Source organism: Peromyscus leucopus, chromosome 2 (assembly GCF_004664715.2).
Source record: "Peromyscus leucopus breed LL Stock chromosome 2, UCI_PerLeu_2.1, whole genome shotgun sequence".
Taxonomy (NCBI): Eukaryota; Metazoa; Chordata; class Mammalia; order Rodentia; family Cricetidae; genus Peromyscus; species Peromyscus leucopus.
In genome coordinates, this window is record NC_051064.1 from 39,296,309 (window position 1) to 39,368,397 (window position 72,089).

The following is a 72,089-nucleotide window of genomic DNA, read 5'->3' on the forward strand; positions in this document are numbered from 1 at the left end:
ATATTTAAATTAAGTTTATACTGAACTCATCCATAACACTTTATGGGCTATTTGCCAGTGCTCTTATAGGCTACTTTCCAGAACTTGGAAAACTGTTACTGAAGATATCATAAAACTTGAATCACAGAACATAGAGAAATCAAGCCTATACTAACTGAGAAGCAGGGGCTGGAGAGATGGCTCAGAGGTTAAGAGCACTGACTGCTCTTCCAGAGGTCCTGAGTTCGATTCCCAGCAACCACATGGTGACACACAACCATCTGTAATGAGATCTGGTGCCCTCTTCTGGTCATACATGCTGTATACTAACTGAGAAGCTTATAAAAACTATCCATACAGGCTAGTTTTCATAGTGCTGGAAAGGGTTGTGCATGATACCAGAGGAGAAAAATGAATCATCAAACTAATCTAGATGTGAATCCTGTGAAAGACAGTAACAACTGGCCTGAGAAAGGTGCCCTCTGTTCAATTGTGATACAAATATCATATTAATTCCCAGTAACTTTCTGCTTGTGTTTAAACCCCACTCTACAAGTTGAAAACCATGCCTAGAACATTTATAGGAGCTAAGATGAATGAAGACTTGTTTCTAGACAACTCATAAACCCTAGGAGAGAAACTACTGTCAGTTTACTAAATTCACAATACATTAAAATCATGCCTAAAACCTTAACCTTATATCCTTAGATTAGTGTGTCTCTTGACCCTCATCAAAGAAGCTTCTTTTTCCTTTAAATGGCAATTAATAGAGACTCACAGCTGGTAAAGGTATAGCTAATGAAAGACTATGAAATGCTCATCCCCAAATGTGACATCTGTGTTACACCCCTTTCTCCCAAGAATCTGAGATCATTGTAGAAGAAGGTACAAAGTGCCCTAAAAACGAAAGGTAATGGATGACTACAAGGAAAGAGTATTTTCTGGGCACAACAGGGTGGTTTGCCCATATGGATTCACAGTGGTTTTGACAGCAGGCACAAGACCCGCACAAACTGAAGCCAAACAAAATCTCAGCATGTAGAGGGGAAGTAGGCACAAAACACTATTTCTAGCCAAAGAGCTGCATGTCATTTATAGCTGCTGGGATGGGGAGAGTCCATTTTCTTTAAAGGTATGGGTCCTGGCAGATTTACTAGCTCCTGTCAGATTTACAACTAAAATTATATGGGCAATGTAAATTGTACTTGATGAGTTTAAATTAAAAAAAAAAAAAAAAAAGAGGATGCAGGGTTGGGTGGGTACCGAATGACAGTGGGTCCAGGAAGTATTGGGTATGTAAGATGAAAATACATTGTATGAAAGTCTTAAAGAACTAGTAAAATTGAGGGTTGAAAAGTTTACAAAATAAGTGAAGGAAACAGCAAATGTCACCATAATAGAACAAGTGATGCAGAGAAGCTACGAGTAAAAGATCAATGGGAAACATTTAAAAATAACAAGAAAAAGAAATTGCTCAACATACATTGTGCAATAAGGAAAATTCTTGGGCTGCCACAGTTTCATTGGTATTTTCTTCAAAGTTAAAGTTTTCTTTGAGAATTTTTAGGATAGTAAAGGGTTGTCTTAAGATGTCGGAATTGCTCATTACTAAGACAAAAAAGTGTTTTCCTAGTCTCGGAATTTCAGATGACCCAATAATCTATTGCGAAGAGCCAGATACAAACTTAGAAAATAAGTTATTTTTTAGACTCACTATAAAACTTTTCTTAAAATTTGAAAAACATTTCAAACCAAGAAAAAGAGAAAATCTTTTAATGTTCTGGAAAGCAAAGCAGGTAAAATTTCAGCTCAATAAAAAACATTGAGTTTGCCCTAACTAAAAAAAAAAAAACCAAAAACTGGTAATTAAATACTAAAATATAAATGCTTGAGACTGAACACTAATCATAAATTAATATTGTTAGGCCTGGTATTAAATCATTCTCTAAAGACCCCATTTCTATCTATGTTTATGTTTTTGTATATAATTCATACCACTGAAATGTGGAGATAAATGCTTATCTTAGAAAAATAAATCTAATTTCTTGGAAATGTAGATAGAACAACAGGGCTGCTATAGTTAAAAAGAAGAAGAGAAATTTAAATTAGAATTGAGTTGAGATCAGAGGTCAAGGGAAGTACACCCATAAATAGTATTCCTCCATGGTTTCTGACTCTAGTTCCTGCCTTGAGCTTCTCTCCTGGCTTCCCTTGATGATAGCCAGTAAATGGTAAGCTTAAATAAAACTTTTATCCCATCCCCAAAAATCATTTGGGAAATGAATGTTTCCTTGTTGCAATTCCTAACAAAAAATGAAAACTCATAGATATTTAAAATATAAAGATTTTCAAGGGAAAAAAATGTAGGTATGGGAAGAGGACAAAAGTAAGAAAAACACAAGGAAAAGCACAAGATGCTCATAGAGCATCAAGCCTTGGAGATTTCATCAGCAAAAGAGAAGACAGTGCTTCTGGATTCCATAGAGAGTGGAGACAACATTGTGCTGTGTTTAATGTCTACAATAAAAGCACTGAAGATTGATAAGGAAAAAAATATTCTTCTGGTGCATTTAAACTAAGCTTGATTTCTATTTCTTGCTTTTGAGATTATAATTGAATTACAACATTTGCCCTTCCCCTTTCTCCTTCAAAAACCTCCCATATATTCCTCCCAACTCTTCTTTAGAGTCATGGACTCTTTTTTCACTAATTGCATATGTGTGTATGTATATGCATCTGAATTCCTAAATTCTAATTCAGTTCATATAATGATCCCTGTTTATATGTTTTCAGGACTGATTATTTAGCAATTGGTATGCTCTTCCCTGAGGAATGCCAACTCTCTCTTTCTTAGCTTCCTTCAGGGGCTTATAATTCCTTGTGTAGGGCTGAGGCCTCCTGGAATTTTCTCCAACAAGTTTGACATGGTCATTGGTGCCATCTTTCTTAAGCTCGTGTTTGGGCAGTCATAATGTTGAGATTTAACTGGCATAGGTTCTGGTGTTTCTAGGAGACACAATCTCAGAAAACTCCCTGACCTCCTGTCTCTATAATATTTCTGCCCATTCTTCTGCAGTGTTCCCTGACCCTTAATGGTAGCAGTGTTTTGAAGATGTATCCATTGGGACTGGGCTCCACAACTCCCTTTGTTTGGTTATGGTTTTCTGGAGTGGTCTCTGAATGATGCAAAGAGAATTTTCCTTGATGAGATATTAAGACTACACTTATCTGTGAGTATAGGGACAATTGTTTATGGATATTACTAGGACTTAATTTCAATTAAAGAGTTGTTGATTACTACCAATGTATGTGTGACATTACTGCACCTTGAGAGTTATAATGCCATGCTTGTCCTTGTACCATGTGGTTGATAGGCATCATAGATGGGTAGAACTTTGTGTGCCTCCATCCTGTAGAAGCTTGTATGGTGTCTTTGGTATCATGAAAGCCAGTCTTCAGGGACTGGATATTCAGGTCAATTCCAGTACAGGATATTTGTACTCTGTGTCTGAAGTGGATTATATCTTCAGAAATAGGGATTGTGATCTTACACCAAGGTCAACATCAATAGGCTGTATGTTTTAATAGTCTCTGAGGCAGCTCTGGGCAACAACTCTAAAGAGGACTTATCTGGTATTGGGTTTTCTTTAGGGGGTCTTTGGCTCCTGATGGAACATCATATCATCAGCCCCAATGAGCAAAGTCCATTAAAGATATATATTATATATATATATATATATATATATATATATATATATGATTATATTTATCATTTTTTTTAGTAAATAGTTTATAGTATAATTTTCTGTGGCTTTTTCAGACATTCATGTTGTTATTTTACCCATCTCCCTCCTCCCATACTTACCTCCCTCTCCTCCCTTAATTAAAGAGCCCCTCCCCCTTTCCCTTTATCCCGTTAGGATCACCTTTATCTTGCTATCATCCCTTCTATTGCCTTCCAATCTAATTTGATTTCATCTAATCTAATCTATTGAGTCTTAAACCCCATTAAAGACTGAGAAGAAAAAGAGTATTACCTGAGTAAACGGAAAGTGAAAACAGTTATCTTCTGAGAGATGCAAGAAATGATAGAGAGTGCACTGACTGCCTGGACAGTCACCCAGTGTTTCTGTGCAATTTTGGGGTATCCACTGATGGCTTAAGGCCTAGAATATCTGACAGACCTATTTCAGAAGCAGAAAATTTGAAAGACTGTCTTACCCTGTCTTAACAAGGTTCAGCAGTCGCTTTTCCTTGTGACCTGCTCATCCAGAATAGATGGATTGCTTACTGTCAGCAGCTGAGGCAAGAGTGATGTGGGTTGGTCTTTGTGTACACTGTGAATATATGTTGCTAACACTGGTTAATAAAGAAACTGCTGTGGCCTATGGCAATGCAGAATAGAGCCAGGTGGGAAATCCAAGCAGATACAAGCAGAAGGAAGGTGGAGTCAGAGGGGATGCTGAGCACTGCCTGGGGGGCAAGATGTAATGGAGCACACACACAGGTAACACCACAAAGCCATGTGGCAAAACATAGATTAATAAAAATGGGATGAATGAAGTTGTAAGAGCTAGCTAATGATAAGCCTGAGCCATAGGCCAAACAAGTTGTAATTAATACAAGTCTCTGAAGTCTCTGTGTGCTTACTTGGGACTAGGCAGCTGTTGGACACAGGAAAACTTGAAGCTAGAGAGAGAGAGAGAGAGAGAGAGAGAGAGAGAGAGAGAGAGAGAGAGAGAGAGAGAGAGAGAGAGAGAGAGAGAGAGAAAGAAAGAATTTTAAAGTCCATATATGAATTGATGTGCTTCTAGACCTGATTTCATATCAAGTGATGACAAGAGAAATTATTTATGTCATCCTAGATACAACTTGAGGAAAGGAAGAAAACAAATCTAACTTATTCAAATAGGATAATAAAAATAAACCCAACCCAGAGCAATTCTAAATCAGTATAGCATAATCATAAAATCAATGAATTTAACCTATCTAAATTTATGAGAGATTCTATAGTCAGTATTGTAGATGTAATCAACAGTCTTATTAAATAAGAAACACAGAAACAATGTAAAAGAGAAAGCCAAGAGTTCAGAGCTCAGAGCTAAAATCTCACCCTTCCGCCTGCGGTGTCCCAGCTTCCTGAAAGAGAGCTATATCCTGTCTGTTCGTGTTTTTTTTTTTTTTTTTTTTTTTTTTTTTTTTTTTTTTTTTTTTTTTTTTTTTTTATAGTATGTTGTTCTGCCTTCTCATTGGTTGTAAACCCAAACACATGACTGCCTCGTCACTGTCTGAATGTACAGCCCCCTAGGTCTTAAAGGCATATGTCTCCAATGCTGGCTGTATCCCTGAACACACAGAGATCTATGGGATTAAAGGCGTGTGCCACCACCGCCACACTCTGTCTATGGCTCTAATAGCTCTGACCCCTGGGCAACTTTATTTATTAACATACAATCAAAATCACATTTCAGTATAATTAGAATACCACCACACAGTATTGCTAATATTTTACTTTAGTTTTCCTGTTTACCTGTAAAAATAAGTGATATTGATGAAAATCACATCCCCTATAATAATATTCTCACATTCTAGGTTGAGGTTATTTGTTTGTATTGAAACAGAGTCTAATTACATAGTCCTGCCAGACCTGGAACTTGCTTTATACAGCAGGCCATCCTCAATTTGATAGAGATCTGCCTGCTTCTGCTTCCAGCATCCTGGGAATAAAATAAGATCTACTATAACCTGCAAATTTATTTTTATCATCAGAGTATTTATCTGAATTTATAAACAATAACAACTAGGTTTTGGAGGTATACCAAGTATATTTATTCATTCTAGTGTAAATACATAATAGTTTTTAATTTTATATCATAGGATGTTATACATACCATGTATTTTATTTTCATATTTATATTACAAACGGTAAATTATCATAATACTTTTTGTCTTGATGGGGAAAGTGGAATTGAAGTCTTTTTTTTATATTTAAGAACTTTGAAGTAGAGGAAAAACATTGTATACATGAGCTTAAAATATTCTGGATTATTCTTCACCCTGAATTTATATTTGTCAGTAAACATCTCTTTACAGATATGAAAATAGTTTTTGGTAAATTGGGAAGATAAAAGCTACAGCACAACTTTCATCTTCTACTGAAGGGTGCATGAGAGTATTCTAAACTGCATAAAGGCAGCAAAAATAATTTTGTAGAGCTGTTTTTAGGATAGTTGCTCATAATATTTAAATTTATGTTATTAATCAGGGCAATAAAAGATGATTTTTGGTTTATCTCTTCCTCAACTCATTTTTTCCCATAAAGTTTAATTAGCACACACATCATTCTTAGTCCTCTTTTATATCAAGCATGGTATATTTCATGATGGAATATCAGAGATATATGAGAGAAATTGCAAAAGAGATATTAAGATATACAAGGCCTGAAATTTTGTGTATCTGGGGCAGAACTTAAAGAAAACAATGCTTTCTTTTCCTGGCATGAAGTGGTATTTTCCTTTAATATTAAGGGAACAATATAGCCTACATACCCTGTAGTTCCAACATAGAAACAATGTTAAATTCTAAGATCCTTCTAGGCTTCAATTCTCTCTTTAGCAGGTATAATTTAATGTTGTGGGATATTTGTACACTGTGAGTATATATTGCTATGGTTGTTTAACAAAGAGCTAAATGGTCAATAACTATGCAAAAGGGATAGGTGGGACTTCTGGACAGAGAGGAAGTAGGGGAAGAATTTCAGCTCTTAAGAGATGCCAAGAGACATGGAAGAATCAGGATGGGTGGTACAGGACAGAACATAGATTAATATAAATGGGTTAATTTAAATTATATCAGCTAGCAAGCCTAAGCTAAGGCCGAGCTTCCATAATTAATAATAAGTCGCTGTGTTTTTATTTGGGAGCTGTCTGGTGGAACAGAAAAAGATTTGTTAGACTTTAGTGCACAAAACACTTTGGATAAATAAAACGATTATTAAGAAATAACATTAAATAACTAAATCGTATTGCCTGCAAGATAAGAACTCAACAAATAAGTGTTAGTAGGACTTTTCAGTTAATTAGTTGTCTAAAATCTGCTTCTATCTAAATACCCTTTATGTCCACATTTGTGAAGAATAATTCACATTTAATCTTCTAATTATAATGAAACTTCTATATTTCTATGATTCTTCAGCGTTAATAATTTAAATATCTGGATAAACTTGCGTGTCCCAAATGATTGCAAAGTGTAATCTCAGTATTAATGTTAACTTAAGAATCACCTGGGAGATGGGCCTCTGGGCATGCCTCTGGGAATTATCATTATTTTAAGTAGAAAATCCCTCACCTCAGGATTGGGACCATTCCCTGGGCAGAAATCATATAAACAATTAGAGTGATCTGAGCACTAACATCCACTGCTCTCTGCTAAACTGGATGTCATGTGACCAGAAGCCTCAAGCTTCTGCCTCCTTTAATTCCTTGCTGTCACAGACTGCAATCTCAGCTGTTAGACAAAATGATCCCTTCTCCTGAAAGTTAATTTCCCCCCCACAGTATTTTATGACATCAACAGAAAATATGGCCAAGGCACAAAGGTCAGATAAAGCTGAGCCTACAAGTGAGACTATTTCATATGAATACTGAGACAGACTAATAGTTCAGTTGTAGTTTCTTAGAAGAAAATGTGAAATGGTGGAAGTGACTAAATGATATGATCCTACATTCATATATAATAAATATAAGTGTGTAAACACATTTTGAAAAATAAAATAACTGTTGAAGGAAGTCTCTGGAATGTTTGGATCTGAAAATACAAGATTGCTAAAGGAAAACACCTGACAAAATATGTGTAGGCAAGATAATGTGACAGAGAATGAGTCATAAGTAGGTAGCAGATTCATGAAGATAGACCATAAAACATAGTGGCCAAAGTGTTGCTCTCTAGGTCACTGTGTGGGACAGATGAGAGAAAGTGCAAATCTGTGGATTCACTCCATCTACCAGGCTACCATACTACCATAGTAGTGATTTCCCCAGCTATTGCTTTTCATTCACAAAACATCAGAAAGTGAAACATTCCTCCTAGCCAAAAAAAAAAAAAAAAAAAAAAAAGTCTTCTCATATTGTTTATACAAATAACAGTTAGACAGGGTTCCTGCTCTGAGACGGGTAAGGGGAACATGCTTCCATCTCTATCCAAGAAGCCATATCCAATTGACATCCACTTGCAAAGCAAATGGGTTTTCTGTAATGGAGTCTAACCCCATGTCCAGCAGTAGATGATCAGCACAAAATGAACTTGATGGTATTTTGGTAGACATTTTGTCTCATATTGCTTTATTTGAGCAGGGTTTTTGTTTGTTTGTTTGTTTTTTGTCTTACTTGCCTTTTGCTTCTATCATGCAAGTTCTGAGATTGTGTTTTTATGGATTGTGTGCATATTTCTTATATTTTTGTTCTTTTTGTAATTCTAGTTTGGGTTTATTTCTATTGGCTTGCTTGTTTGTTTTCTAAACAGAGAAAGAAAAAGGCTGTGGCGTTGGCTAAATAGGGAGGTAGAGAGTATCCAAGAGGAATTGTAAGAGAAAAAATGATGAAATTTCTTTTTTCAATTCAAAGAAATGTAGAGGAGAAAAGAAAAGAAGTAGAGAAGAAGAGACAGAAAGAAATATAGAATATCATACTGTATTTCTCAATTTGGATTATATTTTCTATGCCCTGAAGGTCTACCTCATAATCATACATTTATCTATTTGTTATTAGAAACATACAGAAATATAGATTCATTAATTCCACCCTTTAACTTACAGGACTTTACTGTAAATTAAAGATTCTTTCTTTTTTATTTATTCATCTCTCATACATTATATACCAACAGTTTTTCCCCCTCCCTTCTCTCCTGCCAGCCTCCTCTCACATCTCTTCTCTCCCTGATTCACTATTCCTCCTTTCCTTTCAGAAAAGGGCAGCCCTACAGGGATATCAACCAAACATTGCATATAAAGTTATATTCCCTCATATTAAGGCTGGAAGAGGCAACTCAGTAGGAGGAAAAGGACCCCAAAGCAGGCAAAAGAGTCAGAGACAGTATCTGCTTCCACCTTTAGGAATCCCATAAAAACACCAAGCTACATAATCATATCTGTAGAGGACCTAGGTCAGGCCCATTCAGGCTCCCTGATTGTCACATAAGTCTATGTGAACCCCCATGAGCCCTAGTTAGTTGATTCCGTGGGCTGCGTTCTTGTGGTTTCCTTTATGCCTCTGGCTCTTGCAATCCTTCCTCACCCTCTTCTGAAGCATTCTCCATGTTCTACCTCATGTTTGGCTATGGATCTTTTAATCTACTCCTATTAGTTGCTACATGAAGTTTCTGGTGATGACGGTTTTGATAGGCTAAGGCCTATGAATATAGCAGAATGTCACTAGTAATCATTTCATTGTTTTTGTTTTTTTTTTGTTTGTTTTGACTTTTTGTTTTGTTTTGGTTTGTTTGTTTGTTTGTTTGTTTACCTTTAATGTTTGGTTCTATCCTAGGCCTCTGGGCTATCCAGTCTCTGGTTCCTGCCCCTTCAGGCAGTGCCAAGGGTGGGTTCCTACTAGAAGCATGAATCTCAAGCCAGACCAGTCATTGGTTGGCCATCCCCACAATTTCTGTTCCACCTTCATACCAGCACATCTTGTAGGCAGGATAAATTGTAAGTTAAAAGTTTTGTGGCTGGGTTGTTTCTATTATGAAGGGTGTCATTTCCCTAATTTATTTCTCAGTCAGTTTTTCATTTGTATATAGGAGGGCTACTGACTTCTTTTTACTTAATCTTGTACTTAGTCACTTCACTAAAGTTGTCTATCAGCTGTAGGAGTTCCCTAGTAGAACTTTTTGGGTTGTTTTATATACTATCATACCATCTGCAAATAGTGATACTTTGACTTATTCCTTTTCAATTTGTATATCCTTTAGTTGTCTTATTGCCCTACCTAGAACTTTAAGTTCTTTACTGAATAGATATGGAAAGAACAGACAACCTTGTATTGTTCCTGATTTTAGTGGAATCACTTTGACCTTCTCTCCATTTAATATTCTTTTCTAAACAAATTACAGTGTGAACCTTCCTGTTCCTTTACAACCATCAGACACAGACCTGGTACACTAGGGTGTGGTTGAACATTAGAATATCAAGATCAGAGTTAGATCAAGTCAAGAAGGTTGGGAAAGAGTAAAACATGATGAAGCCTGGAAGCTGACAGCTGGAATGCAGCTCCAGCTCACTATGGTATTTTCTATTTTCCCAAACTAGAAGCAAGAAACCAAATGAGTTTCGACCTTGCTATGTGAGAAAGAGAGAGTGAAAGGGAAGGAAGAGAGAGGGAGGGAGAGAGGGAAAGAGAGAGAAAGTCTTTCTTTACTCCTCCCAGTTCCTCCCTAGTTCCACTACCATCCAGATCCTCTCCCATTCCCTTCTACATTGCAAAATAGTGTGGGGGGGCAATTATAAGGGATAACATTAAAATAAAAGATGACAAAACAAAAACTAACACACACATTGTAAATGGAACACACACACACATACACACACACACACACACACACACACAAAAAAAAGCAGAAGTAAGAGAATCCAAAAGAAGGCATAAGCAAGAAACAGAAACCCACTCTTTCCCACACTTGGGAATCCCATAAAAACACTAATAAACTGGAAGCCATAATATTTATACAAAGGACTCAAAGAATAAAAAATATATAAAGAAATGAAAAGAACAGATAAAATTTAAAACAAACAAATAAGAAAGCCCTGACACATTATGAGACATGTAACATCCAAAGACAGTTGAGTTCATTTTCTGTTGGCCATCTACTGCTTGACAGGGGCCTACCCTAAGAGCTGTTAATTTCCCCAGCTGGACTCATTTGGAGAAACTAAATTTCCATGGGCAAGTGGTTATCAGTTGGAGATAGCTGTTGGATTAAGGAGGGGGCATTTGTCTACTACCTTCAGCTCTAGCTCCCCATCTAGTTCCCCAGACTTATGGAGATTCTGTGCATGCTGCCTTGTGCCATCATATGTTCATCAATCATGGATTTAAAGACTCCTATTTTCCTTCTGTCCTCCATCTCTTCTAACTATTATACATTTTGGACCTCCATTTTTGTAAGGTTCCCTAAACCCTGAGGGGTGGGTTTTGATGGAGATGTTCTGTTTAGATTGGAGTGTTCCAGAAATTCTCACTCTCTACATAATGTCTTGTGGTTCTCCATATTTGTTCCCATATGCTGCTGGAGGAAATTTTTCTGATGATGACTGAGCAAGGCAATGATTTATGAGTATAGTAAAGTGTGATTAGGAGTCATTTTACTGCTAAGGGCTTTGTTTGTTTGTTTTGTTTTATGAGCTTGTTTTTTAGTTATTTTTGTTTGTTTGCTTGTTTGTTTAAAACAGTAGTATTTGTTTCTCCCCTAGGTCTCTGGGCTATCTAGTCTCAGGTTCTTGGTCACACAAGCAGTGTTAGGTATTAGGCACATCTCAATGAATGGTCCTGAAATCAAGTCAGATATTGCATGGTTCCTCCCACAAAATTAGTGTCAATACTACCCTAGCATATCTTGAGGCATGATACCATTGTAGATCAAAGGGTTAGTTGCTGGGTTGGTGTTTAAGTTTGTCCTTCAGTAGTATGCAGATTACCTTCCAGTATCAAAGAAGCTAACACACAAGGGTAAAGGCTGTATGTACACACCAGCTTGACTTCTCTATGTTCAATATGTTATATGGGTATTGTCTGCAGCAATGGGGCCTTGCAAGCAGTTTGTGGGTAGCAACCTATAGTCTTTGCAATAGACTGTGTTTGTTTGGATGTTCCCATGAAACCCCCTTTGGCCAATATCTCAAACTGGATATAACTAAATCTCAGTCCTAGAAGCTTTATTTGGTAAATAGTATGTATCAAAATTATTGATTTCTTTTAGATTTTCAAATTAGATAGAGTACAAGGCTTTAATGTATGTCCTCATGGTTTGTTGGATTTCCTGAGTGTCTATTGTTATGTGCCCTCTTGCTATTTCTAATTGTGTTACATGGATTATTCTTTTTCTAGTGTTCAGTTAATTTGGAAAAGGGTTTGTCAATTTTAGTGATTTTTCTCAAAGAACCAAATTTTTGTTTCATTGATTCTTTGTATTGATTTATTATTATGTATTATTATTATTATAATTATTACATTTATATTTATTTCAGTCCTGAGTTTGCTATCATCTCCTTTTGGATGTAATGTCTTCTGTTTGTTCTAGAGCAGTGTTTCTTAACCTGTGGGTTGCAACCCCTTAGGGAATACAATGACCCTTCCACAGAGTTATCTTAAGATCATCAGAAAACACAGGTGTTGATGATTCATAACAGTAGTAAAATTACAGTTACAAAGTAGCAATGAAAGTAATTTTATTGTTCAGGGTCACTACAATATGAGCAAATGCATTAAAGTGTCACAGCATTAGGAATGTTCAAAACCATGGTTTGTGCAGATATGCAAGCTTCTTAATAATACTTAAAAATACAGGTACAAATTATTTCCTTTTTTTAATATAACTTTTCCTGTCAACTTAATTACAAATATACTCTTATTTCTTTGGGCCAAGCAAACATATTTCTTGATATTTTTGTTTTTGGGCTTTTGGGGTGGTTCTTTGTTTTGTTGTTTTTGCTTTCGATTTCTCTTGAATGGTGAAATGAAGGCCAACAAACACAATAAAATTTAGCACAAAGAAGTCCTTTTTAATTAGTTCCCCAATATGAAGTAATACTTTAGTGTGAAACTGTATTTTCTGTCCTAATGTGATCATCTCCTCAGACTGTAGCAGTTGTAAGATTTTCCAGCTTACTTTGTGATTGTGTAATACCAGCACCATGATAACTCTTCTAGAAATCACTTTGGTGAATTTATTATTTGTTGCCTTTGTTTCACCAAATTCAAGAAAATATTTTAAAAAAGAAAAGAAATAAAATACAAATAAAAGAAGTTTATGAGTTAACATAGGGTTAAAGGTTATATTTGTAGCTTGGAGTAAAGTTTAGTAGGAATAACCAGTGTATTGAAGGTCGAGTGTAATACCTAGTTTCACCAAAACTAAATTGACAAAAACAGATGAACACGGAGCATGCACAGCCAAATAGTTGGGTTATCCTTTCAATACATAAGGCCATGTGGTGATTTGAATGAGCTGCCCCCATAGTCTTGGACATTTGAATACTTGGTCCTAGTTGTGGACTCTTTGGGGAGGATTAGGAGGTGTGCCCTTCCTAGAGGAAGTATGTTACCAGTGTGGGAAAACTCTGTGGTTTAAAATCACATGTGACATTTTTATGGTTGTTCTCTTTATCCTGTTTGTGGTTTGAGATGTGAGAGAGCTCTCAACTGCTTCCATGCCATGCCTACCTGGCTGATACTATGTTGTATTCCCATCTTAATGGTGATGGATTCTTATCCATTTGGAACCATCATTTCAAAATAAACCATTCCTTCTGTAAGTTACCTTGGTCTTGGTCTTTTAATACAGCAATAAACAAATGACTAATAAGGCTGAGTTGGATATTTAAAACAAATGTAATTTCTGAAATATATGAAATATGTTTCCTTTCTATTTTTATGTGCATATATATGTAATATATATGTGTCTTAAGAAGGCACTAATAATATTCTTAGTCTTGTTTCTTATTTATTATTTAAGGAATTTATAGGGGTCCCATCATTATAAAATTTCACCATAGTTCATATGGAGAATGAATCAAAACATGTCTATAATTTGAATTACCACTAAGGGAAGAATCTATCATTTTTATTCAGTTGAAAAACTGGGACTGATTGGCACATGTCAGAATGCAAAGAAATCCAACTGAGAATAAGCTGTCAGCAGCATAGCAGGCAATTTTAGTGATAGCTGATATTTGTGTACGTGTGTAGACAGGGAGAGAAGGGAGCTGACTAGATGATGACATTATACCACATATTCTGCTCTTGAGGAAAAATAAAATTTAAATAGTAAATCCTTGCCCTACTTATATTTGTCTATAAATTTCTATTTCTCTCTCGAAAAAAATGAGAATAATGTTCAGCTCCTATTCATTCTGAACAGCTTTGATCAAAAAATAAAAAAAAAATACATTTTAGATATTTTTTTTTTCCAAATAGCACAAGTCCCTATGAAATACCTGCAATATTACCACATCTCTTTACCTTGTTCTAGATTTTGTGTCCTTTATATTCTTCTAGGTCCCACTGCTATTTACCTTTTTATCATTAAATTAATTAATACTATGTTCCTACTACATTAAATTCTCTAATAATAGTTTAAAAAAAGACTTGTAATATTACATGAAACAGAATTTTCAAGGCAGGTGCCTCTCCTAGAGGTCCACTTACTTTACCATGACAATAAAGCTGCTTTCAGTGTGCAGTGGGTAACCATTCCAGCTTTGATCTGGAAGTTCCAACCCCCATTGAGGCTTCGGCAACTGTCACGCCTACAAGGAGGGGCCAAGGGAGGTGCTGAGAGACCCGAGATCTGGATGGGCCAGGGCTCTCTCTGTTTCTGGACACTAGACAGTGGAGGTTGACCGAGCAGAGCTCCAGAGAATACTGCTGGACTGTGATACACCTTCCCCAGACCCCGCAACCTACCTATCCCTTTATTTGTAAGTTACTCACTAAATAAATCTTCCTTTTAATTATGTGGAGTGGCCTTAATAAGTTCACCAATATCAGTGTTTGGGTACTCGTCCATGCTCCCTATACTACAGCAAAGTAGGTTGTTGCCAATTAAGTATTACTCAAAAATTTACACAGCTATAGTATGTTACCATTTTACCATCTCAAAAAAGTATGCTTTGAAAGAATATTTTATTAAGGAGCAACATGAAAAAATGCTTATCTAAACACCTTAAGCAAACCTAACTATGTAGCTACTTTGACATTTAAGAAAAAAATTCCCAAAGATAAAATTTGAAACATTTGTAATTTTTTGGTGAATAGTTAAAGAATTGAACCAAAACGTTATGTTGTGTTTTCTTCTGTTGCTACAGAATGAGATTTAAAATAAAAGCAAGAGAATAATCTAAGAGATGACTCCAGATAAAATGGTGAGCAGTCTCAACCCACTTATCAGTTTTCATATCAAGATAATGAACTAGATGCTGCTTAGTAGTTGAACATTTGCATACTTGGAGTCATAGAGTACACAGGTTACTATGGCTAGTCTAGGTAAACAATTGACCTGTATATTACTTCTGGCAAATTGATTTCTGTAGGTAAATAAAATTAATTCATTTCCATGAAGTATGACATTGATATATTTCTAGTAGCTTTTCACTCATTTGTTAATCAGTTCAATCTTTATTATAGTATTTTATTTGTATTTATTAGTTTGGTTTTTAAATGAATGTTCTATTGTTTTATTATTACAAGTAATATAGTTGGTGTACCTGACCAATGTGCCCTGGTTTCCAAATTGATGTTGTCTTGAGGTAGGAACTAAATTTTCCATCTGCCTTCTTGTTTTATTTCTTATTTAAAATCTAGGAATTGTTAATGTTGAAACTTTTCCAAACTGCACAATAGTTAATCATTTTGGCTTCATACTTAAGATTCTCAGCCATTTTATTCATAAGCTTAGTTATTATATACTTTAATCTAAAGTCCTTTTTTAATGATAATTAAATATTCAAGTCAATTTCTAAGCAAGGAAATGTTATCTGAAGAAATGTAATAACATCTGCAATGCTGCTTCTTCACATCACTGCATGACCTGCTTGCAGTTACTTTTCCTTCATATAGACAGGTATATTTTGTGAATACATTTTATAGCACTAAATCATTCTTCTGTACAAATGCCTTTTCATGATTTATGCTACTGTAGATTACATGATTTATGCTTCCATGTAGACTTGCTAACCCACAGATAAGTCATTAAGAGAAGAATTGGTTATTTTTAAGAGTGAAAAACTCTGACATGTAAATTAAAAGCTTGGACCTGCCTCAACTGAATGTACCAGGCTCTGTTGACTCCCCATGGGAGACCTTGCCTTGGGAATAGGGTGAGTTGGGGGAGAAGGCTGGAGGGGTGGGAGGAGGGAGGAGAGGGAACTCTGTGGTTGATATGTAAAATGAATAGAAAAATCTCTTAATAATAACAACAACAATAATAATAATAATAATAATAATAATAATAATAATAATAAAGAATGCAGCAGGTCAAATGCAGGTGTGGAACAAATATAGGTGATGGAACAGCCCTGATGAAGCGCTCCAGTTCAGTCTTCCTTTAAGGTATTATTGTGATTAGTAGAATGATGTTCCATTAAATTTAAGCTATCTCACATTTGCTTTTGTGTTACACACTATTATGGTTATGCATTATTCCCATTATGTGGTTTGTTGAAATAGGTACTGAAATTATTAACACATTTAAACAGTTTGTATACACCACTGTCTTTTTTTTTTAAGTATTCACCTTTTTGGCAACATATGGTTTTATTTCCTTTCCCCTTACCACTCATTTGCACTACTTCCCAATTTTTCTTTCTTGCTTTTACTTACCCTGGTATCAGACAATTAACTTTCCACTCTCAACACCTGTAAGTTTAATGTAATGACTTTACTCAGTAGAATATGAGCTTTTGTGGCCCTTTAAGGAAGATCAAAGCTGACAAGATGATTCAGTGGATTAAGATTATTGCTGCATAACCTACTGACTTAAGTACAATTCCTGAAACACACATGATAGAAAAAACTAACTCTGGAAAGTCATCCTATCCTCTGACTTTCACATGCACACCATGGCTTGTATACACACACACACACACACACACACACACACACACACACACACACACACACAAAATAAATAGATGCAATAATATATAGTAAGAAATCTCAGGAAACATGTATTTATTAATCAGGCATATATGCTGGGCATTGATACTTATTGATCCATATTTTAGTTAAAATTACCTTCATTATAAATTTCATCCATGATATGCAGCAAAATCATCACAAATTAAATAGTGCTTGAACATTAAGATCTTGTGTTGGCATGACTCATTTCCAAGCATGTTTAGTACAGAAAACTGTTTCAGTTAGTTCATACTACCTTACTTGTGAAGCTCTGTCAAATTGCATAGGCTTTAGGGTGCCAAAAAACCTGAGAGCTATTCTTGCCAAGAATGGGCATTTGATAATTAGTTTTCCATGTTGTCTTTAAAACATGTTTCTCTATTTCCAAATTCTGACATATTCCCTTTTCATAGTGTGCATCTGTTCTCCTGAACACAAGCTGAACATTCCTAGCATTTGGCCTAGAGATGTTTCAGGGGCCCAGGATAAATACAGAGACTTCAATTCACATTCATCATTTTTAGATCTTTGATCTGAGTTTTGTCTTGAGTCTCATAATACAGGGCCAGAGGATGGTGTATTCAGAAACTGTTGGTAACATCAAACAAGCAAGAATGCCAGAGTGTGACAGTAACACAGCCAGCAAAGATAAAGACCGTGACAATGGACAAAATGAATGAGGGCAAAAATACTACATAAAACACAAAACAACTTCATCAATTACGGGTGAGTGTGAAGAAAGGGGAAGGTGAAAACTGAAAGAAGGACTGTAAATCAAACCCTACCGATTCTTTTAGCCTTCCCTTATTAGTATCTGCAATGTGAAAAATTTTAGGTGTGCATTTCAATTAGTAAGGCAACAACTCTGTTTGTAGTATTAATTGAGGTCAGTGCCCTCTATAATCATTCATCTGGGAAAATCAAAGCTTTTCTTAATTTTCTCATGTCAAATATGTAAAACAGCACTGACTGGAGATAAAGAGCCCATAGGGCAGCATAAGGAAAAGGCTGAGGTGCTGTCTCAGAGAAACAAGAGGAGGCAAGTCAGAATGGGGTTGGCTGTCTAAAGCCCTGGGTCTCATTAAGCTTCAACAGTGGGGGAGTCTGCATTCTCCAGGTTTGCTCTCTCTGGGGAGTCTAAAAGATCAGGGTCTGAAAATCACATCAACCTACACACTGAGATCAGAGGTCCCTGACTCTGCTGCTCTCCTGCCAGGCACATAGTAGGCATTCTTGGCTTCTGCTTAATGAGAGGACCAGTTGTATAAACAGGCAAAAAGCAAGCTAAATGAATACATTGATAAGCTATTTTAGAACCATTTCTATTATGTTTCTTGTAAAGCTAGTAACTTTTTTGTCTCTTCAGGGCTTAGATGAGTCTCACCTTTCATATCTTCAATGGTAACATCGTTAGTGTCATTCTGAGGAATATGTCTTCCAATACTCTAAAGCTGATGATCTGCTCTATAGGAATGTGTTCTGTTCTACAGACACACTCCAAGATTAACACATGCATTTCCTAATCTAAATGATTTTCAATGTTCTGAGACTTCCTAAGCATTTTTAGTGTTCCTACCTGTGGAAGATGTCAGTCTTTATGAGAGATTGTCAGAGAAGATGATGAGGGGGTTTCTAATTATATACTTTATAATTAAAAATAAGTACCAGAAAAATAAAATATGTAAAGTCTTATAAATATAATGCTATTACTATTTCCATATATAGATGAAAACGAGGTACATGAAAGTTAAGGCATGAATATGTCATTTTTTATAAATCTCTTTTGTTACTCTTTCCCTACAGGTTCTTTAAGGCTTGGCAAAGCAGTAATAAATGAAGAATCAACATGAATGTGCAACAATTTCATTCTGGCATTTTTCTCATTCAGAATCATTTTTTACTTGATCTCATTTACTACATAAACTGAGAATTTCTATTTCTTGTAATATAGCAGGGAAGATGTTTTGCAGGTCTGTCTACAGTAAGCAATTATGTGTCCAATAAATAGTTTACAAATGTATTCAAGATATCTGCAGATATGAAAATGGAAGAAAAATCAGAAAGCCTGGCACATGAGTGCACAGAGTTGGCTGTCCTAGGCTGAGCCTCTTGAACCCTATACCAAGTATGGGAACTATAAATGAGAACTAGACCAATCTTACTTCCAACAACAACTAATGAATTTTAAAGGAACCTTCATAATCCTGTGAGTCCAAGAACAACTACCCTCAATATAATTCTATTCATAACAAACTTTTGGAAATGGTTGGTTAATACAATGAAATGCGAACTGTCACAACTACATGTTATATTTGTAATCAGCTATGAAGTTGATCTTTGCATGATCTTATCATTCGGTCACTTGTTCATTAGAAGAGTATATATTATATTTTTGTTATAAAAATACATCAGCATAAAAAAAAGAAATAGCAATATTTACAGCCAATATTTTGTAGTTAAGATCATTGCAGCTAAGCCTCAAATTATGAACATTAATTCAAAAGATGGATTAATTAATAAATATATGTACATAGATCTTTTGTGTTCAGCAAAAAAAGTAGTGAGGTGTTTTTTTTTTTTATCTAAGTGAAACGTCATCATTAAATATCAAAAGCATGGCATTGAGTTAACCACACCATACAAACACACCCATTACAGTTTTATTCATACAAATATCAGGCTGCATAAAAGTGTAGCAAATCACAACTTATGATGTAGAAAATTGCTAAGAAGAACTGATATAGATATTTTGATTACTGAGCAGTGAGTTTTGAGATATCTTCAAACTTTCTCTTATTCCTCTGGAAAGTAGAACTGATTATTTTACTATTATTCTTTAAATGCTAGATATCTATTTTTAGCAGGAACATTAAATATACGTAATGGTGAATAGAAAAGTCAATTGGGGATAAGTAAACGCATAAGTATAGAAAAGAAAGTGAAGCAATAAAAATCTTGAAGTAGTATGACACACTATTTTGTATCAACATTTTGCAATGTCTACCTACCCTCCCTCACTGTATTTCTCACCTAGTTCTGGTAACCAGCAGTTTCAAAATCAAGACTTCTGATTTCACCTGTGAGTGACATGCACACTACTTATTTTTCTGTGCTTGCTTAGTTCACATAACACAAATTCACTTTGTTTCCATTCTTGATCTGCATTTGTCACAATTTCACTCTTAATTACATTCCATTGTATGTGAATATCACATGTCTTTACCTGCTTTTAAATAAATGGGTACAGATTGTTTTCAATTTTTGACTACAACCAAGGGCCTCAGTCAGCAGTAGAGTATGCATCTCTTCTACAAATTCATTTCATTCCTCCTGAATGTATGAAGCCTTGGGATTATGAGATTATATGGTAGCTCTATTTTAAACTGATTCATAAAGTTTTTATTTTATTTCATACATATAATATACATTAATTTTATTATACTATATATAATTATAGTTATTTTATGTATAATATTACTTTTATTATACATATAAATGATGTTTTATATGTGATGTTACTATATATATAATTCACATTTTTCAAAGCTAGGATCAAACCGCAAGGCCTTTATTAAGCTAGTACAACAGTAGCAATTAATTACATTCCTGGTCACTATTTTTAATTGTTTGAGGAAATTCTATACTTTTTTTTATAATTATTTGAAAAGTACCATTGAAGGATTTATAGAAATTCATTGAATCCATATATTCTTTTGTTAGTATAGGCATTTCAAATACATCAATGTTTGTTTCTAGAAAGTGAATAGGGAAGAGCATTAGACTGTTTTACAATTATTTATTGACAGTTTCACGGATATGTGGTGTGTGTGTGTGTGTGTGTGTGTGTGTGTGTTTGTGTGTGTGTGTGTATGTATGTGTGTTTGTAAGTGTGTTGTGTAGGTGTATATTTTTGTGTTTTTTTGTGTGTGTGTTTGTGTGTGTATGTATGTGTGTTTGTAAGTGTGTTGTGTAGGTGTATATTTTTGTGGGGTTTTTGTGTGTGTGTATGTGTGTGTGTGTACCTACATTGTGGAAGTCAAAGTACAGCTTTTATGAGTTGGTTCTCTCTTTCTACCATATGAATTCAGAAATGTAAGATGTGGAAGGTAGCACCTTTGCATGCTGAGCTATCCTAACAGCCCTTGAACTTTTAAATATCTCAAATGAGAAATGAAGAGAGTTTAGAATGCTTAAAAGCTTGAGTTAAAAATAATTTTAAATATAAATTTTTTTGGCAAATAATAGAAAGTGGAATAAATGTTCTCCCTGATAAATTATCTTCAAATTGTCTTCTACAGTTTTATTCCCAAAGACAGAAAGTACATTGCCCCAGGGAAAGGAGACAACAAATCAGGAAAACATGCCACACAAAAAGAAAGAGAAAAACTTGGCCGGGCGTTGGTGGCACACGCCTTTAATCCCAGCACTTGGGAGGCAGAGCCAGGCAGATCTCTGTGAGTTCGAGGCCAGCCTGGGCTACCAAGTGAGCTCCAGGAAAGGCGCAAAGCTACACAGAGAAACCCTGTCTCGAAAAAACAAAAAACAAAAAACAAACAAACAAAAAAAAAAAAAAAAAAAAAGAAAGAGAAAAACTTTCAGGATTATGACAAAGGGAGGATTTATGATCTTAGGCTGTTGGGAGCATGTTAAGCTCTCATGACCATTACCATTGTGGATGGCTCCTGTAGAATGACCAGAGAAAAGATACATGAAAACCACTTTAAAAGAATTGCTAATTTCAACATGATAAACACTTTCTTCCTGTGACTGTGACTGTGTCATGGATATTTCACTATATTGTTCTTCTCTTTTCCTAAGCCAGTCTTAGTATCTTTTTTTAAAAATATGTATTTTGTAGGAGACAACAAAAGAAGGCAGAGTTCCCTTCCTCCTCAGTTTCTTTCTGTGCTCTCATAGCAACAGGCCCACTTAAGGGCATGGGACACACCTCAACATTGCTTCAGTCATGGTTTGCCTTTCCCAATAAGATCTGATGCTTAGAACCTGAGCAGAGATCTAGAAGGCATTGTTTGGTGTGCACAGTTATGATCTGTGATAAGATGTACAGAATCCTCTTTTATTCTTGGGTTGAAACCTGGGAATTCTTTCTCTGTTTCTTTACTTGGCTAATATGGTCCTCTAGACTTAGACCACATCTATTGTCTCCTTCTATTGCCATGATAATCTAATTTATTTATCTATTTATATTTAAAGAAGAGTGGGAGACAGTCCTCATTTAATGTGTGAGATGTGGAGAACAATAGGAATTGAGGTCACCACAAGCAAAAAGTAACCATGATGCTTTATTAAGATCTTGTCTGATGACCTAATCAAAATGGAACTGTCTTGTGACTTGCCTGCCCTCTTAATTGATGATGTCATTATGATTATAACAGCTATGTGACTTGGCCTCCATCTTGGTATTGATACCATGGTGGCAATGATTATTTGACTTCGCCACTGTGCTGTATAGTTTTCTATCAACTTGACACAATCTAGAGTCATCTGTATTGCCAGAGAAGCAACCCAAGTCCTTTGGAGATGCTCAAAAATCACGAGTGAGTCCTAGATATTTGGACAGTGAGTGATTTACAGTGTTGGGTTTGGTTTCAAATTCATCTGATTGTGACTGTGCCTTGGTATTTCCCAATTGAAGCAAGGAAGTATTTAACTTATTTTTGATTTTACAAGAGCCAATGGTTTACTGATTGAATTTTTAAAGAGATTCTATTTGGAAAGACACTTTGAAATTTTTAAAGAAAATGAATTTTAGAGTATTTGTAAAGACTGAGACTTTTTAAGGTTCCCAAATGTTTTATATTGTGATATTGATAGTGATGTGTGATCTTAGGGGTGAACAAAAAAGGAAAGGATGTGGCTTAACAGTGATGTGTTTCTATGTCTAGTAGGCAAGTGGTCAACTGTGCTGGATAGTTTTACAACAACATGACACAAGCTAGAGTTATCTGAAATTAGGAAACCTCAACTGAGGACATTCCTCCATAAGATCTGGCTAAAGGGGAGCTACTTAGTTAATGATTGATGAGTGAGGACCCAGCCCACTGTGGGTGGTCCATCCTTAGGCAAGTGGTCTGATTATAAGAAAGTAAGCTGAGTAAGCCAAGGAGAGAAAGCCAGTAAGCAGCATTTTCCATGGCCTCTGCTTCAGTTCCTACCTCCAGGTTCCTGCCCTGATTTAATTCCTGCCCACACTACCTTTGATGATAAACTATTGAACTGTGAATGAATATACCATTTTCTCTCCCTAAGTTGTTTTTGGTCATGGTGTTTCATCACAGTAACAGTGACCCTAATTAAGATACCCAACATTTTAGTTTATGCAAGCACAAGGCATGAATCAAAATAGATGGCAGCACCCATAAAATTTCATGATAACACTGAGCTCTCAGGGCATCAACAAAACAATAGAATTTCTAGTAGTACTATTAGCATTCAGTTAAATGTCTCAGTTCTTTTCTCCCATTTTTTCCCTTTTTATTTTCCCCTTTTTTGGTGTCTAATAGGGTAATATAAATGGAAGACCAAAAGGAGATTTCAAAATAGGATAAAATAACAAGGAAGAAAGTCATTGTATTTTTATATCAAACTGTAGCTGGAGTTTTCTCTAGCCCTGCCCAGCTCCATGGACCCCACAACCGCTTATAAAATAATCAGTCAGAAGATCATATTAATTAAACTGCGCAGCCATTAGCTCAGGCCTACCACTGTCTAGCTCTTACACTTAATCTTAGCCTACTTCTATTAATCTATACCTTGCCACTCATGGCTTAATGGTAACTTACATCTTGCTACTCATCACGGTGACTGACAGCATCTCCTGACACAGCCTTCTTCCACCCAGCCTTCTCCTCCCTCCTTGTCTCACCTACACTATCCTTCCTGCCTGGCTACTGGCCAATGATGATTTTTATTTATCAATCAATCATAGCAACATATATTTACAGCATACAGGACATCCCGCAGCATCAAACTAAGGTGGTAATATCAGACCTCCATGGTATATTTTTGCTTGCTTTATTTTAGTTTTTTTTTTTTTTAATTTTTACACATTGTTTTTCCTAATATATTTACTAGTACTTAAGTGTTTTCCTAACCCTGTGTCTTCCATACTAGCCAGCTTTTAAAGGGAGCTAGCTGAAAGCAAAATGACTAGTCTTGGAAAGCTCATGTGAATTTGCAATAGCCCAGGAAAAACTTGGGAAAGTACAGATCCAAAGTTGGATCCAATGGAGAGATTGCCAGATGCTAGACAAGCTGCTGTTAGCAGCAGCTACAACAGCTGGAGGCAACGACAAATCAGCCTGCTTCGACAGGAAGCTGGAGACGCAGGCTGTGCTGGTTCGGATTGCCTGCTCTTTCGGATTGCCCGGCATCTCCAAGCCTGCTTTTCTCTACCTGAGATGGAATATTCTTTAATTTCCCCCAGCTTTATCTAAACATTATACACTTGTTAAAATGACGAAACTGGTATAATTGACCCGAGTGTTGGGAAACTGTGCTTTGAGCCCTATACTAATGTCATCAGAAGGATTAAAGGGGGAGAATATGCCCCCTTATCCTCGAAGAATAACAAAGTCCTGAGAAACTGTGGAACATCGTTCTATATATCCTATACCTGTGGGAAGTTATCTATTTGATTGCTCAGGGAATCCAGAGACTCCCCCCCCACCACATCCAGGGAACTGTAACCAGTATCCAGTCTATAAAGAAAAGGGTCAACACTGAGAACAATTTTCTCTGTTATTTTAAGAAAAGCTTTGGTCAAGCCAGGCCTTTGACTTATCCTCACACATGTGGATCAACTGGTTAAAGAAAGACATGACAAATGAAAGATTGCTCTGGAACTCAAGTGATCTCTGAGAACTAGATCCTCAACAACTGGCCTTAACAATATATATATATACACACACATATATATATGCTAACTGCATGGTCTTCAATAATAAAAATGACTGGTATATTTCTTCAATATTCCATGGAAGAATCACACTCCATAGACTCTACTATATATATATATATATATATATATATATATATATATATATATATATATTGCTATTTAGGTAACTATTTTTCACTAATTATTTTCTTGTTGGTAAGAAAATTGCCACTCCAATTTATACCTGGTTAACTGCAGCATCACTCTACAGTCAATAGAGACAGGACAGATTTGGTTCAAACCTAAAATTTCATAATATTTAATTACTTTTTAATCATCCTATCTAGAAGCCATTTCACAGCTATCAACAGTCCTTTGAGCAGACCCTGGGTTTGTCACTCTGGATACCAGTCCACGGCAAAGGAAAAACCAAGAGGAACCAACTGATGCATGTGCACATGAATCAAGAGACTGTAATGAATGTTATTTGGACATATTTAAAATGTTCTCTGTTCTGCCTTCTCCTAGTTCCCTGCTTAGGAGTTGTAATGCAAATACCTTTTCCTGTAATTCTCCCCTATAACTCTTTTCAGACAAAAGTCAAGGTCTTCCTTTCCTCTCTACCCCTGGTGATTACATAAATGAAATGACGAATGCACTTTTGGGTTCTTTTAGCTAGACCAACTGGAGACTGGAGGAATAACATGACTGCCAGAGCTGATGACACCATCCAGCTATCAGAAGCTCTATTCGCCTTTGCCTCAATTTCATCATGGCAGTAAGTGCTTTCACTTCAAGGGAGAGAGGTGATAACATCAAAGCAAAAAATAAATATAAAAAGTGGTTACACTAGAATAAAGGGATTCCAAAGAAAAGTAACCAGTATCTCTCTGGGCTAAAAGCCCCAAATATTTTGGGGACCCTTGGCAGCCTCATCTTTATCTAAGACCAGAGATGCCAAAAGTGTTTTGTGGTAATGGGTTCATCTCTCATCTACATCCTAAAGGATGCCAATGTTATCTTTGAAGAAAGGAGAATAATAAAATGACAGTAAAAGTCTGTGAGAAAAACATTCTTCCTGGAAAACGTAGTAGAATCCCTGACAGCAAGAAAGCCTCACATTCCAGTTGAGCCAGATCAATCCCTTGGTCAAGCAACAACTCATGAAAGGTATGTTTATGGTAAGACATGCACAAGCAATCACGGATCCCAATAATACTTTGATATTATGTGGTGATATTGTGTTCCCCCAAATATTGTGCACCCTAATAAACTTACCTGGGGTTAGAGAACAGAACAGCCACTAGATATAGAGGCCAGAAAGTGGTGGCACACACACCTTTAATCCTAGCATTCCAGAGGCAGAGATCCTTCTAGATCTCTCTGAGTTCAGAGCCACACTGAAAACAGACAGGCATGGTAACAAGAGCCTTTAATTCCAGGAAGTGATGGCAAAAAGCAGAAAGATATTTAAGGTGTGAGGACCAGGAACTAGAGCTGGTTAAGATTTTAGGCTTTTGAACAACAGTTCAGCTGAGATTCATTCTGGATGAGGACTCAGAGACTTCTAGTCTGAGGAAACAGGATCAGCTGAGGTATTGGCAAGGTGAGGTGACTGTGGTTTGTTCTGCTTCTCTGATCTTCCAGCATTCACTCCAAGAACTGGCTTTGGGTTTGTTTTTATTAATAGACTCTTTAAGGTTCATGCTATGTCATTATTAGTCTTCAAAAGTAAACATATGCTAACTAAGTTTGAAAAAGCATATATAATAAAGAGGTGGGGCATTTTGAGTAATTTATTTTCTATCAAAGATACTTGGCCCCACAAGGGCCTATATTACATACATCTCTCCCTTCCTCTTCCCACTAATTACCCAATTGTGTGAGACTATGAAGTTCAACTCCTTTCTGCGCAATGAGTCACAGGCACCACCAGCTTCATGCATATAATGTAGAAGCTATCTTGGCTAAAAATGGTTACAATCCTGATTTGGGATCTGGCACATCCTTTTTGGGGAACAAACATCCTTGCTAAATTACTATCCATTTGTTCATACAGTTCTTTATGAAGCACCGAGATTATTCTTCGCACAGCCAGCAATCAAAATACTTTGGTATTTTGATCAGCAGTGTATGAAATCTGTAGATCGTTTCTGGCAGTACATCCATCACACCAATATTAACTCTCCCTTATCTATAAGCACAAGGTTTTCTCCCAGTTATTTTCTTTTCCTCCTCTCCTCTTAAAATCTACTTTCTTCTCTGGTGAACTGACAAATCTCTTACAGTGTTATATAGAGGAAACTTATAACTCTCTAACTTACTCTGGAACCACTAGTAGTCTTATTGAGAGTGTTATTTTGTTTCATTCATTGATATCTGAAATCAATTAATATTGATGTTATCATATACTTTCAGCACAATTGTGAACCCTTATAATGTAAGTGAAGCATATCATATATTATCAGCAGTGATCCAATAACAAATTATATATGTTCCATTGTAAAGCTGAAACTTAACTTTGAATTGCTTAGCTGTTCATAAATTTTTTTTCAGTAGCAAGAATTTGCATACTTGGTGTCCTTAATTTATCTCATGTACTTTTAAAGTAAGGCTGCAGTTAATACTACTTTTTGAAAATAAAATACAGGGCAAAATATACTTTATTCACATAAACATAATGAAAGTTATAATAAATTACAAAGAAATATTTTTTGTTTTCTGTAAAAATACAATTTAGAAAAAGTAGGAAACAATATATAATTTGTATTTTTCTTTTCTTCTTTTTTGAATTTGAATTGTTCTCTTTTAATTCTCTCATATATTACATTCTGACCTGTTTATTCTCCCTCCACTATTCCCAGTCCCTCACTCTCCTTGAGATCCACTCCCATTCCATTTCCCTTCAGAAAATAGGAGACCTCCAGGACTGTCAGCAAAAAACAACATCAGGGAACCTGTATAGGTCTGAGCTAGGGTCTCTGAATATATGATATGGTTGTATAGCTTGGTGTTCTTGTGGGACTCCTAACAGCAGGACAGGGAGTGTCTCTGACTCTCTTGTTTACACTTGGGACCCTTTGCCTACTACTGGGTTGCCTGGTCAAGCCTTAATATGAGGGTATGTGCTTAGTCTCACTGTAACTTGTTATGCCATGATCAGTTCATATATTTTGTATTTTTTAAATGCCAAGGATTTCCAAAACTCTTCAAGGATTATTTATTTTGTTTTGTTACGTGTCTTCATCTCCTTTATCATCCACCAAATTCTTATACATATATCAAGAATCTATTTTCTTTGAAATTATATCCAGTTCCTCAAGTGAATTTACTTTCTCTCCACTTTTACACCAATAGCCTTCTAAATTGTGTCTATATCAAAATTGTAATAACTGTCTACAATCTTGAAAAACTATACGAGTATAATAAGACTCTTGAGAATAGTGACCCCATTTTGTATTTATAAATAACTCCAGAGTCAGAAAAATCAATGTGTTATATTTCCACACTTTATGGAATCATTTTGGGTAAATTAAGTTAAAATAGTATTGTGAATCCCTATATATGTAAGACTTGGGTTTAATAATCAAAAATACATGTCATTGTATGCAAAGCTTTAATATTTATCTGAAAAAGATAAGACCACTTTTCTACCATTAAAAGAAGATATTTTCATGACTAGTATAAAATGTAGCAATGTGTAATTCCTATTAAACAAAAAATGTTCATAAATGTTCTCAATTCTTAATACTTTTTTGTTTTGTTTCTGTATTTCTTTTGCCTTTGAACTACAATCTAAAAACTGTCCATAAATTGTATGATTAAGAAATATCTTGCCGGGCTGTGGTGGCACACGCCTTTAATCCCAGCACTCAGGAGGCAGAGCCAGGCAGATCTCTGTGAGTTCGAGGCCAGCCTGGGCTACCAAGTGAGGCCCGGGAAAGGTGCAAAGCTACACAGAGAAACCCTGTCTCAAAAAAAAAAAAAAAGAAAGAAAGAAAGAAATATCTTAATCTTACTTTCATAATCCCCCCAAACTTGTTTTATTTTCATAAGAAGCCAGGATTTTCTTCTATAGGAGTTTGTGCACTGTGGGTACATTTTATTACATGTTGTGATAACATAAAACTTATTGCTTTCTAAATTTTATACTTCCTGTAAATTTCATAGTTCAATCAAAGGAAAGGTTTCATAGGTTGCAAGCATCTACCTATAATTTCATATTAATATTAAATAAAACTTAATACTGTGCTTATCAATAAGTGGATGGAGAGATAGTCATGAAATTGCAAGGACAGCAGAGCTTATGCAACAGCACCATTTTCATCCCCTTAATCAAATATGAAGCATGTAGAATTATACCAATTCAGACAAAACTGAGCCAGAAATATTAGGATATCTCTAAAATTTCAAAGAAAATTAAAATTTCCTCAATTCTGGAATATTTTTGTCACTGACTAACACAGAGGGAAACTCTTTATATGACTTAAAAATACAATCATTTTTGTTCATATAGTGAGATTTATTTTAAGTGGAAAATATTTCCAAATAATTTTATATTGTTACTTATTTTTTAAAGATTTACTTGTTTTATTGTATGTGCATGTGTTTTTTCCTGAATGTGTGTATACATACCACCTATGTGACTGATGCCCTTATAAGTCAGAAGGAGGCATGGGATCACCTGGAACTTTAGTTACAGATTGTTGTTAGTCACCACATGGGTGCTAGGAACTCATTCCAAGTCCTTTGCCTGACCATCAAGTGTTCTTTTTTTTTTTTTTTTTTTTTTTTTTTCGAGACAGGGTTTCTCTGTGTAGCTTTGTGCCTTTCCTGGAGCTCACTTGGTAGCCCAGGCTGGCCTCGAACTCACAGAGATCCTCCTGGCTCTGCCTCCCGAGTGCTGGGATTAAAGGCGTGCGCCACCACCGCCCAGCGAAGTGTTCTTAACTGATAGGTTTACTGTGTATTGCCATGACTAAAATATCTGGCACATACAACTGAAAAGAACATGTCTTAGTTAGGGTTTCTACTACTCTTAAAAGACCCTAACCCTTCAGGCTTACACCCCCCAAGCTCCAGGAGAATGAGGAACTAAAAAGTTAGTTCCAAGGCCAAACTGACTCAGCCATTACTCAACCACCCTTACCACAATGTATGAAGATTTCTGTTAAGATATGTTGCTCAACTGTGACTGGGATAATTGCAAGTGTTCCAGGAAAGACCACTGTAACCTTTGTGTAACCTTCACTCCCACCCTGATACCCCCCTGAGGTTCCGGGGAAAATTGTGCATGTGGACATTGCCCTGTGATTAGGCCATAATCTTGTGAAAGTAGCCCCTAGACACGAACCAACTGGAACGAATTTGCATGGGAATTGTAATCTTATGGCTTCTGCGGGTTTTCCTTTTTCTTTAAAAGTACCCATGTGGCTACAGTAGGTGTGACTCTTGCTCTTGGGAGGAGAGGAGCCCGACTGTATAGCCGCATCAATAAACCTCTTGTTGTTTGCATCAGCTGGACCAGAGTCTGGGTTCTTGGGGCACCCACCCGAGAAAATAGTACCCTGGGTCTGGGGTCTATCACTCTAATGAGATACCATGGCCACGGCAACTCTTATAAAGGAAAAAAAGTTTATTTGGGATAGCTTACATTTTCAGAGGTTTAGTCCATTGTCATCATGGTGGATCATGGTGGTATGCAGGCAGACATGGTGCTGGAGAGGAGCTGAGATTCCCACATCTTGATCTGTAGGCAGCAGGAAGTGGTCTGAGTATCACACTGAGTGAAGTTCCCGCAAAGCCCACCACCACAGTGACATACTTCCTCCAAGAAGGCCACACCTCCTCCAGCAATAGTCTTTCTAATAATGCCACTTCCTATGATTTTGGGAGACAATTACATTCAAACTACAACAGAGAGGATGGATTTATTTTGTTACATGGTTTCAGAGCATAGAGTACAAGGCTCCTCGCCTCATGCATACCAGGAGTGCATAGCACATGAGATTCTTTGCCTCATTGCACTCAGGAATTCAAGGGATAGGCACTGGAGGTCAGATATAGCATTCACAGACAGGGCACTTGTGAATTACACTGTCTGTTTTATAAATTTTAGATCTCACCTGATGAAGATTTTACATTCTTACAGTATAGTGTTATAAGCTTAGGGCCAAGTACTCAAGTATATAAGCCTGTTGGAAGTATCCACACTCTAATCATAACATTCTGTTCCTGGCATCCAAAGAATCATGTCCATATCATAAATAAAAACACATTCAAATGGCTAGAGAGAAGGCTTTCCCAAGCAGACATCTATAAACCTAGTATATCCAGGATGCTGAATGCTTCATTTCAACTTAGCTTTCATATTCCAAGGATCAAAAGTAATTTTACCCATTGTCCTTTCTGGGGACATGTGAAAGGATCCTGATCCAGCCACATAGGGCTGGATATCCAATCTTCCTTTGAGACTTCAGTAGAAGGTTCTTAAAACATGAAACTCTTACAGTCTGTTTGCCTGCAGAGGAAGGAATGCACAGGCAACAACAACAAGCAACACTGCCAGAATTACGATATCTGGGGCCCCTTAAGTTACTTTTGTACACAGCTTCCGTAGCCTCTTAATCTCTAGGTGACTAATTCAGGAAAAATATTCTCTCATGCAACCTTGCAGTGTTGAAGAAATACAAGTTCTCTTCATAGGGAAAGTCTTTCAAATGGCTTTATAGTTTTCTGTGTTGGAGGCCAAAGTGGGTGAGAATGTGACCGATTTTGGAATGTCAATTTTACTTCTTTCTGAGTACTTAAGTTTACTTTTTTAAAATTTAACTGATTTCTTTGACAAAAGCATGATCACCGTTCACAGACATGAACTCAACCTTTTTCTGTTTTAGATAATATTAAAAAAAAATTCTTCTGCTGTGACATTTTGTACCAATCTACTAACAATTTGGCCCAAAGTAGCTAGCAATGACTATGCTATAGTCTGAATGCCTAGCCTCTTGAATCTCTTTTTACCTCTCTTTTCTGGAAGAATGGTATTTCATTATATAGCTCTCTAGCCTACTGGATTGTAGAAAAATAGTGCTAAATTTCTGAAACATCAACTTTTTAAACTAATTTACTACAATTTAAGTCTATGGAAATCAGCAAATATTTTGAGTCAAGTCTCTATTGGTTCTACATAATGTTTTTCTTTTGAATGTTTAGCAGTACAAAAAGACTACTCTCACAAATGCAAATGTCTTCAAGAATAAGCAAAGTAACTAGATAACCGTCTGTCACTCAGAACCAATATTTTAACATAAAAATGAAATACTTAATGAAAAATCTGGCTGGGGGGTGGTGGTGGTGGTGGTGGTGGTGGTGGTGGTCGTGGTGGTGCACGCCTTTAATCCCGGCACTTGGGAAGCAGAGGCAGGTGGATCTCTGTACCTAGAGTTTTTCTCTCCAGGTCCCACCAAGCCCTGGCAGTCCTGTAGCCCACTTATAAAATAAACATACAGACACTTTTATTATTTAAACTGCTCGGTAATTAGCTCAGGTCTACCATTGTCTAGCTCTTACTCTTATACTCAGCCCATTTCTGTTAATCTATATGTCACCACATGTTCCGTGGCTTTACCTGTTGCCTTTACATAATGTTCCCTGGACAGCAGGCAGGCATCTCTTCCTCTCTGCCTTCCTGTTCCCAAAATTCTCCTCTCTGCTTTTCCCACCTATACTTTCTGCCTGGCTACTGGCCAATCAAGCATTTTATTTATACAGAGCGATATCCACAACAGATCTCTGTGAATTCAAGGTCAGCCTGGTCTCCAAAGTGAGATCCAGGAAAGGCACAAAGCTACACAGAGAAACTCTGTCTCGAAAAACAAAACAAAAATAACAGCAAAAAAAATCTAAGTAAAACTTCTATAACTCTGCATATATTGTAAATATTAGTAGAATTCATCATAAACCTTTACCTTCTGCCTTTTGTGTGAGAAGATGTTATATATTGGACCTTGAGTTCTCTAGGCATGAGCTCTACTAGAGTACCTCATCCCTACTCTTTCTGTCTCTTTGTTTAAAATGACACATCTTCTAAGTTGAATTCATATAAATATTTTAGGAACAATAAAACCCAAATGTAATAAGAAACTCAAAGGCCAAGATTGAGATTTTGAAAAATATGTAATTCATATGTATCAAACCTGTTATATATCAGGTGTAGGTTTTCAAGAGGGTCTGTGGAATAAAGACACAGAAGCACCTCAAGGACAATTCTTTTCTTTATTAAGAAAATGTTTATTTATTTTACATACCAACCACAGATCACCCTCTCTTCCCTCTTCCCACTACTGCACCCCAGCCTTCCCCCACCCAACCTACTCCCCATCTCCTCCTCTGAAAATGTAAGGCCTTGCATGGGGAGTCAGCAAAGCCTGGTACATTCAATTGAGGCAGGCTTCAAGGATGATATTTAGCCTTTTCCAGGTGCAGGGTGGATTTGTAGCTCTGAACTGAAACTCTGTTGTCTTGCAAAGGGCTTTTTTATTCTTTTGCAATTTACACCTTTCAACAAGTTAATTTCTACACCCCCAAATCTCTTATCTAAGCTTCCTAAAAAGACAATGCCAAATCAAATTCCCAGTCAAGAAATACCTGTGATGTTCCAGGTTTTTTCTCAACCAAGTTTACATAGGCTTTATACCTCCAGAAAATTCTCAGCAGAGATTCACATAGAAGGTACAGGGAAACAAAAGGTAGCAATCACAAAAGGCAGATTAAAGCTAGGTGCTAACACTCTGGAATTAATCCAGCTGTAGCTCTGTGGGAATTCTCTCAACCAAACCTCCTAATAGAAATAGTTGATTCTAGGCTTGGGAGGAAATTATGTATTAGAAGATTCTGGAACACTTTATTAAATGACATGATACAGAATCTAAGAAGGTCACTAGACTGATAATAAAATAAAATTTTGAGAAATATTTGTCAAAACTATGTTAGTTGTTGACAATTCAGACCACTTTAAATAATAGTATTCTGACTTGGCATGTTAAAATACTATTTAATTCATCTTTAGAAGCCTCTATAGTGTTTAACAGTCCCACCATTGTTCAAAACCTCAAAAGTCCAATGTCTTTTCTCAGACTAAAGACATACTTTTAACTGTGAACCACTGCAAAATAATAAAATAGTCCCATACTTCTAACATACAACAGTACAGAGAAACCATTCAATTCTAAAGAGGAAGTTTGTGGTATATAGTAAGGAAAGATTGGAGTGGAGCAAAGCAACAACAACAAAAACAGCAGGCTTAACATCAAACCCTGCAGCTTCTTGTCTAGTATATAGGGTTTGTGTTGGAGTCATCTCACTATCAAAATGTTTGGGCAGCCTCTCCTCTCTAGCTCTGAAGCCTGTAGCACCCATGGAGTCTTTCTCAAGCATGCTGTATTTTGTGCTTATAGATTTCTCCAGCAGGTATCACATGATCCTAGCATCTCTGACACCCTTGGTTCTCCATTGCAAAGTAGGATTTATATTTACAGCTTCATGCAATGGTCTCTCACAATCTCTTCATAGAGATATTGACCTTTACCTACAGTTCTTGGCCTCAGGAAGTCTTTGCAATTTTGATAGTGTTATGGATTACTATGAAAATATTATATCTTTTATGCCTATAAAATACTATCATGCTGATGAAGATGCCATGTTCTGCTACCAGTTCTGAATACCACCAGACTTCCTTCCATCTGCCTAATATGGTGACTCTGATTAAACACATTCCTAGGCATTCTTTGCTTAGTTTTTTCTTTTCTAATGAATTCTCGTTTTCATAAGATATAGCCTTCCATGCCTGGGATCTTAGCTTCAAGTCATATTTCTATTATAGTTTGCACTTTTCTTTGGGGAAGAATCTCTTTAACAACCACAGATACTTTTTCCTCATTAACATTAATACATTGTTAACCTCTTAGTTTTCCCACTAAACTGCACAATTTTCATATCTTTATTTTAAACTTACTGTTATCTCCTTGTAAACCTGGATCAGAAGACTGAGTAGCAACAATGCTATAGTCTGAATACTGTCTTATCTTCAAATCTATTCTAGTAAACCAATCAGTCCATGTCTTAGTTAGGGGTTCTATTACTGTGAAGAGACACCATGACCATCATAACCCTTAGGAAGGAAAACATTTAATTGAGTCTGGCTTACAGTTTCATAGGTTTAATCCATTATCATAGTGGAAAACATGGTGGCATACTTGCATACATGGTACAAGATAATGAACTGAGAGTTCTACAACTTAATCTACAGGGAGCAGGAAAAGAAATGGCTGAGACTTCAAAGCCTGCCCCCACAGAGCCAGGCTTTTACCAGCAGGGCCACACCTTCTCTAACAAGGCCTTCTAATAGTTCCACTCCCTATGGGCCAAGCTTTCAAACACATGATTCTATAGGGGCATCACTATTTGTATCACCACATTCCACTCCCTGGTATCCATAGACTTGTACCAATAACATAGTGCAAAATGCATTTAGTCCAATTTCGAAAATATCCATAGTCTATAACAGTTTCAAACTTGTTCAAAAGTCCAAAATTCAAAGTATCTTCTGAGATTCATGCAATCTCTCTCTCTCTCTCTCTCTCTCTCTCTCTCTCTCTCTCTCTCCCTCTCCCTCTCTCCCTCTCTCCCTCCTCCCCTCTCTCTCTTTAAGATTTATTTTTATTTATGTGTACAGTGTGTTCTGCCTGCATGTATCCCTGCAGGCCAGAAGAGAGCATCGGATCTCATTACAGATGGTTGTGAGCCACCATGTGGTTTCTGGGAATTGAACTCAGGACCTCTGGAAGGGCAGCCAGTGCTCTTAACTGCTGAGCCATCTCTCCAGGCCCTCATGCAATCTCTTAACTGCAATCCCTGTAAAAATCAAAATCAAAATGCAGATCATATACTTTCAACATACTGTGGCAGAAGATATACACAACCATTTCAAAATGAAGGTAAGGGAGCATTTTGAAGAAATACTAGACCAAAGCAAGGCCAAAAACCAGCTGGACAAACTCCAAGTTCTGTATCTCTATGTCTGATATCAAAGTTTTATTCAGATTTCAAACTTGTTTCAGCTTTGTTGACTGCAACATACTTCTCTCTCTTGGATTGGTTACACTCAATGTTAGCAGCTTTCCGAAGCTGGTATTCCATAACTAGCATGTCCAACATCATGGGGCCTTCAAGGCAATCCAGGTTTCAACTTCACAGATTGACACAATGGCCCCTCTGGGCCTCCATGCAGAGAGAGTCTGACACACACCTGGCTTCAGCAGCTTTTCTTAGTCACAGAGAGAAATTCCATAACCCTTTTTGCCTATCCTTGATTCTAAAAAAGGACTGTGTGGTTGAATCTGCCAAGTTCTGCTACTTGCTAGAGATGGAACATGGACCGCTTGTTCATCTACTTCTTCACCAGCTTTCTTTTTTCCTTGGTTTCCTTTTCTGCCTAAACTTGGATGTCCTGGAACATTCTCTGTAAACTAGGCTAGCCTTGTACTCAGAGATTTGCTTACCTCTGTCTTTTGAGTGCTAGAATTAAAGTGATATTCCTCCATGCTTGGACCAAAGCTGTTCTTTATTTCCTTTTCAAAAGATTAGTGCTTAGCTGGGTAGGGTTTTGTCCTGAGGTTACTACTCCCTTTATTCTGTTTCTTAATCTATTTATGTCTTTGGGCACAGGGATTAGCTCCATTCCACTTCCTGGGTGAACCCTTTCTATTCAAATTGTACATTTTATATTTTTTCCTTGCTCAGCTTGCTCCTATTCACTATAGATCTTCATAAGAGTGAACATTGATAACTATATGAGAGAGTCAATAGTAGGCTGTTTTGAGATTTCCTCTGTAAATGAGATTAATCCCAAACTGTTCACTTTAGCCTCATGTAGACTTTTTGGACGGGGCAAAAACAGCCATAGTCTTCACCAAAATACAACAAGACTGGTCTCTACACCCCATATTAACATTATTTTCTTCAGAAACATTTTGATCCAGGCCTCCACAGTACAAATCACCCTCAGTACCACTGTCTTCCATGTTCCTGCTAGGATGGCCCATTAAGCCTCATTTAAAGAGTTCATTCAAATGATTTTCTACCCCAAAAGTTCACATTACTCTAAGCAAAAACAGTTCAGCCTATCATGGAAATACCCCAGTTCCTGGTATCAACTTCTGTCATAGTTAGTATTACTTTTGCTGTGAAGTGACACCATGACCATGATAACTTCTATAAAGGAAAACATTAAACTGGGCTGACTTACAGTTTCAAATGTTTTTTTTTTTTTTTTCCATTATCATCATGGTGGGAAACATGGTAGTATGCAGGTGAACATGGTGCAGGAAAAAGAGCTGAGAGTTTCACATCTTGATCCACAGTTAACTTGCTGAGACATTAAAACCCACCCCCGTAGTGACAGACGTCCTCCAACCAGGCCACACTTACTGCAACCAGGCCATACTTCCTAAGAGCTCCACTCTCTATGAGGCAATAATTCAAACACAAGTCTATGGGGTCCATTCATATTCAAACCACCACAGTCCGTTATTATTTTTTCAATAGTCTCACTCAAGTTCTTAGGGAATTGGCAGAAGAAAATTTTATTCCAGAGTATAACATGCATGACCTCTAGCCCAGTTCCTTAGATAATCCCCTTTCCCTTCTGAAACCCTAGGAGTTAGGCCTTCACTGCCCATATTTCCCTTGGCATTCTGGCTAAAGTCCAAGAACGCAATCTATCCTTTTGGTAATGTAATGGCAGAAGGAGTGGGAGGCAGGTCATCATACTGCATCTGTTGTCAAGAAGCAAAGAGCAATGAACACTAGTACTTTCCTCATTTTTCTTTTTTATTAAGTCTGATGCCTCAGCTACCAGATGACACCATCCAAAGATAAGGTGATTCTGCCCTTCTCATTAAGTCTTTCTGGAAATACATGCATTAACACACATAAGATATGTTCTATGATAATTATAAATCTAGTCAAGTTGACAATAGAAATTAATCCTAACAAATAAATGTGGAAAATAACTGCAATGGATGGTGGCATATCAAAAATGTCCCTATCATTGGTTTCATTCATAAAAATAAATCTTTTCACATTGTTTAATGTCTATGGAATCACCTATGACTCTAAATATATTTATATCTGTGTAGATAAATATATTTTTGTTTATTTTTCTCCTTTGTGTATGTAAGTGGGAGTATGTATATGCTTTATTACACCATCCCTATCTACAGAATCAAATAAAATTTTTACTAATATAATTTATTGATTTGTTTAATTATATATGTTTAAATATATTTACTGCAAGCAAAAATAACATATTTTACTTGCCTATTTCCAAATGTGATATTAGTATTTTTAAAATTTTAAATCTATTTCTTTAAAATTACATATATTACCTATAAGTGTATATATGTATACACTTATATACATGTATTACCTATAAGTATATATATATTTATATATATATATAATTTAAAAGAAAATTTTCTTCTTGGGTAATAATATTTTCGTAAGGTCCATAGACTACCTAAGGAAAATCCCAGTACTAGGCAAGAGATACCTCTCTTTGCATGTTGGTCAATGCTGTCCAAGAGACTCACCAAACAGTATAGGATATTACTGTAGCCCTTGGTAGACTATTGGAGGTCACAGATAAGTCCCTGTTGCTGAAGGCAGCAAGTAATTTAGACACAAGACCCAGAGGTTCCAAGCTGGATCTTCCTTGATGGTACAAGAATGTACCACACAATCTTTCAAGGGAGAGAATCAACCAGCAATCCTAATCAGCTATGATGCCTATGAACCACAACAGTGACTAGCATGGCACCATATTCCTAAATATGTAGCAGTGACATGTCCCAGTGGTAACCAACAGTTCTCAATTGGATTTAGGAGCAGTCCAAGAAGATGGAAATCAAGTTAGTTGTCCAGGAATAGTGAAGTCATGTATCTTGGAGAAGAACCCACAACCTCCACATGACTGAACCTGCATAACTCCTAACTGCATTGTAAGTATTTGTCCTTATACTCACATATATGTGTACATCTCACCTCTCATCAAACTTTCTTTTTTTCTCTTTGCAAGAGAGACCACTACAGAAAACCATAATAGATCAAAGAAGTGGCCCTGTGGTACTTAGCACCAACTGCTACATCCACAACACAACTCCCGAACCTAAGTCTCAGGGATTCAAGAGGAGGTGGGAAATGTAGCTAGAAAACCAGAAAGTTTCCTGTGAGATTGTGTCTTCTTTAAATGTCAGAGAAACTGCACTCATGAAGTTTCATCAACACAAATGCATAAGCAAGACCTGAACATGGCTGACAGCATCAAATGTGCTAACATGGAAGGAAGAAATATCATGGGGCCTTAGCCCCAAACAAAGAACTACAGGCAGTTAAGGAATACTAAGAGCAGGAGAAATAGTCTTCCCCAAGGAAGATACCCCATTGCTGATCCAACACCAAGCGGTCAACCCAGCCCTAAAATGACTGGTATACAAGTAAAATTATATGGACTAAACTATATGGACTAAACAGTTAGTATTTATACTTAGGATTACACACACACACACACACACACACACACACACACCTATAATATCAATATCAACAGCTAAAGAAATAGAGGACATTAGTTTGAGAGAAAGCAATGAGGGGTTGCATGAGAAAGAAGAAAGGGAAGGGGAGAATTGATGTAATTACATTTTTTTCAACATAATATTTTTACTAATTCTTTGGGAATTTCACATCATACACTCTGATGACACTCACTTTCCAGTCCTTCCATGTCCACACCCTTACCCTTGTGACATGCCCATGAAAATAAAGATAAAATGAAATAAAAAGAGAATAACAGTTTAATTTGTATTATTTGAATACTCAAGGTAGCATGGTCAAAATCTTAGCAGCCTGTCCCTTAAATTGAACTGAGACATTCCCTCCCACACCCCATCCAGAAGCCATCAGTTGTGGACAGCTATACCTCAGCATCCTTATCACATTTTTAAAAAGTTCTCTTTGATAGCTTTCTGCTTATTTAGTCTGTTACTTTTGGGGGTGGGGTTGGGGGTAGGGATTGTCACAGAAGCCCTCCATGTCCCATTTTTTTTTTAACTGTGCATCTACAGTCATCGATATCACCACAAAAGTAGATTCCTTGCTATTTACACTCAGTGGGAGCATGAATTACAGGCTTCAACATGGCTTCTGACAATAGCACAGACCAAGAACTGAGCCCCCAGTGGCAGTAAAACCATGGACTCAGACAAGACCCTTGGAGACAACCCAGACAAGGGACATCAATATAACCTTAGGTGGTAGCACAAGTCAGTCACATCAATATGTACCCTCTGACCCCATGGCATCATGGGACACAGATATCAACATGACTTCAGGTGGTAGGTAGCATAGCCCACAGACATCTGTACGGCCTTTGGTTGTAACACAGGCCACGGACATGAATAAGGACCCCAGCCACACCAGGGTCACAAAACTAGACATGGCCCCCAGCAGCAGTACAGCCCACAGACATCATTTCATGAAAATAAAAATAAAATAAATTTTAAAAAATGTTCTCCACATATTAAGTGTTAAATAAATGGGAACTGTTTTTCTATCTCTAGATCAATGCACTCCAATTTTCTTCAGTATAAGTGACCTGATTTCTTCTATGTGACCATCCCATCTCTTCCTTACATACTACATATTAACATTTTTATTATCAAAATTTTATGAAAGAATTGGAACTATAATAATTCAAACTATTAAGAGCTCTACTTAGAAACATCATAGGGAAAATTTGGACAGTATATTTCATTTGCTACTGACTTGAGGCACTTCTTTTTTGAACAATAAAGAGAGAGGAGGGGTAAACTTCATGGGTGAAAAGAATTAATGACAATATTATCAGTCATTTGAAAGATAACCCCAAGTACCATGGGCATAGTAAATTATTAAATAAAAAAATATATCACCTGCCATAGGAAAGCTAATGGTGCATATCGTGAAAAAGTAGAAATGGCCTTAGGTGGTGCTATTTAGACAGTCTGTACATAGAATGTGCAGTTTTTCTTTCAGAATGAATTGATTAACTAGAAAATCCCTGATTGAAGGGAGGGAGCCCTTAACCTCTATAATGAATAGGCCCCAAGTCACAGTTCTAATGTTCTAAGTCCTCAGTTTATCTTTGTTTCTAGCTGTTTGCCTCTAAATCAAGATTAAAAGGCAAGTCAACATGAGCTAAAATAAAAAGGAGGTCATTTAATCACCCTGTTAGCTTCAAATGATTATTGATTTGTGGAGGTGATGTCTAATTCTGCCAGAAAAATCCATTTTAGTAAAGACTACTGCCTCAGTTTTGTCTGTGATAACAGAGGTTTGAAACAGTGGAGGTTGCAAGAGACATACACAACTTTAAGCCATTAATATCACATTTATTAGGGCACGTCTTTTAGGTCTGCCTTTTAACCTGTGACAGTATAAGGCTATTCATTTAGGAATATTTGCTTCACAGGTCCAATCATTATCTATAGTCCCTTGGGAAACAGAAAAACACTGAGATGCTGATAGATAAATAGCACAGTAGAAAATATTGAATGTAGCTGTCAGTTTTCCCGTGTCCCACCTGGTCCACAACCACTCAGACCCAAGTAAACACACAGAGGCTTATATTAATTAAAACTGCTTGGCCATTAGCTCAGACCTACCACTGACTAGCTCTTACACTTAAACTCAGCCCATGTCTGTTCATCTATATTTTGCCACGTGTTCTATGGCTTTATCTGTGTGCTATTTCATGCTGCTCCCTGGAAGGCAGACTGGCATCTCCTGACTCAGCCTTCCTCTTCCCAGAAATCTTTGTCTGTTCAGCCTGCCCATTCTTCCTGCCTGGCTACTGGCCAATCAGCTTTTTATTTATTAACTAATCAGAGCAACATATTCACAGCATATAGAACATCCCACAGAGATTGAATGTTTTTAACTGCCAACATGTAACACTCAAGTATTCCTAAAGGTGTGATATTATTGTATTGCCTGCTTTTTCTCTTGACTTATTTCATGGTCATACATTAAATTTGCAAATATAGTGAAAACAAATTTCTAAGCATGGTTGAAATAAATACAGACAGTAATGTAGTTCTGATGCAGATAACTAGATTTAAAATAATACTCTCTGTAGAAATTGTTATGGGTGATGCTCTATCAAATGAGAGTCTTGCTTCTTTGGGCATGTTTCTGTATTCGTGGCTGCTAAGTGAAGTCAAGCAGAAGAAAGTAGTGTATGTACTAATCATAATATTACAGGTGATGGTACATAGCTTGAATATGTGATTTAATTTCTTATACTCTAACATAGAATAGACTTATTTCTCACTAAGTAGGACTACAGAAATACAACATAACTATTTGAGAGTGGAGAGAACTGTTTGTATTTTGTACAGCTGTCTGTGATGGTTAATACATTTAAAAAATAAATAACTTATGACACCCACCAATAAGGCCAACATAAGAACAGGGGTAATGGGAAACTTATAAACTCAGTCTTAAGGAGCATAAGGATGAATTTTTAATTTGTATGAAATTTTGGAAAATGTGACTTTTATAAATTAGGCTAGAAAAGGACAACAGCATTCAAATTTGAATCATCACATCTGAAAATATTCCAGAGGAAAATATGAAGTCCTAAATAGCATTAACTCTCAACTTGATCCAGCCTAGAATCATCTAAAAAATATAGACTTAGTTGAGTAATTGACTTCATCAAGTTGGTATGTTGACATGTTTATAAGGGATCATCTTATTTTAACTTATGTAGGAGGATACAGTTTACTGTAGAGGTACCATCTCTAGAGAAGTTGAAATGACACTGGAAAATGCAATTGTCTTTTATAACAATGACACATTCTGCATCCAATTTTATGAATAGAAATGACCTAATTTTAGCCTAAAAAACTGTATGATATTACAATGATGAAAAATTATCCACATAAAGTCACTTCTTTTCATATCTGATTATAATTTTTGCTTATTTTCTCATTTTTTTATTTTATATTTAAGAATAAATAAAATTATACCATGTTCATCTTTCCCTTTTCTCTCTCCAAACTCTCCAGTGTTCCCCAACTTGCTTTCAATTTGTGGCCTCTCTTTATTGAACTGTTATTGTTATATACAACTTATAAGCAAGCATAAATATGAGAGATTAGGGTATATTCATATGTACATACATACATATTTATACATCATTAGACTTTGTTCATTTTCCTTCTCCATTCCCTTCATTCTTCCCACTGTGTCTCTCTGGCTGGTTCTCTTTTCCCCCCAAATTCGACCTCACTTCTGTTTTCAGGTTACACAGTCCACTACCCGCTCTTTTCCCTCTTCCTCTTAGGATTTTGCTCCCCTTTCTCACAGTCTCCTCTCTATATTCAGGCAACCCACACACATATACAGTCATACAAAAATATACACATAATCATGCTAGTTAAAATATATAATTCACATACAAAGAAAGCATTTATTTTGATTTTTCACTAATCTTACAATAATAACATTTTTTCTTTATAATAATTTATAAGAAACACCTTTCTCCATCCTTTCATCTCTGCTTCTGCTTATTTGAAAGGGTATAATGCATTCCCCTGACCTTGTATGACTCTACAGATGGATGTGATTGGGAGCAGCAAGGGAATAAAAAAAAGAGAGACTAGGCTCTCAGACAGAAAATCTTAGCATCCTGAATGTTCGGTATGTTTATCACATAGAGTTGAACAGAAAAGAAGAGTTTTGGCACACAGCTGAACAAGAAAATGGGGTTATTATATACCGGAGGTGGGATTTTTGCTATGCATCTGGATAAAAGAGGCAGATTTAGCTAGTCTCTGTAGGTGCAGTCTCTGCAAGGAAGCAGTCTTCAGGCTGTAAATATTTGGAGGGAGAAAGCTATGATGATATTTTCTGCACACACTGTCTACAGTCGCACTTGGACCAGGAAAGAGGCTTTGCCATTTTTCTTAATCTCACCAGAAGGGATGAGTTTTACCATTCTTCCATGGTTCTGTGTCTATGGTCCTTGTTATAACACTGTGGATGTCAGTCAAGCAGGACTTTACTCACTCAGAGCTTCATCTGCTCCCCCAAATGACTAACCTGCTAAAAGTGTTTTGCTTTGCGGGACATAAAGTGCTAATTTTAAAATTAAGCTCTGTGATGATTTGAATTTGAAATGTCCCATGCAGTCTAAGCCATTTGAATACTCATTCTCCAAATAATGGCAGTGTTTAGGAGGTTTAAGAGACATGACCATATGTCACTGGAGGTGAACTTTCAGAGTATATAGTCTCACGGCATTTCTAGCTTGCTTGATCTGCTTTGTGTTTATGGGTCAAGATGTGAGCTCTTAGCATCCATCCCAATCCTGCCACTGAGCCTCTTCTCCCACATCATGAGCTGTAACTCTAACCATTTGGACTGGGCAGCCCAAACAAGCTTTTCCTTCATGTTGTCTTCGGCATGGTGTGTTATCACAGAAACAGAAAAGTAACTAATACAAGGTCATACAAATTTTGTAATTGATTTTTGCCTTATGAAATTATCCAAGGATATAAATTGACCTGCATCTTCTGCTCCTGGCATAAAAAGTGAGTTTAAAAATACATTGTAACTGTGAGGATATTTTTCAAAGTGGTATGCACATACTCAAGAGTAATCAAGATATGAGTGTGAACTTTCCATTGACAGGTTTCTATACTCTGTCAAAGTCTGTCTCTTCCATCCTTCCCTACTTCCCTCCCTTGAACTTTTCTTTCTTTCCCATCATTATTATTCTCCCCTCCACTTCTGGCACAGCCATGTCTGAGTGGAATGGTAGAAGTCATAAAGCCAACACAGCTGCTTGACAAAGATCCAGCAAAGCTGAGCCACATGATGGCTGCCATGCCACCTTTGGTTTTCATCTCCACCTGTTACATACTTGGGGCACTTTTAATATTTGTACAATTTTAGGATATTGGATTTATGGAAAATTCCTCATGAATCATTTATGCCTTCTGCCAGGAATGCTGCTTCTAAGCTTACCCAGGAAAGTCCTGAACATACAACGTCCCCCCACTTCAAGGAAGATATCCTTATCTACTTGAAGGTCTTCCTTATATCTTTGAGGTTGCGACACATAAAGAAGCCAGAGGTCTCTTTGTGAGGCTATTAGGCATTTTTGATACATTTATCTCTGTACTTACACAGAAACAAGATAGTCAAAACAAAGTAAAATTAAAAGGTCAGCAAGATTTTGTGGGCTAGAGGAATTATTCACAATTCAGATTACAAGCCTCTTCCCACTCTACACTCAGACAATCACATGGCATACAACTCTGCCCTACACAGAGACATATTGATGAGCAAAGTATGGAGTGGAAAGACGATAAAAGTATGAGGTGTTAAGACCTCTCTCTCTTAGAAGTTAGCTCATGTAGAGCCACTATAATGTCATATGACCAAGGAGCAACAGAATGCCAGGATTAGACATATAGACAAATTTTATAAAGATATAAATGTGAACATTGATTGTATTATGACAGAATTTGAATAATAACTGAATCAGCTTTAGCATGAGGAATTTTCCTGGGCACTCTGACCACTAAGAGTTAATAATACACTACTTGAGAAATGGCAAAATGCCCAGGGTGGTTGAAGATTGTGTTTGTCCTTGAAGCAACCAAAGCAACCAGCCTGAGCACAGACTGTCATATGCCTCTACATTCTCAAAAATTGGGTTATGCGGTTAATGAGTAAGAATGATAACTCTGTTTATTAATGAAGTCAAAACTTGAGGGAAAATGATTAGAAATGATAACTCTGTTCTGTCATAGTTTATTTAATAATGATGACTAAAAAATGAGCAAAAAGAAGTGAAACACATGTCCAAAACCAAATATTATATGATCTATGTTTTGAAACATCATGAATGTATCCCTGCTTACTAAATTCTGTATAAATAAAGAAGCACTCTGGGTGCTAGTCAGTCAGGCTGCAAGATTCTATGGACCATCATGGCCTGGCTCACGTCCTTCCCCTGCCGACTCCTTACATCCTCTGCTGGGACACAGCCACTGCCGGGGATGGCTCCTGGCACTCTTCCTTATCTCTTATTTCTCCTTTAATTAGCAGACTGCTGACAATTTTAAATTTCTGAAGTTTGATTGATTTGTTCAATCTATCTAATGATGGTATGAAAGAGATACCTGTCTCGACGTTTCTATTAAAAGTTATAAGATTTTATCTTTTTTTATATACATCCCAAGCTCATAAATTGTGGGATTAAAACAAAGGAATCAATCATTAAGCGCATGCTTTTACTTTTTGGCCTGGTGTTTTAACCTAGTGCAGTAATTCTGTGATTCACCCATGCTGTAACATATATGCATAACAGCTTCCTTTGTATTTATGTTCCATTAATACACTATATTCTGGTAATCTACTGTAAGAGACATGTTGTAATTTGTCTAGCTTTTACCTGCTGATAGAAATTTGGCATTTTCACCTCTGGCAGTTTTAAATGAAGTTTTTATGAGTGCCAAATACCAATCTCTGAATAGATACACACTATTTTTCTTCTTATGTACGTATCAAAGAGGAAAAAGTGAGTAGGTCTTGTGGTACACATATTTTTTTTTTTCTAAATTGTAGTTCCTTTTGGTACTTTCACCACCAGAATATGAAAGCCCCAGGTGTTCTATATTCTTGTTACACACTTATATATTCAGTGTAACTCTGTCATTTTAATGGGTCCATACCTATAATTTATTATGACTTGATTTTTGTTTGCTGATAAATAGTGAATAATGTGTAGCATCTTTGCAAATGAATAGCATCATCATATTGCTGCCAGTGACATGTACTCCACATTTAGTTGTTCTTGAAGTACCTCTCCTCTACAGTTGCTTTAGAATTTGTTTTATCATATAGGTGACCTTTTTTGTCCCACCAGCCGCTCCCCATATAACAACACAGGGATTTACTATTAATTATAAGTGCTCAGCCAATAAATTAAGCTTGTTACTAACTAGCTCTTTTAATGTAAATTAAGTCATTTCTGCTGTTCTATGTGCTGCCCCAAGGCTTATTTACATCATCTATGAACTTTCCATGTTTCTTCTTCTGAATCTGGCTCGCAAATCTGCTTTTCTTTTTCCCAGTATTCTCCCAGTTTGGCCACTCCCACCTAACCTCTTCTTGCCTACCATTGGCCAGTTAGCCCTTTATTAAGCCAATGAGAGCAATGCATACACATAGTGTACAAAAGGATTATTCTACAACATCCCCCCTATTGTTTAATAAAAAAACGAACCTTTTAAAATTAATATTTTATTAACATGTGTGTATCAAAAACAGTTATCAAGTAAGAATTACAATAATATCCAGTACATTTGTACTTGACCAATTTAGAGAAAATACTTTATTATCTATCTTACTTTTGTGTGTCTAAAGTTTTATACCTAATTTACATTTTATCATTACTAAGGAAAACTATAAGTTAAACTATTTAGTCTTTAACTCCAACAAAGACTCCAGGAGGTTGTAATGTTATCTAATGACAGGGACATCTGGCTGCCTGGACAGTCACCCAAAGTGTTTCTGTAATGTTGGGTCATCTATCTTTAATCTCCAGGTCTAGTATATCAGATAGACATTTCTGAGAAGCAGCAGGGAATTTTGAAGGTCTGTCCTACCTTGGCAGTTGCTTTCTTTTCCATCATCCTGGTTCAGTTTGGACACTATTTTGTTAGCAATTGAGGCAAGGGCAGGTTCTTGGTCCAGTTTGGACACTATATTGTTAACAATTGAGGCAAGGGCAGGTTCTTTGCCCAGTGGCTAGCTTTTGCCACAAAGAATGCAGACTCCATATGGAGTTTCTTCGATGCCTATCATCTTTTGAAGTAAATTGGTGCTGTTAGGAGCAGGTATGTCTCACGGTCATGAAAAGCCTTACATTATTAAAAGAGTTTGAATGCCATATTCTATAGGTATTTGAAGTGTTTGAAGACTATCTATCCATCTAAATACATCTGTTTAACTTTGAAAACATACCTACAATGACAAATTTGATTATTATAGATGACTAACTATGAGTCTGCATTTCTTAATTATACATTACATTTTTCAGTGAGATGCATAAGTACAATACTCCAAACAAGAGTAGAAACATACATATAGTATAACAAAAATAAGTTTAAATTTGTATCAATAAGCCAAATTCTATACGAATGTAAAATATTTTGGGATTAATGGTTGCTTTTTGAATTAAAGTAGATTCAATATTCTATCCTTTTATTTCATCATTTCTATATTATATCCCCATTTTCCTTTAGAAAGAGATCTTTGAATTTAACTTCTTTGTTATGCTTTTTTCCTGATCATGACCAATAACAACTTTTAATCAAACTTCCTTAAATGATGATAAACATCATAACTCATCTTTTAGGAATTTGGGCTTTGTTTTCTTAGACTGCTTCCTATTGTCAGGGAGTGCTGGAATCCTCGGGTATATCCTGAGAAATTCAGGATTCCTTTTATTTGTGGAGCAACAGTCATAAGCAAGAACAAATTTCTTTTATGTCAGCCCAGCCCCATGAGAATATGGAGACAGCTCAGTAGGCCACTTGGTACTTGAGTTGATTAATCTGAAAATAGTCTTTATTAGAGTCTCTGCATATATTTCATCTGTGAATTTGGGTTAATAATAGAGTTAAACTCACTTATAGCCTACATCTTGGATATCAAAGTCCTCTATTGCCTGAGATTCAAGATCTTCAAAAGTTGTACTTCCTGGGTTCTTAATATTGAGCTTTATATTGTCAAATTTAGATGAGTTTTCCACAGTTTATGATGACATATTCAAAATAATCTGAGCTTTTGTGTGTGTGTGTGTGTGTGTGTGTGTGTGTGTGTGTGTGTGTGTGTGTTTGGAATGTGCATCAGAAACTTCCATTGAGTCCTTTGAAAATAATTATCTCATAAATTCATGACATTCTGATTATAATTAATTAAGAAATACTAGCTTATTGTGCTGTCATTTTATTTAATCCAATCAAATTTAACAAGGAGGTAATACGTTAGAATGATAAACCTGTGCATCCATGTCTGCTCACAGTCATGGCATACACATGAGCTTTGGTTAGCTGCAAGAAAAGTTCCTTTGACCTATATAAGTTATTCTCACTCTCTCTAAGTGATGGTTAAACAAGCTATGTTACTATATGAGAGATAGTCAAATCACTTATTCCTAACCACCTGAACAAAAAACTCTAGAACGAAGACTAAATTTAAACACTAAAGAATTAGCTTAGTTATTATTGCAGCAGGTTATTTGATGTAATAATATAAAATGCTTATTTTATTTTTCTTCGTTTGGTCAAATGAAGAAAATCTTGCATGAGATTTTCTGAGATCTAATTCTAAGTGACCATCATACATTATTTCAGGGTGTAGAGGAAATCATGAAACACTGTCTTCTGTTTAAAACATAGATTTCATGATCATAATTAATTAACCAATACTTCTTTGTTTATGTCAGATCCCATTGTACTTTACATTTCCTCCATGTTTTACAAAAATTGCTATTGACATTTGCATGGGAAGAAAAAGAACCCCATGCAACAAGCTGAGAACATGAGATCTATAAATCCTAGCCAATACTGTGTTTCATGATTAAGTGGAACAATTATGAAGGAGCAAGCCAGCACTAGCAGATCGTTGTACATCGTCAGTTAACTCATTGTCAGACTCACTGTCTGCTGATCATTGTCTTGCTCAGTTTTACACTGCTGAATCATTGCAGTGATGAAACATTTTATACTTAAAATTCCCAACCAAGGCACGTAGATATTTCATCTATTATATTTGACACTTTGATAGAAACTTTCTTCTTTAATTATAATATATATTGTACATCTTATATTTTAATCGACTACTTTTATGATGTATTATTTCTTCATGTTTTCTTTAATTGACATATCAAGTACTTCATAATTCTAGTACTGTTTGTATTTGAGACACACTACATTATTTCAATTTGTTTTCAAAGATTACACAACATTAATTAATTTAAGTTACATCCATAAATTCTCACCAACGTGATTGCTCAAACATGAGCTAAACAAAGATGACACCAATGGACATGCCAAACTGGATGGAGAAAATCCCACAAGGCCTCAAGCCTACACAGAGGACTATAGGAGCCTTGGAAAACTGAGAACAGGAGAGGTGGCCTTCCCCAGAGAAGAGAACACTCATTAGCTGTCCAGTACCAGTCAGTCAGCCCTTAAAATTTCTATAGAAATAACATTATATGGATTGACGATGTTATATTTAAGACTATATATATAAATACATAATGCATGTAATAATAGTCAAAAGGAGGGCAGTAAATTAAAGGAACATGGGAGATGAGGTGGAAGGAGAAAAGGGATGGGAGAAATTCAATTAAATTGTAATCTCAAAATAAAACACTTTTTGTTTGTTCAATTCAACACATCTTCTAAATGACATTCATAGTTTAAAGACAGGAAGGAAATAATTTTGACCATTTATTATGGCCTCAATATTTCTCAACCAAGCAGTGGAATCTTTTAAAACAAGAAGGAAAGGCAGAGAGTGATGAGCAGGCAACAAAAGGAGCAGACTTGGAAAAGAAAAGGGAGGAGGGAGGATCCACTGATACTCCCCAGTATAGAAAATTGAGATATGTTAAACAGCACTTACAATGTTCTACGTGATGTTATTTTAATATAGTGTACGACTAGGAAAAAGAGGAATGAACTGATAGAATGACATGTGTATGTATAACTAGACATTTATCCTGTTCATCAAGGGAGCCCACAATTGCACCTGTACCTATTTGTTTGACACACAGGTGGTACAGTCTACATTTACAGGAGTGTCTGCCAGCATAAAGACTCTTTGTTGTAATGAGTGTAAGCCATTGTGGTTATAGGCACATAAAATTCAAAAGAAACCATTCTTTAGTCCTTCTCACTCCCATCTGTTAGGTTCTACTTCTCAGGTGTGATTTAGACAGGCAGATATGCAATCTGGGAATCCATCCAAGCTCACTTTAGTTTCTTCCTCTTTAAGAAAAGAAAACCATCCAATAATATCCTCTAAAAACATTTTTGTCTCTGCTTGTGTTCTGTTCAATCTGTGATTATATTTTAGTCTCTAATCATAACATGGAAGATGTGGGTCTAAAAGCAGTAGCACTGGGCTTTCCTCATACCAGACAGTGCCACCTTGGGGCTGCTTTCAGTTTTTCTTCAGAGAACCATCCTCAGCTCTGACTGTGTGTCTCTGGATAACAGTGAGGACCAAAGAAAATTTAAACTTACGTAAAACTCCTCATAATCTGTCCCTTTAGGCATGCCAATGGTAACCACAGTCAAATCATTTGCATAATTGACATAATAAAAAGTTTAGGGCTTTTTTACTAACCAGACGCTATTGGAATGATTAAATAGCTATCATTAAAATTATCAGTGCAGGAGCAGCCAGAGAATGAAAACAAATTAATATTTTAATTTTTTTATGATCTGGGGTATTAACCAGGATAGTCTCTCTTATTCAGTAGTAACTAATTTAATGCAAACTTCTCAGTGCCCCAAAAGACAAACACTGAGCTCACAAATATCACAAAGTATTTGGACAGAATGGGCATATATTATCATTCTACAGCAAGTTGGGAATATATATATATGTGTGTATATATATATATATATATATATATATATATATATATATACACATTTCAATGCATACTTTGATGTTACTTATGATATCTCATAACTGACATATTTAATAACACAACTATGATCAACTAGAGACCGTTCTCCATGGTTAAGAGCAATGGGTGCTCTTCATACAACCTGTGCTTGATTCTCAGAACCTGCATGGCACCTCACAACAATCTGTAATTCCAGTTCATCTTCAGCACTAGGAATGACTCAGAAATTCTGAATTCCAGGAGATCTGTGCAGACATGCTGGAAGTGTGGCTAACCTACCACTTATCTGAAGTTTAATACTTGTAACACTTTTGGGAGAAGCTTTGTGACCTTCAAAGTTTCTGCTTTTGGAGACTTGTAAATTTTGTTTACTTCCTGAAGTTTTATAGCTAAATAATATTTTTATGTACTCTTTGGTAATTTCATACAATGTAAGATCATATTCAAATGATTGAACATCATATAATTTTGATCATATTCATCCCCTCTAACTCTTCCCAGACTCTCTCCCATCTCTCTACCCACTCTACTTCATGTATTTTTCCATTTTTTTTTTTTTTTTTTTTTTTTTTTTTTTTTTTTTGTGAACTAGCTTCTCCCGAATGCATGGCCAGCCTTGGAGTATGGTTGATATAAAAGGTTTAACTTCTTCAAGAAAACTGACATCCCCTTTCTCAGCAGCAATCAAATACAAAAGCTCCTCGGGGAAGGGTAGAGGAAGCTTCAGCCTGTGCATATCTTTTGAATACTGTCATAATATCTATGAGTTTATATATGTATCTCCCCTGCTGTGTCTGGAAAATGCTGTTTTCTTGAAGTTATCTGCCACCCCGACTCTTATAATGGTTCCTTAGCCTGTTCCATGTAGAGTTCCAAGGTATGAGTGGAATGCATATTGAGGTGGTTTGAATGAGAATGGTCCCCATAGGCTCATATATTTGAATTCTTGATCCCAGTTAGTGGAACAGTATGGGAAGGATTAGGAATTGTGGACTTCTTGGAGGAGCTATGCCATTGAGGGTGGACTCTGAGGTTTCAAAAGTCTGTATCAGGCCCAGCAACTGACACTTTCTGCCTACAGATCAAAATATAAAAGTTCTTAGGTAGTATTCCAACACTATCCCTGTCTGCTTCCTGCCACAATGACAACTGACTGTCTAAAACTGCAAGTCCCCCAAATTACATGCATTCTTTTAGAAGATTTACCTAGGTCACAGTCAATGATATCTAACAGTATTCTGCTATACTCATAGATTGGTGCCTAGTCCAATAGTCTTCACAGAGGCTTCATCTAGCAATAGTTGCAAAGACCCCACAGTCAAATATTAGGAGCTCAGGGATCTTACTGAAGAGCATGAGGAAGGATGGCAGGAGCCAGAGGGCTCAAGGACACCACAAGAAAACCTACAGAATCAACTAACCTGGGCTCATAGGTGCTCACAGGGACTGAACTAACAACCAGGACGCATGCATGGGACTAACCTAGGCCCTCTGCCTAGATGTTAAAGTTGTTTAGCTTGGTATTTTTTGTGGAAATCCTAACAGTGGGATTAAGGACCATTTTAGATGCGTTTGTGGGCATTTAGGATCCTATTCCTTATATTGGGTTGCCTTACCCAGCCTTAATACAAGGGGGTGTATTGTCTTACTGCAACTTGATATGCCATATTTTGTCAATATTAATGGGAGGCCCACCCTTTTCTGAATAAGAAGTAAATGGGGAGAGCAGAAGAGGAGAGGAGCTAGGAGCAGAGGAGGGAGGGGAATCTGTAGTTTAGTTGAAAAATAAAATATTTTTTTAAATTATAAAAATGAGGACAGGAAGTTGAAGAGAGTATAGGGAAGGAACTAGGAGGTGTGGCAAATATTACCAGATCACTTTAAATAAAATATTCAAAGGATTATTAAAAATATTTAATTTACACACACACACACACACACACACACACACAAAGCTGCATACTATCTCAATTAAAAAAAAGAGCTGGTCACTGTAAGCCTGCCTCAAATATTTCTACACTGAGTATCAACCAGAGAAATGGGAATAGTTTACTTGAAAGTTTTGGTTAATATCTTTGTAAAATTATTTTTTTGCACTACTACATATCCCACAGTATATAAATTTATCTAACCCATATGAAATTCTTTAAGTCAGTCAATTACAGAGTTTGAAGAAGCTTTACAAACTTCCTAATCCCACTGTCATCTTCTCTGTATTTAGGCACTCTATGAGCAATCATATTTACCACACAGTGTGTTTTGTTTTTTCAGCACACATGTGAGACAGCTGGTGTTGCATTTGGTATTTGCAAAGCATTTCCTTTCACCACTGTAGTGGTAGCCATGATCTCTGTCTTCCATTTACCCACGTCATTAACAGTAAAAACCTAATACTTGGCATGGATTATGGCAGAAGACTTCATTTAGCCACAAGGTGATAAAATCAGCTATGCATCGTTCTGTTTTTCTTCAGGATGCTTCACAAATCTTAGAGGGTTTGCTATCATCTTGTATTCTGCTTGCTTTTGCTCTTTTATTTAATTTTAGAGTTTATAATTGGAATCTGCAATAAGGCAAATAACTGGGTTGCTCTACCATAACCAATATCCATACCTTCTCCTAAAACTCTCTAAAATATTTTCTATATCTTTTAAAATATAAATACTTCGATGTGCAATTGTTATATGGAATTATTTGATAATACACAACATCACTAGTGATCAGCATAGAATGGAACTCTGGGTATGGTAATTATGAAATTAACATGATTGAGGAATAGACAAGAAATATGCAGTTTGACAACAGCCATTAATTATGAGAGTGAATTATATTTATGAATGAATTTCTTCTTGAATTCTCATCACTTTGATTGCCTATAACAATAGACCTGCAAAAGACTGGCTCTCTATCTACTATGAATTAGGAAAGGGATCATGAGATTATGTGGCACCTTCCAAAGACACAAAATAGTTAAGAACTATGGGGGGTGGCTTACAATGTCGCACCCCATTCTCAAGTATTAATAGACAGTTAATGTTTGCTTGGGGGCAGAATAGTGAGTGGCTTCTTAGTTGTGTTCCTACAAGTAACCATTAATTAAACTCATTAGTTCATCAAGCAAGATGTCATTGAAAACCTTTCTTTGGTCTGTTGTCTATGCACTATCCACAACAAATGGACATTTTGTTTGTCTCCCCAGGAAAATTTGATGCAAAGATTATTCTGCAAGCCATTATATTGTTAACATGTTTTCATTAGTCAAATAGTTGATTTGTGTGAAACCATTTAAAACATTATATTTGATAAACAGAAGTAAATTTGGTATTCTGAAATGACATCCATAATTTTTGTTTGTTGCATCACTATTCACAACAGTCAGATTGTGAAAACATAAGTGTCTATTAGCTGATGAATAGATGATACAAAGATACTACATACAGACAAATAGGATAGTATTTATTCATGAAAAGGAAATTGCCCCTGTCGTTTGCAAAAGCATGGATGTGATTGGAGGCCATTTTCTGAAGTAAAATTAGTCAGGCATAGAAATACAAGTATCATTTCATCTTTCTCCTATGAAATCTAACATATTTAACCTCATATATATTGAAAGTAAAATGGTGGTCACCTGAGGCTGAGAGGAATAAATAACGTGGAAATACAGAAAAATCAATCAATAGACACTGTTGCAGTGAGAGGTCAGACTTTCTTAATGCTGTTGCTATGGAGTGTGACTGTGGTATGATAAAAATACACTGTACATTTTAAAAGATAGAAGAAAGAATTTTGAATATTTTTTACAATAACAGAATAAAAAGTCTTAAGGATAAAATGTTGTGAACCTCATTTAAGCACCATACAATATAAATATGTATGGAAACGTTATATGTCATTTGAATATGAATACTTTTATTTTTTTAGAATTTCCTATATAAGTACTGTGGTTATATCATCTAACTCCTTTCTCTTCTTCCTACAATTCTTCCCATGTTCCCATCATTCCTTCTCAAATTTGTAGCCTCTTTTTTCTTTAATTATTGTTGTTACCTGAATAGACCTGTTGTACATACACACAGAATACACACACACACACACACACACACACACACACACACACACACACCACACACACTGCTGAGTCCCTTTAGAATTCTTTGTAGGTGTAGTTAGAATTGGCTAAGCTATCAGGGAACTCATCTCTGTAGAAGACTGATCCTCCCTCTCTAAAGAGCCATTAATTGCCTCTATCTTTTCATCTTGGGGTGGAGCCTTGCCAGATTCCCCCTGTCCATGTTGTGATGCCAACTAGTGCTTTTCCTTTTCAGGTCTTGTTCAATCAACTCTATTGTTGAGATTTTCATGAATGTTGTTTCCCTGTTGTTTACAGAAGAAAGCATTTTACAGACTTCCTGGTCTTCTGATTCTTATAATCCTTTTGTCCCTCTTCAAGATGTTTCAGGTATTCAAAGTGTGTGGTCTCTTCAGCAAAATGGTTTTACATTCAATTTCTGGGGGGGCACTCAAACACAAAGACAATAGCAATGACCTTATTTGGGAGTTTCTTGGAGTCCTCTGACCAACAACTCAAAGGAACATTTCACATACCTACATAAACTGTGTTCCAATTAAAATCATCTAAATTAATATTGGATAAATAAAATATTCGATGTAACTGAGTAGCAACTCTTACCTTTATTCCTTCATGTTAACATTGATGGCTAAGATTTCAGTAGAAATTTATATAACACATGTAGAAAACATTTACACCAACTGATTTATTTGAAAGACCAATATAAACTTAGCACTCTCAATTTCTTCTCCTATTCTTTCAGATTCTGCCTCACATGATTTTGCTGTTTGTCTGCATTACAGGATGATATCACCCTCACTCCTGCACAGTATTTTCCTGCAATGTGACTCAGTTCTTAAGATGTTCCTGTGAGGAATTCTTCCCACCTGTGCCTCTCCATTGTGCTAATGGGGATTTCCATGCCCATCCCTCAGCACTCACTTCTGTCACTGGGAATAATAGAAACACAAACAAAACTGGAAATTGCATTTGATGACATTCTTAAATATGAAATAATTTGAAGCTTTTAGCCATCCAGGCTCTAGTTACTGAATTTACTATGAGAAAAATTTAAGTATGTTTAGAGAGGATGTATCTGATAGAAATTGGCAGTGCTGATTTTTGCACACCTGTCTTAAAATTGAAAAAAAAAAAAAAAAAGCTTGCTAAAGATTAAAAGAACTTGCTTTTCATGTGGGATAGTCTTGAATTTCATAATTTTAAAATCATTTTGATCTCGTATTCATTGAGCACTCTTTAAAAATATTTTAATTTATTCTTTGACAATGTCATACATGCCAAGAATTATTTTGATCATATTTACCCGACCCCTATTATGATTTCTTATTCTCTTTCACTGCTACTATAACTTCTCTTCTTTCCAAGATGTCCTTATCCTTTCATAGCTTTTGGTGTGTGTGTGTGTGTGTGTGTGTGTGTGTGTGTGTGTGTGTATCTGTCTGTCTGTCTGTGTCTGTTTCTCTGCATGTGTCTGTGTGAGTATCTGTGTAATTGTGTGTGTGTGTGTGTGTATCTACCTGTCTCTGTGTGTGAATATGTGTGTGTAGTCTGTCACTTTGTAAATGTCTGTGTTTCTATTCCACTGAGGACTGAGAACTGCTTGCATAAGCGTGCGTAGGAGGTCCATGGAAAGAAAAAGCTTTAGTTAATTTATCAGTGGCCACACCAGTGAAGAAAATGACTTCACCATCCAGGAAACATTAATTGCCACTCTCTCTTTAGAAAGATACAAGACTTTATGATTCCCTTCAAAATACATGATGAATATTGAAGGCCTGATTTTGTGCATGTCTTGTGTAGGTAACCACAACTGCTGTGAGTTTATGATTAAAGAGCCATGCTATGCCCAGAGAACAGCATTTCCCAGCACTGCTTCTCATTCTCAGACTTCTAGACTCTTGTTGCTCCAATTTCTATGATGACTCAATACTTGGAGGATGTGATATAGATGTTCAGTTTTGAACGAAGCATTCATGAGTCACTCATTCTTAGCAGTTTAATCAGTTATGTTCCACTTCATTAGCTACTACAGTGTGCAAAATAAACTTTGATGATCATGACTGATATCAACACTAATCTGAGTTTAAAGGTAGATATTTGGCGGACAGTTTGGTAACACCTCCATTTAGGAAAATGGCAGCAATAAGTTCCTCTCTAAAGGATATGACCTGCATAGCCACGGGCTTTTAATCAAGTTTACCATATCAAGCAGGAATTCCTCAGGTGAAGCAGGACAGTAATTCATTTGGAAAACGTTAAGCTATACCATAGCACTCCTGCTACTTTCATGCCTCAGAGTATATTTTGATTTGCTGCTCACTATGATAAGGGGCATCCACAGGTAGTTAAGACTATCAGTGCATTTTCCCACTCATCAGCCTGTATATAGCATTCAGAGTATGAGAGGTAGCCAACAAGAAAGAAGCTTGCAATTCAGTTCCACCCTGATTTCTCAATCTTCTGTAATTAAAATGTATGGTGTATTCAGCAGTACAGGCTGTTTTTGTTGCTGTTCTATCACAGTGAAAATAAACCTTGACCAAGGCAACTTATAAAACAAAGCATTTATTTTGGGCTTGCCTTTGAAACGGAAGCAAGTTCATGAACAGCACAGTGGGGAACATGGTGCCAGCCAGGAGGCCAGACATAGCAGAGGATCAGGAGCAGAGAGTTCCTGTATGATCCTTAAGTTGCCTTAAGTTGCAGGCAGAGAAAGAGAGACTAAGCCTGGGGAGGACTTTTGAAATTTCAAAGAATATGCTACAGTGACACACCACCTCCCACAAAGCGACACCTCTTCCAATAAAGCCACACCTCCTAATCCTTTGTACAGAGTCCACAAACTGGGAAACAAATATTCAAATGCATGAGCATATTGAGGCCATTCAAGTTCAAACTACCACCAGGACTTATTATGTAATTATGCTGGTTATCCAAAATCAAAGACAAGAGCTTATATTGTTTTGGTGCTCTGGGGTCTCCCTGATCAACAACACACAGGGAATTAACCCACACCTGACACTGTGATTTTTATTTAATACCCTATGTTTCTGGAAGCAACATTACCCAGCCATCATTTGAAAATAAAAATTGATCATTTATACAGAGCCGTAGATTTGCATATAGCATTTCAGTTTATATGCTATTAAAATTGATTTATTAATATAGTTTTATAATATATAACCTCAGATCAGGTGGCATGATATTTATAGATTTTTCTTTTATTCAAAATTGCATGAATGTCATACTTAATGATTCTATGTATTTGAAAATATATTTTTCTATTTCTATGTAAACTGTAACTACAATTTTTAAAGCTTTTTTTTTTCCATTGGGTAGCTTATCGAAGACCATCCTTCACTGTAACAATTCATTTATACAGAGGATACATTTTAATTATTTCATCTTTCCATTGTCAATTATGTAATGCCTTCAGGTCAGAATTTGCTTTTTGTTTCTTATTTTGTTTAAGTTTTATATGAACTATAGTACTTCATAGACTGATGTAGGTGACATGGATATTTTCTTAAGAGTCCTCATATATAGAAAAAAAGAATATCTTATATTTATGAGCTTTGTTTTCAATGTGTTCATTGCTGTTTTCCCAAATTTAGTTGACAAGCTTTCATCTTCTTGGTTGAATATATTTCAGAATTTATTAGAAACTCTTTGTTGCTATAATTAAAAAGGTCATGACCAAAATGGACTTAAGAAAGAAACAGTTCATTTTTGTTTAGGGTTCCAGAGGGAGAGTCCATATTGTTGGGGAAGCAACAGGAGCAGGCAGCAGGAAGAGGAATGTGGAGATCATGTCTTCACTCACATTTAGGAAGCAGAAAGTGAACATGAAGTGGGGTGAAGTTGTAAACAATTAAAGCCCAACCCAGTGACATACGTCCTCCAGAAACTCTCATAAAGTAAAAGTTCGATAATGTCCCTAAACAGTGCAAGCAACAGGGGCCATTTATGCAAATACAGGAGGCTGTAAGGGTCATTTATGTTTTTGCTTTGTTTTGTTTTGTATATGTGTGTGTTCCTTATCTTCTAGGGAAATACTCAGCATCAAACATGGATGTTGATGATAACAGTGGGTCTATCTTCAACCACCTATCACATATGACCTTATTTTATAAAATTATATTGCTTTTATATGTTTTTTAAGAAATATTATGTAGAATGATTATTAAATATTGTCAAGTGTTTTTATAGCTATAGTATATATGGTTACATGTATTTTTCCCTCATTATTTTCCTTTAGTAGAATTACATTTATTAACATGTATGCATTCAAAATACTATATTATATTCAGCAGATATAACATTTCTCATTGTGAATAGTCTTTTGAACATATTATGTATTTTTTTTTCTAAGATTTTTTTTTTTCAGGATATTTTATCTCTATTTACCAGTATGGTGGTTTGAAAGAAAATGGTCACCCAAGGGAGTAGCACTATTAGGAGTTATGGCCTTTCAGAGTAGGAGTGCTATTGTTGTAGGAAGTGTGTTACTATAGGGGTGGGCTTTGAGGTCTCCTTTGCTCAAGCTTTCCTCAATGTGATACTGAATCCACTTCCTGTTGCCTGTTGTTCAAGATGTAGCCAGCACCATGTCTGACTGCATTGTCACCATATCCTTTCATCATGATAATGGACTGAACTTCTGAAAGTATAAGCAAGTCACCTCAATTAAATGTTTTCCTTTATAAGAGTTGCTAGTTGAACCCCCACCTCCCATCCTGCACCAGACCTCCCATCTGGACAAGAGGTGAGTGTCTGGGCTCAGACCCAGAGAGGTCTGCCTCTAGATCCCATCGCTGGGCACCAGCGAAGACCTGCCCAACTTGGCCCCAGGTTCTGCCCATCGGGCAGGATCTCCTCCACCCCCACCAGGAAGGTTTCCCTTCTCCAAGACCCTCTGCAGACCCTGCAATCTCCATGCCCTGCTCACACGCCCATCCACCCGAGACCCCAGCCACTTCCTGAGACTTAGAGACCAGCCCCCTGCTCCCATCCCACCCAGAGCTCCCATCTGGACAAGAGAGAGAGGCTTCCTGAATCTGTCAGCTCTGTCTGGACCAAGAGCTCTGATAAGACCAAGAACAAATCCACAAGGAGATGGGCAGACATCAAGGCAGAAGTACATACAACAAAATGAAGAGCAATACAGAATCACTAGAACCTAGACCTCCCCCAACAGCTAGACCTGAACATCACAAAATGGAAAAAGCAGAAGAAAGCAACCTTATGAATAACATCATGAAGAGGATAGAGGCTTATATAGAAGAAATCACAAATGAAATTGATGAAACGACAAATAAAAAATGGGAAGAAAACTATTAAAAAACTAGAGGAAAGAACAAATAAAGCAGAAGAAAACAATAAATCCATGAAAGAAAATCATGAAAAAGCAATGAAACAAATGAAGGAAACAGTCCAAGACCTGAAAAGGGAAATAGAATAAATGAAGAAGACACAAACAGAGGGATTCCTGGAAATAGAAAATCTGAGTAAATGAAAGGGAACTTCAGATGCGAGTATAACCAACAGAATGCAAGAGATGGGAGACGATCTCTGGCATTGAAGATACAGTAGAGGAAATAGATTCATCAGTCAAAGAAAACACTAAATCTAACAAAGCCATGACTCAAAATGTCCAATAAATTTGAGACATCATGAAAATACCAAACCTACGAAAAATAGGGATAGAGGAAGAAGAAGAATACCAACTCAAAGGCATAGAAAATATATTCAGCAAGATCATAGACGAAAACTATCCCAATTTAAAGAAGGAAATGACTATGAAGATACAAGAAGCCTATAGAACACCAAACAGACTAGACCCCCCAAAAAGTCCCCTTACCACATAATAATTAAACAACTATATATACAGAATAAAGAAAGAATATTAAGATCAGCAAAGGAGAAAGGCCAAGTGACCTATAAAGGTAAACCCATCAGAATAACACCCGATTTCTCAATGGAGAATTTGAAAGCCAGAAGGACCTGGACAGATGTAATGCAGACACTAAGAGACTATGGATGCCAGCCTAGACTAATATACACAGCAAAACATTCAATCATCATAGATGGAGTGAACAAGACATTCCAAGACAAAGCTAGATTTAAACAATACTTATCCACAAACCCAGCCCTACAGAAAGTACTAGAAGGAAAATTCCAACTGAAGGAACTCAGATACACCCTCAAAAACACAGGCAATAGATAATGCCACAGTAGTAAACCATAAAGAAGAGAAGTACACACACACTACCATCAAAAAATAACAAGAATAAACAATCACTGGTCATTAATATCTCTTAATATCAATGGCCTTAATTCACCTATAAAAAGACATAGGCTTACAGAATGGATATGAAAGCAGGACCCATCTTTCTGCTTCAAACAAGAAACACACCTCAAATTCAAAGATAGACACTACCTAAGAATAAAAGGCTGGGAGAAGACTTTCCAATCAAATGGTCTTAAGAAGCAAGCAGGTGTAGCCATCCTAATATCCAACAAAATAGACTTCAAACTAAAAAACAATCAAAAGAGATAAAGAAAGGCATTACATACTCATCACAGGAAAGATCCACCAAGATGAAGTTTCAATTCTGAACATTTATGCCCCAAACACAAGGGCATCCACATATGTAAAAGAAACATTACTAAAGCTTAAACCACATATAAAACCCTACACATTAATATTGGGAGACTTCAACACCCCACTTTCACCACTGGACAGATATCCCAAATTGAAACTTAACAGAGAAATAAAGGACTTAACTGATGTTATGACTCAAATTCATTTAATCGATATCTACAGAACATTCCATCCTAACAAAAAAGAATATACCTTCTTCTCAGCACCCCAGGGAACCTTCTCTAAAATCGACCACATACTTTGTCACAAAGCAAATCTCAACAGATACAAAACAATTAGAATAACCTCCTGTGTTCTATCAGACCACCATGGTTTAAAGTTAGATTTCAACAACAACAAAAACTACAGAAAACCTACAATCTCATGGAAACTGAATAATGCTCAACTGAATCACCAATGGGTTAAGAAAAAAATAAAGAAAGAAATTAAAGACTTCCTAGAGGTCAACGAAAATGAAGACACACATACCCAAACTTATGGGACACTATGAAAGCAGTGCTAAGAGGGAAATTCATAGCACTAAATACCCACATAAAGAAGTTGCAGAAATCTCACACTAGTGACTAAACAGCACACCTGAAAGCTCTAGAACAAAAAGAAGCAAAGTCTCCCATGAAGAATAAATGCCAGGAAATTATCAAATTGAGAGCTGAAATTAATAAATTAGAAACTAAGAGAATAATACAAAAAATTAATGAAACAAAGAGTTAGTTCTTTGAGAAAATTAACAAGATAGACAAGCCCTTATCCAAACTAACCAAAAGTCAGAGAGAGACAGCATCCAAATGAACAAAATCAGAAATGAAAAGGGAGACATAAAAACAGACAATGAGGAAATCTAGAGAATCATCAGGTCATACTTCAAAAACCTCTACTCCACAAAACTGGAAAATCTAAAAGAAATGGATAATTTTCTGATAGGTACCACATACCTAAGTTAAATCAAGACCAGATAAACTATTTAAATAGTCCAATAACTCCTAAGGAAATAGAATTAGTCATTAAAAGTCTCCCAACCAAAAAAAAAAGACCTGGACCAGATGGTTTCAGCGCAGAATTCTACCAGATCTTCAAAGAAGAATTAATACCAACACTCTCTAAATTGTTCCACACAATAGAAACAGAAGGAACATTACCAAACTCCTTCTATGAGGCTACAATTACCCTGATTCCTAAACCAAACAAGGATACAACAAAGAAAGAGAACTACAGACTGATGTCCCTCATGAAGATTGATGCAAAAATACTCAATAAAATACTGGCAAACAGACTCCAAGAACACATCAACACAATTATCCACCATGATCAAGTAGACTTCATCCCACGGATTCAAGGGTGGTGCAACATACAAAAGTCTGTCAATGTAATACACCATATAAACAAACTCAAAGAAAAATAAAACACATGATCATCTTACTGGATGCAGAAAAGGCATTTGACAAAATCCAACACCCCTTCATGATAAAGGTCTTAGAGCAATCAGGAATGCAGGGAACATACCAAAACATAATAAAGGCAATTTACAGCAAGCCAACAGCCAACATCATATTAAATGGAGAGAAACTCAAAGCAATTCCACTAAAATCAGGAACGAGGCAAGGCTGTCCACTCTCCCCATACTTATTCAATATAGTACTTAAAGTTCTAGCCAGAACATAAGACAACGTAAGGAGAATAAGAGGATACAAATTGGAAAACAAGTCAAGCTTTCCCTATTTGCAGATGACATGATAATATATATGAGTGACCCCAAAAATTCAACCAAGGAACTGATATAGCATATAAACAACTTCAGCAACATAGCAGGATACCAGATGAACTCAAAAAAATCAGTAGCCCTCCTGTATACAATTGACAAACAGGCTGAGAAGGAAATCAGAGATAAATCACCCTTTACAATAGCCACAAATGATATAAAATACTTTGGGGTAACACTAACCAAGCAAGTGAAGGACCTATATAACAAGAACTTTAAGTTCCTGAAAAAAGAAATTGAAGATGTCAGAAAATGGAAAGATCTCCCATGCTCATGGATAGGCTGGATTAACATAGTAAAAATGTCAATCTTACCAAAAGCAATCTACAGCTTCAATGCAATCCCCATCAAAATACCAACACAATTCTTCACAGACCTAGAAAGAATAATATTCAACTTCATATAGAAAAGCAAAAAACCCAGGATAGCCAAAAGAATCCTGTACAATTCCTGTACAATAAAACAACCTCTGGAGGCATCATGATCCCTGACCTCAAGCACTACTATAGAGCTACAGTAATAAAAACAGCTCGATACTGGCATAAAAACCAACATGTGAACTGTGGGCCCTGGACCCCCACTGTGAGTGGCTGCTGCCTTGCTTGCAGACCTTGACCAGATGTCCTCCCTATTCAGATTCCCTGCTAGTTTCCTTCTCACCTAACTATCACCAGAGAGATCATATGAGGTTCTTTGTTCCTGTATCCTGCATTTGGTGTAAACATCTTAGATGCAAGAATGTAGAACATTCCCTAGAGAACTTCTGCCCTCCAGGGATCCTCCATTGTGCTGTAAGCCTGTATTTAAGGTTTCCTCCCTCTTTCAATAAAGGGCATTTGGCATTTCAACTGTGGCTAATGACTCACTGTCTCTTGTTTTTATTTTTTAATCCACAGCCCCTTGCTCAGACATGGTGAGAGGGTATCGGTAATGCGGGTGTTACCACAACAGTGGACCGAAGACCCTGATATTAATCCACACACCTATGAACATATAATTTTTGACAAAGAAGCCAAAACTGTACAATGGAACAAAGAAAGTATCTTCAACAAATGGTGCTGCCATAACTGGATATCAACGTATAGAAGGCTGCAAATAGATCCATATCTGTCACCATGCACAAAACTTAAGTCCAAGTGGATCAAAGACCTCAACATAAATCCAGCTACTCTAAACCTGCTAGAAGAGAAACTAGGAAGTAGTCTTGAACTTATTGGCATAGGAGATCACTTCCTAAATATAACACCAGTAGCACAGACACTGAGAGAAACAATCAATCAATGAAACCTCTTGAAACTGAGAAGCTTTTGTAGAGCAAAGGATATGGTCAACAAGGCAAAGCAACAGCCTACAGAATGGGAAAAGGTCTTCACCAACCCCACATCTGACAGAGGACTGATATCCAGAATATATAAGGAACTCAAAAAATTGGACATCAAAATGCCCAACAGTCCAATTAAGAAATGGGGAATAGAACTAAACAGAGAATTCTCAACAGAGGAAATTCAAATGGCTGAAAGACATTTAAGGAATTGCTCAACATCCCTAATCATCAGGGAAATACAAATCAAAACGACTCTGAGATACCACCTTATACCTGTCAGAATGGCTAAGATCAAAAACACTGAAGAAAGCTTAGGCTGGAGAGAATGTGGAGCTTGGGGAACTCTCCTCCACTGCTGGTGGGAATGCAGCTTGTACAACCACTTTGGAAATCAATATGGCACTTTCCTAGAAAATTGGGAATCAATCTCCCCCAAGATCCAGCTATACCACTCTTGGGCATATACCCAAGGAATACTCAATCCACAAGGGCACTTGCTCAGCTATGCTCATAGCAGCATTGTTTGTAATAGCCATAACCTGGAAACAACCTAGATGCCCTTCAACTGAAGAATGGATAAATAAAATGTGGTACATATACACAACGGAGTACTACTCAGCAGAGAAAAACAATGACATCATGAGGTTTGCAGGCAAATGGATTGATCTACAAAAAAAATCATCCTGAGTGAGGTAACCCAGACTCAGAAAGACAAACATGGTATGTACTCACTCATAGGAGGATGTAAAATAAAGATGACTAGACTGCTACTCACAGCTCCAGGCAGGCTACCTAGAAAATAGTACCCCAAGAAAGACACAGGGATTGCCCAATGACAGAGAAATTGATGAGATCTACATGGACAACCTGGACGTGAGTGGGGGTAATGAAGGTCAAGGGTAAAGGGAAAGAGAGCTTAGGGGAGTGGGAGAACCCAGCTGGATCAAGAACAGAGAGGGAGAACAAGGAATAAGAGACCCTAATAAATAAAGACCACATGAGAATAGGAAGAAGCAACGTTCTAGAGAGGCACACAGAAATCTACAAGGATACCTCACAATAGACTATTGGCAATGGTCGAGAGACAGCCCAAGCTAATCTACTCTGGTGATAGGATGGCCAAACACCCTAATTGTCTTGCTAGAAACCTCATCCAATGACTGAGGGAACCAGATGCAGAGAGCCATGGTCAGGCCCCAGGTGGAGCTTCAGGAGTCCAATTGGCAAGGAAGAAGGGGGTTTGTATGAGCGAGAATTGTTGAGACCAAGATTGAAAAAAGCACAGGGATAAATAGCCAAATGAATAGAAACACATGAACTATGAACCAATAGCTGAGGAGCCCCCAACTGGATCAGGCCCTCTGGATAAGTGAGACAGTTGATTAGTTTGATCTGTTTGGGAGGCATCCAGGCAGTGGGACTGGGACCTGTCCTCATTGCATATGCTGGCTGTTTGGAACCTGAGGCTTATACAGGGACACTTGGTTCAGCCTGGGAATTGGACCTGCCTGGACTGAATCTACCAACTTGAACTCAATCCTCAGGGGAGTCTTTGCCAGGTAGGAAATGGAGTGGGTTGTGGGCTGATGGGAAGGCTAGGGGGGAGAACAAGGAATCCATGGCTGATATGTAAAATTAAATTAAATTATAAAATAAAATTTAAAAAAGAAATAATTAAAAAACATTAAGTAAATAAATAAACATGTGGGAAAGGTAAAAAAAAAAAAAAGTTGCTAGTCATGATGGCTTTTCACAACAACAGAAATCCCAAATCCCAGGTAAGATAATCAGGGTTATTGGCATTTAATTTTCTTTTCTTGCAGTTTTCACCTAGCCTTATCCTTAGACTATTAATGCCTCTTAAAATGGATTTAGGTGACTACAAAAATGTAGTATTTTTTCTCATCATGGAGTTCAGTCTCTCCTATTGTTCTTTATACTATTCTTTGGCTATTCAGTATTGTTGCAGTTCAGTTCAATTTTTTAAGATATTCCTTGTTATGTAAAAAGTTCTTTGTAGTTTTAGACGGCATTGAATGTGTAATCTATTGTAATGTATATATATATGTGTGTGTGTGTGTGTGTGTGTGTGTGTGCGCGTGTGCGTGTGTGTGTATGTGTGTGTGTGTGTGTGTGTGTGTGTGTGTGTGTGTATTAATATTGTGAATATTTCACCCCAAAAACCCAGGCTGTCATCTCTTTGTTTTGTGAACCCACTATGTAGCAGCTGAGGGCTTCACTCTAGGTTTGAAGCCAGCCCTGTGAGCAACCACAGGCTGTTAAGAAAATACCAGTAATTCCAGGAATGTAAAAGATTGTTCTCTCACAGCAGTAGGAAGAGAATGTGGATTTTGTCTTTTAAAGAGGTCCTTCTATTTCAGCTGGGACTCAGTGACAGTACTCAACTGAACTTTGTACGATGAAACAGCCATGGATAATTCATAAGCAATGTGTTAATATTTTGTTGCATTAGAACAGTTTACAAAGTATAGGCAATCAAACATATAATCAACTTGTATTTATAAATATTAACTAATTAAATTAATAATGTTTTCTAAAATGGCTTTATGAATATGTAGAGAAAGAAATAACAAATTTGGAATTTCATCATATTTCCAAATAAAGCAATGAGAAAAATATAAAATTATTTAACTGCTTATCATTTCCATTCTTTTGGCAAACATAATTATTTGAAAAACAAAAGATACTTTATAGTTTGTACAACAGGATGATCTTCTAAGTATGGCTTTCTGTGTACTTGTAGAACTGCAAAAATCAGGTGCCTGATTTCCCTGAGTTCTCAATAAATGGAATCCATAAAAATGAGATTGTTTTCATTCACAGGAAATAACTTTGAAAATAGTCTATTCATATTGAAATCAACTCCTGACTAGGGGTTTTGGGTTAGCAAAGAATGTCTATTCTGTAATGATTGACATCCATGTAGCCCATATAGCACAGGACTGGATTAGGCAGCTATGCAGTCCTATTAACTCTCTTAACTCCAATGTCACATTCAGTATTAGAATGTAAGTAGTACATCCATTCAGATAAATGTATTGAACACATAATTTATTTTTTCTATTTAATATGAAGACATTTTTGCAATATCAGAAGGATTTATCTGATTTCATTAGGCAAATAATACATTTTAAATTTTAAAATAATATATTGCAAGGTAATCATGTGATTATAAGTAATATTTATTGGTATCTTTTATACAATAACTCCTAACTAAAAACTTACTGCATGTAAAAATATATCAAATGGATTATTAATTAAGATAAAAAGTGTTTTGAGACAATCAGGACTGCATCTATTTTGTAGAATCAAGTGTCAAACAGTCTTACCTGCCTCTCTATGTAGCTGAAACTGTAATCATGTTCCACTATGCTCATCATCTGTTTCAATTATGTATGTGAGTATATATATATATATATATATATATATATATATATATATATGTGTGTGTGTGTGTGTGTGTTCGTGTAAATATATATAAATAAATATATCAATATATTACTACTCATCTTTAACCATACACACACACATACACACACACACACACACACACACACACACACATATGTGTGTGTGTTTCTCTATGTAGCTAGCCCTGGCTCTCCTGGAACTCACTCTATAGACCAGTCCAGACTCAAACTTATAGAGATCCACCTGCCTCTGCCTCTGCTTCCTGAATGCTGAGATTAAAGACATGCACCACTACTACTTAGCTCTTTCTATTTTAGCATATCTAGGTTCATAACTTTATTAAATTATATATTCTGGTCTATTCCATCAACTCATTCTAAGTGGGGAAAGTTATGTGATACCATTATGTGTTAATAGCCTAAGATGTACACACACACACACACACACACACACACACACACACACACATACACACACACACTTAGATCCAATCAGATAGTTATTGGTTATGCCCCTGACATTTGTGTCACTATCCAATAGTCACCATATTTTGTCAGGACAGTCATTTTGCATTCAGTGAAGTTTACATTTAGGTATAATCCTGAAGAGTAAAGTAAATGAGTAAAGAGGAGACACAAATATGAGATGAAATGTTGGAAAGTATAACAGTAGAAAACTATACTGATATCCATAAAATATAAGGTACTTAGGAAACTCAAAAGTAAAATACCAAAGCAAGCACATAAACAAAAAGTATTAGAAATGTCCAATAAATACAATTTCTCTAAGAATAGTGTATATTGCATCTTCCCTCACCCAGAAACCTAGCCAGTAGGGATTAATGTTCCAGGTACATAGCAGCTTGTTTTCTTGGTGTTCTATATCTCACATTTGTGATGCCTTCAGCAAAATGCTATTACTAAAAAGTTCTGAAAAGTAACCAACATCAAAGACAATAGGCTGTGTGGGAATTTGGGGAATCTTATAGGCAACAACCACTCCAAAAATAATCCATTCCTGACACTGGACTATTGATTTGTTAGCCTTTGGTGTCTTTTAAGGCTTTTGTTGTCCTATTATATGTTAACTACATCTTAACTCATTTTATAAATGTGTATTATTTTTCAGATTCTTCTATGGTAGTATGATTCTTTCCAAATGCCTTGAATGTTGCTTATTTCTCCCTTTACAAATAATGATAAATTTGTTTTTATGTGACATTAAAATGCTAATTAAAGAACACATAAAACATATAATGATCATAACAAAGAAGTATAGGGACTGCTGACTAGTGACACTAGACCCTATCTCTAACCAGTTACAAAAACTACCTCAAATTGTAATGAGTTATAAATGAGCTATAAAATAAAAAAGACAAAAACCTGCTTTAAAATATAGTTTATTGTTCTTACATAAACTCACACAAACACATGGGACAAAAAAAGAATTTACAAGTCGGATTACCTTAAATTAAGAAGATCCTGAAGAGTGAAGTGAACAAGGGAAGAGGGGCATGAAGGCGAGATGAAATGTTTGGTAAATATACAGTGGAAAAGAGCTAATGTCCATAAAATGTAAGGGACTCAGGAAACTCAAAAAACAAAATGCCAAAGCAAGGAAATAAATGAAAAGTATCAAAAATTTGCAATAGATACATGTAGATATTCATCAAGACATGCAACTGGCCAAGAAATTTGTGAAATTTCCTTGATATTCCTACTTATCAGAGATACAACAATCAAAACAGCAGGAGTTGATAAGAGTACTTATTTCAAGGGGCTGAGTGATGGCATAGTAGTTTAGAACACTTGTTCTTACAGAAGATAAGGGTTTGGTTTGCAGCACCCTCATGGTAGCTCACAGCCATCTATCACTCCAGTTTCAGGGGATCCAACACCCTCTTCTAACCTTTGCAGGCTGCAGAGATGAATGTGGTGACAGACATGTGTACAAAACAATCATGCACCTAAAGTAAAATAAATATGAAAATTCTTCTTAAAAGAATAATAATAAGAAAAGGCAAAGACAGGGGTCGACACAGAATTTGCAAAATAAAGAATCTATTATTCATAATTGGTGCACAAATATATTAGTATAACCATTAAGGTAAAGAGGATATGGATTATTCAAATAACAAACTGCTTTTTTTAGATTTATTATATATTTTAATTAAGTGTATGTTAGTGTTGTGGATAGCCATGAAGGCCAGAAGAGTGTACTGGATACCACACAGCTAGAGCTACAGGCAATTTTGAACCACCTGCCATTGGGACTGGTATTTAAACTCAGATCCCTTGAAAGAGTATCACACATTCTTAAACACTAAGTCTTCTGTTCAGCTCCAGTGAAAACTCTTAATGTGATATTTCCATTACAGGGTATACGTTTAGCAGAAATTATTTCAGTTTGTCGAAGAAACATCTTCTGTCAACTTTTGTCGGCCTATGCAGATCTGTTTGCGAGATGTCAAGACCTTAAAGAATGGAGCACTCTGTAGTCTAATACAGGCAAAATGCAAGAAAACAAATAGATTGGATTGATGTGATAAGCCTCACTGGAGACAACCAGGACTTGGAGAATGTAAGATGAATCACTTCCCAGAGGAGCACTCAGAAACTCCATGCTTTGTAGACAATTGATTTTCCTAGTTTCAGCCTCAAGAGTTGGAAAAGAATATATATCTATCATTTTAGCCTCTGGTTTATTGTGCTTTGTTATAACAGCCTTAGAAACCTGGAGTAGGTAACAAATGTATTTGGAAGTAGGAGATGGGCTATGGGTAAATACTGATGTGACTATTATGTCATATGGGACAGGTATGATGCACCTGTCATAAAAACTTGCATACTTAGATAATTGAAATGGAAGAGACCAACATTTTGTATTGTATAAAATCCTTAAGACAATATATTGAAAAGCCTGAAACATATAAACCTACTTCTTCTGGTTAGTTTTAGTATTCTAAGATAGAAAATTTAGTCATGGCCTCTAGGACCTAGGTCCAGAGGAACAATTTATACCCACCCCCTCACTGCTCCAGGTGCAGTCCAGCAGGGAAGACACATGAAGGCATGCCTCCCCACCAACATCCCTCATCAGACTCCGCAATCTACAAGATCCACCTCCTACCCCAAACCAACCCATCCCCCTGCAACCTCATTGGCTCCCTGAGACTCAGAATCCACCATCTCTGATTGGACCAAGAGGTGAGTGACTCTTCTCCCACCCAGAGAGTCA